General features: G+C 46.7%; 2 protein-coding genes across 3 annotated transcripts; both read right to left on the bottom strand.

Moving 5' to 3' along the window:
- Positions 1–10,822: 10,822 nt before the first annotated feature.
- On the bottom strand, positions 10,823–12,692 carry LOC122381916. The gene is made up of 3 exons (XM_043366701.1): positions 12,658–12,692; positions 12,258–12,344; positions 10,823–12,227 (listed from the first exon to the last, which is right to left on the bottom strand). The coding sequence occupies exons 1-3, from the start codon at positions 12,690–12,692 to the stop codon at positions 10,823–10,825; spliced, it is 1,527 nt and encodes a 508-aa protein (XP_043222636.1).
- Positions 12,693–12,746: 54 nt separating this feature from the next.
- LOC122381932 (carbohydrate sulfotransferase 10-like) lies at positions 12,747–49,859 on the bottom strand. Of its 2 annotated transcripts, XM_043366723.1 has the most exons (6): positions 49,674–49,859; positions 34,429–34,533; positions 30,668–30,788; positions 29,022–29,188; positions 22,800–22,947; positions 12,747–14,789 (listed from the first exon to the last, which is right to left on the bottom strand). In XM_043366723.1, the coding sequence occupies exons 1-6, from the start codon at positions 49,778–49,780 to the stop codon at positions 14,544–14,546; spliced, it is 894 nt and encodes a 297-aa protein (XP_043222658.1). In that variant the 5' UTR covers positions 49,781–49,859; the 3' UTR covers positions 12,747–14,543. The 2 variants fall into 2 exon arrangements, with proteins under 2 accessions (XP_043222658.1, XP_043222659.1); XM_043366724.1 differs by lacking the exon at positions 34,429–34,533 and having other exon boundaries at positions 14,312–14,789; positions 49,674–49,840.
- Between the last annotated feature and the right edge of the window lie 22,230 nt (positions 49,860–72,089).

Below are 72,089 nucleotides of genomic sequence, written 5' to 3' on the forward strand. Positions count from 1 at the left end.
ACAAGTTTATAATGCTCTACTTAGTTGTAACAACTCTTGAAAATGTATGTTATGTTTTCCAGCAATACTAACAGCCGTCACGTTATTTCAGCCGTCACGGGCTGCCAGTGTCAAGCACCGGTCAATGCACCCGCTCTTTTCTCCGTACTCTGTCTGGTTGTTATTGTGATTTGTGAACGGTGCAGACTGTAGACAAACATGCACCAAGCCATGGGTGATGCAAACGGTCGTTGCCCTGGGGCTGCGGGCCCGTCCCAGAGCCGCCGCCGACTCCGCAGACACGTGGCGCCGGCGAGGTGCTGCAGATCCGGCCCCGAACCGGTACCCGGCAGCTGCGCCCCGAATCACAGCGTCGAGGGCGCGGCTGCTGTCCGTAGGAAGTGGTTAGACATCTGAAGCTTTTCAGATGACTTTTCAGATCTATCAGTACAGTGGATCTCAGTGGATCCCATTAGATTCCACATGGAAAATTATCAATGAGCTATGACTCCATAGGAACTGACGACAAACTAAGGACGAGGATCTGTGGATCCCACAACTTAACCTTCCAGGCGGTGGCGGGGGGCATTTTTTTGCCCCCCCCCCCTTTAGTTTTTTCGATATATCTCGAGAACCGCTGCGCCGATCGGCACAAAACTTTCAGTACCCTCCCGTGAGTAGCTATTGCACATTGTGACCAAAATTTTTTCCTAAGGCTATGATAGGTTGGACGCTAATGACGTCAGAGTGACGTCATTTCTGCCATTTTCGACCAAAAAAAAGGTTTCGCGAGAAGAGCTGTCAGGCCTACAGCTTTAGAGATACAGAAAAATGTTTCAGCATAAAAGGCGTAGAATTTAGAAGGCAACAAAACTGCTATCTCAGATTGTTAAAATTTTTGGATTTTGACCCCCAGAAATCAATAAATATATTTTTTGAATATAGTAGCCGAAAAATCCAAAAAGTTTTTTTAATTAAAAAGAAAACGGAAGATATGTGATAGTCCCTACCACCTTCTATCTGCATATTAAATTTGAGATCGATACACCTTCTTTAACCAAGTTATAGCAAAAAACTGTTCAAAATTGATGACGTCAAATTTTCAAACTCAATTTTTAGCAATTCTAGACCTCGTAGCGCAAAACAACGACCACCATTAGACTCTTTGTGACGAGCTGCATCGAAACAATACCCATTTTATGCAAAAATATCAACTTTGAAATTTGACCTTTTTTGACCTGACCTTGACCTGACGTCCACCAGAAAGTGGCCTAAACCGTACCTGATGGTCTTATTACCAACACTATTGAGTTGGAAATAAAAAACTGGCCATATCTTGCTTTATTTTTTAGATCTCGGGGGGGGGGGGGTTAACCGCCCCCCCCCCGTCGGTTCTAATTTGGTGCATATCTTATCGTCGGTGCGCGGGTTAATATAAAGGACATATAGCAGTCTTTGCCAAAACATTTTTTGCCAGAAGGATCAAAATTTTGTTTCCAATCTCCTGGCGTTTAACCCTCGCCGGCCGAGGGGAGAGCTGAAACTTGGCATACCGGACCTTTGATTCAAGCCAGATCTTTTGACACCAACCGCATTTTCGGGTCAGGTCAAGTCACTGACCTGTCTCGTCATAAGTGAACTTCTGCACGGTCTTCAGATGTCGCAACTTCGCAACGCCTTCACTGCCAGAGGAGCTTTCACAGGGAAATGAAACTTGCAGGATCCATTATCCATTACGAGTCTCACAGCTTGTATTTCTCGGATTTTTCCTAAAGGTCATATGAGGTCAGGTCATTTTTGTGACCTCACCATTATAAGTCAATGGGGAAAATGAAAACTGCTATTCTGGCGCCGGGAACGATCTCTAACTATCTCAAGCACACAGAATCGTGATTTGATGCGCTCCTTGCAAGCTTAGTTGCATCACTCTTGCAATGTTGACCTTGCGTGACGTCATTTATGACGTCATCAATGCCATATTAGTTTTTCGCCAATGAATCCCGATCCAATTGAGCTAGCGAGACGGGAAAGCCACCAATGGACTCAGGAAGACCTGCCGAATTGAATGATATGCGACATGACCTATTTCGACCAACTTCGTAACCTGGGTGCGCTGACCTGACTGTGACCTGAGGTCAACACCCTAAGTTGACCTGGCACAAACAAAAAGTACATCATTCGACGCGCCTGAGCAAGGCGAACACGATGCTGACAAAATTGCGGGTCTGCGGCAGTTTTGGCGAAGTTATTTAACAAAAACTGAATTGTACTTTGGGGCACTTGACCTGACCTCAAAGGTCACCGGTTGACCTAGGACCTTAAAATCTGGTATCGATCTCTGCGTCTCGTAACGGCGCACACGCTCGTTTTTTCCGCAACGCGCTAGCTTCACCAGGGGCGAAACGGCGAGGGGGGTCGTACCCCCCCCCCCCTTCGGCCGGCGCGTATGTAGAAAACCAATAGGTCCGGCGAGGGTTAAAATATTATTCCTAGCGTTACCGATTTTCTTCAATTTCCTTGTAACTAAAACTGTCTTAAGCCACGCCGGCACAGGCCATTTTGCGTCCTTCGACGGCACAAGGGTTGGTACGAACCCCCCCCCCCCCCCCTCCTCGCGTTTGGCCCCTGATCGAGCTAGAGCTTCGCGGAAAAAACAAGCGTGTTGCCCGTCACGAGAGAAAGCCGATGATACCCAAGTTCAAGGTCCTAGGGGCTAGGTTATCGGTTGACCTTCCAGGTCAGGTCAATGACCCAAAAGTCGGTGAAATCGGGACCTGTTAGAAAGTCCGTAAAGTGTGTCCGTGATATAGGGGTTTTCGGGGTGCTGACCACGGATATCGTGTTAGTTCTGATCACAGATGATGTCATTGAGCATACTTAGACCAGGTCGGGTCAGGTCAGGTCAGGTCAACCAGAAGGGGTCGTGACGGGTATTCGTAGTACATGCCAACCGCCTCTGACAGCTTCGTAACATGTTATGAAGGCACCAAAGCTACTTCGTAAATGTTCAAATGGTTGCTAAATTCGAATTCAGCTCCAAAAACTAGCCTGAACATGTAAAACTCGAAAAAGTGGACCGAGGTCACCAAAGGTCAATCACCTGACCTGACCTTTAGGTGACCTTGACATCCATCCAAATGCATGGGAGCAACATCAAATCACATGTTTGAACGTTTGAAACCACGAAAAGCTTGGAAGCGCGCGGCTAATGCGAGCCGACATACGCCGAATCGCGATTCCTGCCAAACATGGTCTCGGAAAAGAGGTTACACGTCAAATGTCGTTTGGGTCAGGGTTATGAAATTTTCAGGGTAGGTGTAAAATTGATTAATGCAATGGTACTGAAAGTTTCGTCGCGATCGGCCGCTTTTTTGCGAGTTATTCGCGAAGAACCTTAGGGGGTTGCATCAACCCCCCCGTACCGGCGAGGGTTAAATAGCCCCACCCTATTAGGCTATTTGAGACAGGCAGTTAAGTAATTTTGTAATACAACCTTGGCAAACAACTGTTGTTGTGGTAGTATATACCTACTGCCTTGCGCGCAACATTTGTCGCACTTAATTAAAGAGAAAATAAAGTATTGCTTCTAAACGGTGTCATAAAAACATCGGAGGCTTCACCTCAGGTTACAACATCAAATCACATGTCACAAATCACAAATCACCCCCCAAGAAAAAAAATGTTTAAAAAACAGTGAATATTTTTCGGTGAAATTTGACAGATATTCATTTTCCCTCTTTGAGAACTTTGTGAACCCTTTTAAGGTGGGAGGGTCTTTAAGTGTCCCTTTCAGTTATGTGGGGAGGGTCGAACGGACCCCTCGGTTTTTGAACATATGCCATCTTCGGTCGAAGCTCCCAATATCACGCCATTAAAACCTCGATTTCTAAAAAAAAACGAGCAGTTTTTATCTTAGGCCCAATAAAATTGAATCTATGTTAACTATGTGATATGGTGGCATAGAGTATGGTGCAGAATGGTGGCATAGCATAGCAGAATGGACGCCGGGCCGTCCGTACATGTCTGAAGCGCCGATGCCGCTCATGTAGAGGAGACCGGGGGGAAGTGGGACATTATTTTGACGTCAACTTTGAAAAATCGTAAAAAATAGAATAGGTATTGAAGATTTAAGTAAATTGATTGAATTTACTGGTAAACAGTTTATTTCTACTTCATTCTTTACTGTTTTTATGCGTGTTTGTTCACGTGTTACTTCTCAAATTTAAATTTTAGGAAAGGTTGACAATGGGGTGAACTGGGACACGTCCAGAAGTGGGACAAATGATGGGGAGAACTGGGACTGGTCAAGAAATGTGATTTAAATGAAATACAATTAAAATTTGATGACCCATCACAAAGAAGAAGGTGTTTTAATAATTGACACTTAAAGAAATCACATCGATTATCTTTTTTGAACTACACTGACAGCACTGAGTATCTTGGAACATTTTCCCGTGCATTTGCATGCGGGAGAACTGGGACAAGGTTTAGGCACGTTATCCTTGTTCTCCCCAAGTCGTCATTTTTATTTCAATTGCTCTCCCACACAAAAGTATAACAGATACATAAAAAATGTTTCTGCATAATTAAGATGACTTCACTGACATCCAAAGGTGAACGGCCTGAACATTTCACATCGCTGAGTAAACGGCCAATTAAATTAGAGTACAATGCTAAAAAAATCACATTTTAGACCCCAACTCAATATCTCAGACGGGCAACCGGAAAAGGAAACCGCTGGTTGTGACGTGCCCCGACTAAATTCATGAGAAAATATGCAAAAACAAAATTGTTTGTCCAATCGGTCATCCAGATATTGAAGGTGTCCCACTTCTCCTCCGTCCCAGTTATCCCCACTCTCCCCTACATACCTACCTACCCTGCTCCGCCGATGCAGGCCTATGCTGGGACCATGACACCGGTGGCCGTGCAGGCCACTGCCCGTTGCGGCCCGCGGGTCACCTTGGCTAGACAACAGCCGGCCGGCAGCCGCCCCGCCGACAACACTGCAAACGGACACGGCAGGCTGCCAAGGTCGTCTCTGAACGGGACACTGGCCCTAGCTCATAGCAACGACGCTAACGGTTATCTTCAGAGATAAATTACGTCTATGTCCATGCATAACTACAGAACTGTGGAGAGGGAACAGTGAGGTACGGGGCAAGTCGATCCACTCACTGTTCCAAGCAAGCAATACGGTTAAAATTACACATGGGTCGTATCGGTATACACGCATGGGGGGGGGGGAGGTCGGATGAGCCCCTTGTTTTTTTTTTCGCGAATAAAAACAGTCAATTGCGTCAAGACATGCAATACCCTCGAATTAATAAGATTACACATACTCCGAACATTTCATGACCCTGACCACAATAACCTTTGATATGTGAACCCATCGGTGCGCAGGTTAAGAAGTTTTGGCTGGAAGGTCAACCAATGACTTACGAAGTTACAAGAGAAGACAACACGCTCATTTTATCCGCGAAACCAAAGCTCAATAGGGGGCTGAACGCCTGGGGAGTCCGTTGGACTCCCCCCCCCCCGACCCGCCCCCCCCGTAAGTAGCGGCTAGCAAAACGCCAATACGGGCAACTAATTGGCGGAAGTGCCCTTCTTCTTATGTGTAGAATGAGAGGATAAGGGGAGAATGTGGGCTGCGATTCGGCTGGTTAGGCCCCAAGTCACCTTGTATCACGTCGCCATGTCATGTTAGCCCTATAACTGGCTAAGTTAACCCTCGCCCGTATTGGTGTTTTGCCAGCCGCCAACGCATAGGGGTGGGGGGGGGGGGGCGTCCGTTAGGCCTGCGTCCGTTAGACCTCCCCTTGCCGTTTGGCCCCTGATCGAGCTAGCGGAAAAACGAGCGTGTCGCCTTTAACGAGAGAAAGCCGATGATACCCGAAGGTCCTAGTTCAGTGGTTGACCTTCCAGTGGGCAGTTTTACCAACATAAAAATATCATGTTAGTGTTGATCACAGATGCTGTATTCATGCATTTGAACAGGTCGGGTCAGGTCAGGTCAGGTCAGGTCAACCAGTAGGGGTGCTGCCGGGTATTCGTAGGTGTCACCTTCTGGCATCTTCGTACCATGTTACGAAGGTACGAAAGCTACTTCGTAAATGTTCAAATGGTTGCTAAATTCGAATTCGTCTAAAAAAACTAGTATAGAAACATGTAAAATTCGAAAAAGTGAACCAATGCATGGGGGCAACATCATATCACATGTTTGAACGCTTGAAGCCACGAAAAGACTGGAAACGCGCCGCCAATGCGAGCCGACATGCGCCGAATCGCGATTCCGGCCAAACATGGTCTCGATAAGTAGATCACAGATCAAAGGTCAGGGTCAGGGTCATGAAATTTTCTGGGCAGGTGTAAAATTGAATAACGCGAGGGTACTGGAAGCTTCGTTGCGATCAGCTGCTTTTTACGCGAGTTATTCGCAAAAAAAAACTGAGGGGGTCCGTTCGACCCCTCCCCCATACGGGCGAGGGTTACCATGTCCCTTAATGATCGAACTTACAAAATACAAATTATCAGCAACAGGTGCTTGCTGGGCCACCCCGTCGGCACCAGGAGTGCGGAGGCCCTTTCAAATGCCCGTTAACCCGCGCCGTGCTGGGGGGGGGCGTTTTTACGCCCCCCCCCCTCAGGTTTTTCGCGAATATCTCAAAAACGGCGGCGCGCAGCGCCGCCGTTTTTGGTACACGTGTTCCTACATCATTTCCGCACATGTTGTGAAAATTTCAGACCTAGGCCGTTCAAGGTCAGGTCACCAGGTCACGTCAAGTGACCTTACCTCAGAAAAAGTTCAAAGGCTCGCTATAGCTACACCGACTGAACGATCACTTTGAAACTTTCAGCGATTGATATGAGTAACAGTATGTATAAAATGTATATCTCGGATTTTTGATATCTGTGACCTAAGGTCAGGTCAATTTTGCGACCTCTCCATTATAAGTCAATGGGAGAAAATTGAAATGCGCCTCTTTTGGACGAATATCGTTCAAAACGCTCTCAAACATCGGTTCATAGGTAAACATGACACACTGAATAGGAAAAATGCACCTGTGACCCCTCTGTGTGCCCCTGAGGTCATCTCAGGTCATGAACGGTCGCCAGCAGTTTTTTTGCTATAACTTTTGATAGAGACGTGCTAGAGCGGTGAAAACACGTCAGATGTGTTCAGCTCGACGATACGGATCGACTGATATGCAACATGACCCTTTTCGGTCAGGTCATGACCTTGACCTGAGGTCAAATTTTCAAAATGACCTTTTAAGGTCAACAAATAGTTCATTCGACGCGTCTCGACGAGAGGAACACGATGCTGGCAAAAGTAATGTCATGGCGCTTATGAGTCAAAAGTTATTGACGAAAAAACGTTTTTCGTAAAAACGGCTATTTTAGGAGTTTTTGCCCTCTGGAGGCTAAACCGTTGACCTGAGGTCAAATCTGAGAACATTACTCAGAAAGGTCTGTAAAAGGGCTATCGAATGCGCTTTTCCGCGGCGCTGTAGCTCTATCGGTTCCCGAGATAGCCGTTGGCAGTTTCCAAAATGTTGAAATAGTCAACATTTTACCTTTGGTGACCTCTGGTGACCTGACCTTTGACCTGACCCAAAAAATGACCGAAGTGTTTTCGTCCTTATTTTTGACGCTCTTTCGATTGCCGCTTACCGCGTGTTGCTACGTGGCCCAGGAGCCGAGTTAGATGGGGGGGCGTGAAAACGCCCCCCCCCCCCCCAGCACTCGGCGGAAAGTTCAGGCCACCAGCACGGCGCGGGTTAAAGGGAGATAATGACCTTTTTCCACAAAATCTGAGTTAGGACCATTTTCTGACAAAACACAACAAGTTATAATGTAAATTAAAACCATTTTGCTCAATTCGGTACCTTGCCGCAAATATCTCAACTTGAAGTCACGTTAGCGGGGAGCGCTGAAAATGACCGTTGAATAAGTACTTACATCACTTTTTGGTACTTGCATGTAATTTTGTAATATGAGCGTATTCCTTACATTTGATCTTCATCACATCTAGTTAGTTAATGGTCGTCTATAGTGCCTTCAAAAGATATTCATGGTTTGGGGGTGGTTTATGTCTAAATTTACGCAACTATTTTTCCTGTTCATCATCTGACGCCATATGCTGCTATTTTAGTAGCAACGACTCAATTTTGAATCGGTCCCGCCGACTGCACAATAAAAGAGGATAGATACAACACTTTTGCGGCATCACTGAAAAACTTATGCAGTACTGTTATCAAAATTCTCATAACACCGTTCGACAAACCTGAAGTCTTTTTGAAATAAATATGCTTGTATTTTTCGCTTCAGGCTCTGACGCCAAAATAATGAATTTCGTAGTCGCAATCGCAAGATTTGGCTGCGTTTCTGGCGCATGCCGTTCATTTGTGCCGCATGCCGCATGCCGAAACAAAGAAGAGTAGGCACTATGTACCCCCGAATTAGAATCTAATTAATTCTAAACCGAATTAACTCTAATTCAAATTAGAATCCTTACAACCAAGCAACGACAAGGCGATAACATAAACAAAAAACCAAGCGTCGCTGTTTGAAACAAAAGCGCCATATACTGCGACTTTTTTATAGAGAAGGACAACGCATTTCGGTGGGTGTTACAAGTACTGCAAGTAGGTACTGCTTCTTTTTTGCAAAAATAAAAACCTTTTTCACATACGAAAATGTGCTAGGAAATTTTCATATTTTATAGAAACTACAGTAGAAATAGTATAGATGTCGAGTAATTTTTATTCAAGAAAAAAGAAAGCTCATTATCTCCCTTTAACCCGCGCCCTGCTGGGGGTCCTGGATTTCCACGCCCTGCTGGGGGGGTGTTTGAACACCCCCCCCCTTGTAACTCGGCTCCTGGGCCACGTAGCGATACGCGGAAGGCGGCGTTCGAAAGAGCGTAAAAAATAATGACGAAATCACTTCGGTCAATTTTTTTGGTCAGGTCAAAGGTCAGGTCACCAGAGGTCATTGAAGGCAAAATTTCGCCGATTTCCAGGTCGAATGTCGAAAATTTCCAAGAAGCCAACGCATAACTCGGGAACCAATAGAGCTACAGCGCCGCGGAAAAGCGCATTCGATAGCCCTATTAACGCCCTTTCTGGGTAATTCTCTCAGATTTGACCTTACGTCAACGGTTTTGCCTGCAGGGGGCAAAAACTGCAAAAATAACCGATTTTTTTCGGAAACAGTTTTTCTGCAATAACTTTTGACCCAAGCCTTGTACGAGCTTACTTTTACCGGCATCGTGTTCCTCTCGTCAAGACGCATCGAATGAACTATAACTTGACCTTGAAAGGTCAACTTGAAAATTTGACCTCAGGTCAAGGTCATGACCTGACCGGAAAGGGTCATGTTGCATATCAGTCGATCCGTATCGTCGAGCTGAACACATCTAAGGAGTTTTCATCGCTCTAGCATGCCTCTATCAAAAGTTATTTGCGAAAAACTGTTAGATACCATTCGTGACCTAAGATGACCTCAGGGCATAAACAAGGGTCACGGACACCATTTTCAAGTTCAGTGTGTCTAAACCACTTGTAATTCGGTGTTTGGGAGTGTTTATAATGTCTTTCATCCAAAAGAGGCGCATTTCAATTTTCTCCCATTGACTTATAATGGGGAGGTCGCAAAATTGACCTGACCTTAGGTCATCGATATCAAAATTCTGAGATATACATTTTGTACATGCTATTGCTCTTAGCAATCGCTGAAAGTTTCAAAGCGATCGGTCACTCGGTGTAGCTATGACAGACATTGAAATTTTTTATGAGGTGAGGTCATTTCAAGTGACCTGGTGACCTGACCTTGAATGACCTTGGTCTGAAATTTTCACAACATGTGTAGAATTGATGTATGATAAGGTGTACCAAAAACGGCGGCGCTCCGCGCCGCCGTTTTTGAGATATTCGCGAAAAAACCACAAGGGGGGGGGGGTGTTCAAACACCCCCCCCCCCCAGCAGGGCGCGGGTTAATGGTAACGTCGCATCCTTGCTCAAACGCGTATCCTCAGTTGGCCTCTTAGAGCCACGCCGGCCGGCACTGTCGAGCGGTGACCCGACCTGACCTCGCCGGAGGGTTCGTGACGTCATGCCAGCGGGCCGGCCGTGAGCGGGACGGCTGAGGTCCACTCAACGCGGCCCGGGCGAGTGAAGCGGACCAGCAGCGGTCGCTGCTGAGCACGTTTCCTCCACCCACCCCTCCAACCATCTGCGTTGGTTTTACTTACCTTCATTTCCTTACCTCGTCGATTTTGTTTTGTTTTGTTGGGTTAGGCCCTTTCGGTCAGACAAGACCATTGCAGAGCCGGAAGGATGATAGGAATTAGGGGGAGACATTGGTCTGGGCAGGCACCCTAGTGAGTCGCCGGGGCTGAGCCCGTCCAGAGGACAGGCCACCCAGCCCCAAGGCACTCACTGCACCCGGCTACGGGGTGTGCTCCCTCAGGAGCAGCGGTGCCGCTCCAAGGGAGCAGCCCGCATGAGATAAAGTTGCCTGTCCAGCCCGGAGGGGGGTTGCGGCGTGGAGGAGAAGGATTTCAGTATCCTGAGGATAGAAGCACGGAACGGGTGACCTCGTCGACCGTCTCCTCTCTCTTTAACGATTGTTGTTGTTGTTGTTGTCGTTCCGGCCGTCGGGCCCGGTGGGCCCACATGGGGGGGCCCGTGAGGGCCCCAGCCCCCCTCGGGGGCGACACTTGCGACGTCCGCGCAGGGAGGGCAGCAGGCCCCCGGGCGGGTTCCGGCGGACTCAGACGCCGGGTAGGGCCGGAGAACCCAGCACCCCGCCAGAGTGTCCAGCGCCGTGGGCGCTCTATAGTCGGCCCAGGCGCCGCAGGAACTCGATAACCCGGCATGGGTCAGCGAAGACCTCCCGCAGCGTCGGGTCCTCTCTTCCGAAAACGTCGTGACGGACGCGGGCCGTCGCGGGGCACGACGTCAGAAAGTGTTCCGCGTCCTCCCTGACTCCGCCGTCGCAGGTCGGGCACCCATCGTCCTCCTCCGCCCCGATGAAGTGACGGTAAGCTTGCAGGGCAGGAGAGTGGCCGGTCCGGAGGCGCGCCAGAGCGGTGCCCTCTCTCCTAGACAGGCCGAGCCTGTCTGCCAGCCTGACCCTGCCCGGGCCGACGACATCGTGGTAGTCGTGGCTTAGGTGCGGGCGGGTCGCGGGCGCCGGTCGGGAGTGGCGCGTGCTCTCCACCCACTCTCTGCTCACGTGGCGCTTCAGCAGGCTCTTGGCCGCCGCGAAGGTGATGGGTGTCCCGTCCTGCGGCAGCTCAGCGGCCTCCCTGGCCACGGCATCGGCGATCTCGTTGCCGGCGACTCCCGCGTGACCGGGAACCCACTGAAGGTCCACGCGGTGGCGTCGTCCTAGTCGCCGGAGGGATAGCCAGACTTGGTCAGCGACCCGTTCAGTCTGGTTGGCCGGGCCTTCCCTCAGACGCATGAGGGATGATAGGGAGTCGGTGCACAGCTGGATATTGAGTGCAGGGTCTTGATCGGTGAGGATGGACTCGATGTATTTGAGTGTCTCTCGTAGAGCGAGAAGCTCCGCTGTGTAGCTCGACGTGAAGCGCCCCGCTGGCGCTCGGATCCTCTTCACTTCCCTGCCGCTCCTATAGACGACTGCCCCTGCTCCGCCTCGTTCTGTGCCGGCTGTGGCCGAGCCGTCCGTGAAAGCCTGGACGTCCGGGTTCGGCAGTCCGGCTAGCGTCTCCTCGGCGGCAGTCCGTCGCTGTTCGGCGGGGGCGTTTTGCGGTAGCGGCCTCACAAGTCCAGTGTGGAAGAGGACCGTTGGAGGTGGCGGTGACTCCCAGGGAGGGGTGCTGGCAACCACCAGGAACGGCTCGCGTGGGAAGTCGTCTAGGCCGGCGTCTTTGGATATCTCTTGGCCCGTCCGTGCCCATCCTCTGTCATAGCGCAGACGTTGCCGGGGGCGGTTCTCAGGGAGGAGGATCCGCTGCACAGGGTCGCCTGGTAGGTCCCGGGAGTGGCGCTCCATCGCCACAGCCGCCAACTGCCTCCGCCGCGCCGAGAAAGGCAGGAGATCCGCCTCTCTGGCCAGGGCGTCCACTGGTGTGGATCTGACACATCCGGTGATTGTCCTGCACCCCTGTCTTTGCACCGTTTCCAGCTCCCTCAGGCCAGACTCGCTGAGGCCGGGCATCCAAGCACCGGCGGCGTAGTCGGCGCAGGCGCGAGAGAAGGCGAGATATGTGCTGCGCAGATCAGACGGTGAGCAGCCTTACGTCGTGCCGCTGATGGCCCGGAGGACGTTGTTCCTTTGGAGCATCTTGGCCTTGATCGTCTTCACATGTCCCGTGAAGGTGAGGCTCCTATCGAGGGTGATGCCCAGGAACGTCGTGGTGGGGGAGAACTTCACTGGTTGGCCCTGGAAATGGAGCGCCGCTTCTCAGTTCTCGCCGTGCCTCAGCTGGGTCAAGCGTGAAGATAGTGGAGGTAGTCTTCTCCTCTTTAACGATCGCCTGAAAGGTGAATGGGATATAAGGGAGAGAGAGACGGCCGGCCGATAAACAGCCAACTTATGAGTATGGAGCATACGATGCCGAAGCGTTACGGTATTAACTAAAGATAACGCCAGTTATACTAAGACGATGCCGGATGCAGTCTGTCCGGAACGCCTCCCACGCCGGCGGATGCCAGCCCAGCCGGAACAAATCCATGGTGAGGTGAGATATGGCTCACAAGTGTCCATACTAAACGCTCGACATATCCAATGTCCCTATGTTCCAATGTGCAATACTGCAATGTATTAACGGACAATTCCAAGTGCTGGCTTACTGTTTGGTCCGAGTCAGAATACATAAGGGCACAAGGGTAAAAAATGAACACATCATAAGATAAAAATCACTAAAATACAGTATATGTACAGTTGCCGACCATCGTCACACAATACAGCTAAAGCCGACGCAGAAATTCGGCGCGGGTCCCAGAGCCAGTGACGGCCGGCGACAGGCGGTCCCAGGACGAGGCTGCCCGGTACGAGAATACCCGACGTGACGATGACAAGCGAAAGGCGGGCAGCACAAGAGCGCCCGCCTCCGTCGACCGGGTGGTGCGCCTAGGGACGGCAGCACGTGAGGTGAACAGAGAGCGGACTGCGGCGGGGGCGCGCGGGTCTCTCAACGCCCTGTAGACGCCGACGCTGTCACGGCGCGCCACCAGTTCGTGAACCAGAACAAGAAATAAAATTCGCAGCCGACAACGATTACGTTTTACAATAGTGGCTCTGCTCGGCGCCGGCCGCGCCCAGGCTGCGGCAGAGATGCACGCGCTGACGCCGTACCCGTGGTCCAATTGCGCCCATCTTTTGATACGATGGTCCGCCCCACCCAAAGTTTGTGGTCACCAAATTTCACGTCGCTACGCGGCGCCGTTCCGGCGCATTAACCCTCGCCCGTATTGGTGTTTTTCCAGCCGCGAACGTATAAGGGGGGGGGGGGGGGTCCGTTGGATCCCCCTTGCCGTTTCGCCCCTGATCGAGCTAGAGCTTCGCGGAAAAAACGAGCGTGTTGCCCGTGACGAGAGGAAGCCGATGATACCCAATTTTAAGGTCCTAGTTCATTGGTTGACCTTGCAGGTCAGGTCAATGACCCCAAAGGCGGGAAAATCGGGACCAGTTAGAACGTCGTAAAGTGTGGCTGCTATGGGGGTTTTCGGGGTGCTGATCACGAATATCATGTTAGTTTTGATCACAGATGATGTCTTCATGTATTTAGGCCAGGTCGGGTCAGGTCAGGTCAGGTCAACCAGTAAGGGTATTCGTAGTAGGTGGCAACTGCCTCTGACAGCTTCGTAACATGTTACAAAGGCACTAAAACTACTTCGTAAATGTTCATATGGTTGCTAAATTCGAATTCAGCTCCGAAAACTGGCCTAGAAACATGTAAAACTCGAAAAAGTGAACCGAGGTCATCAAAGGTCAATGACCTGACCTGACCTTCAGGTGACCTTGACACCCACCCTAATGCATGGGGGCAACATCATATCACATGTTTGAACGCTTGAAACCACGAAAAGACTGCAAACGCGCGGCTAATGCGAGCCGACATACGCCGAATCGCGATTCCAGCCAAACATGGTCTCGAAAAGTAGGTCACAGGTCAAAGGTCATTTGGGTCAGGGTCATGAAATTTTCAGGGTAGGTGTGAAATTGATGAACGCGAGGGTACTGAAAGTTTCGTCGCGATCGGCCGCTTTTTACGCGAGTTATTCGCGAAAAACCACGGGGGGTCCGTTCGACCCCCTATACGGGCGAGGGTTAAGTTAAGACACATACGGCTGACGGAGACACAGACAACTTATAATTTATTCAGGTCACCACCTATAATTCCATACCTACGTGAACCTTTTCACAGAGTCAGTTATTTGCCATAAAATAATAAGCGTACGAGAGGCTATCTTTTCACAGGCTTTGCTACCCTCATGGAAATACAAGCACACAGCTAATATCTCAACGATATTCGGCAAAAACCATGACCCAAATGCGCAGTATCCCGTTCCCGCTCCGCGCGTCAGCCATTGAACAGTATGATGTCCATTCGATAGACGGCGTCCAGCCGGGCCAGCTGGGCCTCGGTCAGCTGGTCAAGGTAGTGGTCGGTGTCGTAGCGGCGCGGGCTGGCGTTCCGCGAGGTGACCGGGTGGCGCGCCTCCGTCTCCAGGCCCAGCCGGCGCAGCACGTACGGCAGCTCCTCCTCCAGCGTCTCCAGCTGCACGATGTACTGGTAGTCGCGCTCGCACACGCGGCTCAGACGCTCCTGTGGGAATCACCCACTCAGTGAGATTTGAACGTTTAGATACTTTTACCATTTATATACCTAGCCTCCAATTCAAAAGCATATTTCAGATTCATATTCGATGGAAAGTGATAAAAACGGGTGCACAGAATCTAACGAAATTTACACCAACCATCCCGCATGACACGGTCTTCATAAAATATCTTAGCTCGGCAAGCCCTGGAGGCTGACGGACGAGGGTATGTATTTAGGGAATAAGTTGAGTAGTAAGAGACAAATGCATGTATTGTATATAGGTATTCGAAAGCAGTTTGAAAAAGAAGGCTCTTGACATTCGGAGCAGAGCGAGAAATGAAACGACTCGAGAGAAAGACGAACGATTTATTTCAATACCGAATTCAAAAGCAGCCGAAAATATCACAAAGAAACTTGAACCGACAGGCTTTAACCCTCGCCCGTATTGGTGTTTTTCCAGCTGCGAACGCATAAGGGGGGGGGGGGGGGGGGGGTCCGTTGGACCCCCCCCCCTTGCCGTTTCGCCCCTGATCTGATCGAGCTAGAGCTTCGCGGAAAAAACGAGCGTGTTGCCCGTGACGAGAGGAAGCCGATGATAACTAATTTTAAGGTCCTAGGTCATTGCTTGACCTTGCAGGTCAGGTCAATGACCCAAAAGTCGGGAAAATCGGGACCTGTTAGAACGTGGCCTGTTAGAAGTGTGGCTGCTAAGGGTTTTTTCGGGGCGCTGATCACGAATATCATGTTAGTTTTGATCACAGATGATGTTTTTATGCATTTAGTCCAGGTCGGGTCAGGTCAGGTCAGGTCAACCAGTAGGGGTCCTCCCGGGTATTCCTAGTAGGTGTCAACCGCCTCTGACAGCTTCGTAACATGTTACGAATGCACCAAAACTTCTTCGTAAATGTTCATATGGTTGCTAAATTCGAATTCAGCTCCAAAAACTGGCCTAGAAACATGTAAAACTCGAAAATGTGAACCGAGGTCACCAAAGGTCAATGACCTGACCTGACCTTCAGGTGACCTTGACACCAACCCTAATGCATGGGGGCAACATCATATCACATGTTTGAACGCTTGAAACCACGAAAAGACTGCAAACGCGCGGCTAATGCGAGCCGACATACGCCGAATAGCGATTCCGGCCAAACATGGTCTCGAAAAGTAGGTAACAGGTCAAAGGTCATTGGGGTCAGGGTCATGAAATTTTCAGGGTAGGTGTAAAATTGATTAACGCGAGGGTACTGAAAGTTTCGTCGCGATCGGCAGCTTTTTACGCGAGTTATACGCGAAAAACCATGGGGGGGTCCGTTCGACCCCCCCCCCCCTATACGGGCGAGGGTTAACCCGCGCGGGGCTGGGGGGGGTAAATTTTAGCCCCCCCTCGCGAATTTTTACGATATCTCAAAAACGGCGGCGCGCAGCGCCGCCAAACTTTCAGTACCTTTTCTTACATCAATTTGACACCTTCCCTGAAAATTTGAGCGAAATCCGTCGGAAAATTTTTGAGAAATTGACGTTTTAGTGACGTCATGTTCGCCATTTTCGCCTCAAAAACGGCAAAAGTTCAAACGCCGCTAACATCTTCATTTTTAAAGGAATCAAGACGTAACAAAAAAGGATATACGTAATTTTACTTCGTCTATCAAATGGCTATCTCGGTTTTTTGAAAATTTTGGATTTTGGCCTAAATTTTTTCAAAAAACTGATTTTTTTGGGAAAATCATTATAAAATCCAAAATTTTGAGTCTATCGAAAAAACCGGAATATATGTCAGAGAAGTGGTCTATGTGCACCTACATACCAAATTTTAGAAGAATCGGTTCAAAAATGTGGGAGTTATTCAAAATTTTATGACGTCACGACACACAAATTTTTTGAAAAATGACTTTTTTGGAAGTTCTAGACCTCGTACGGAAACAAAAATAGCACCATTCGATTCGCCGTGAAAAACTGCATCAGATAGACACCTTTTTAGGCCTTAACAACCAACTTCAAAATTTGACCTCACTTGACCTGACCTTGACCTGACCTCGACCTGAAATTCATCCAGAGGTGGTCCATATCACTTATTGAGTGTGCCTATTGAATTCTATGAGTAAAATGACCCATAAAACATGTGTCGCACATGCCCTTTTCTATATTTTGTTTTTTTGGTGACCTGACCTGACCTGACCTGACCTTGACCTTGACCTCTGAATGATATTGTATGCAACTAATATTGTCTTGGTAGCCTAAGAACACGTTTTGGGCGATCAGTCTCAGTCCATGACTCCATTCTTCGGCAACTACGGTGCAAGGCCGATACTGTAGAAACTTGCAATTTGTACCCTTGACCTGAACTTGACCTTGACCTCAAACTTTAAATTAAGTACATGTTTTTAGTAGTTCGTGATGAGAGCTTTCGATTGGCGTTCGAATTTTCCAAATCGGACCATTAGTTCGGGAGATAACAGGGGGGGTAAAATTTACCCCCCCCCCCAGCCCCGCGCGTTCGGCTGGAGACCCCAGCCCCGCGCGGGTTAAAGGTAGTGTGCCAGCTTTCCTGGACCGTATGGAGTTAATGGCCCAGATAAGGAGAACCGGATTTTTAGAACTTACCCATACCTTCAAAACTCATGGAAACGTCTTAAATTCTTCAAATTTTGAGTACCCCAGTGCGAAATTCGCCCCGACGGGTTGTCGGTCGTACCCCAACCACATTTCACACTACTATGAACAATAAATGCACACACTGAAATCGCTATTACCGATATGCTCATCCAATCAAGTTTCGATAAACCCGTTCATCATCATCTCCTGCGATTTCGAACACGCCTGTTAGGTGGTGCGGCAGACCGCGCCCAAAGCCAGGGCCCCGGTAACGTGAGGTAGCCGAGTCGGGGCAGCGTGCGCTGACCCAAGCCGGGGCCGCGCGTCCTCCCGGTGTCATGTGATAGCCCGGGGCTGCCCGCGGGGATGCGATAGACCGCGCCCAAAGCTGCGGCCCCGGCTTGGGTCAGCGCACGCTGCCCCGACTCGGCTACCTCACGTTACCGGGGCCCTGGCTTTGGGCGCGGCTTCTGCTCATACTTTGTGGTGCGGTGGTGGTGCGTCGGGCCGCGCGCTCTGACTTCGGCCAAGAAAAATGCGTCAGCTGATCACTGTCATTTCTGCCACTTGCGTGTGGTGAAATGGGGTCATAACTTAAGAGACGGCTTTTTCATATCAATTATTTTACATAAAATCGTATTTCAAACCATAAATAATGTTCGACAGCCAAATAAAAGAAACATTACCAATACAGGCTTACAGTTTAAGGCTCGACATTGTGTTGTCTACGATTAGACAGCTGATAACTCATTCCCGTACGTCGTAACTCTATAATGACCTTTGCTTATTGTCACAAGTGCGCCGCATTCGCGATTGTTGCCGACGCCTGTTTGCAGGTGAGCCCACTACAGTTGTTATACATATCGAAAAACCGATAAACTTTTAGGCGAAAAAGGCACTATTCCAGGCCCATTTTTGATTTTTTTTGCGATATTAGGTAAAAACAGACGCTTCTTATCCTAGGAAAAATAAAATGGGAAATCTTTCAAAGGTGGCACACTACCTTTAACCCTCGCCCGCACATGGGGGGGGGGTGGTTGCCACCCCCCCCAGGCAGTCTTTCTGCTCTGCACTCAACATTTTTAAAGCTAGAAGGCTGATTTTTCGTATAGCTGCTCGTCTATCCTTTCTTGATGTCCACTGAAAATTTCAAGTTTCTGTGATTTTTGGTTTCGGAGATATGACCTTGTTTTTCAGGTCATGTCATGACCCAAATGGCCAATTCTCAACATCTTGCGTTTGCCATGGGCCTTGTGAGCTTTTGACACCCTGATTTCGGCCTTTTTTGCCAGTCTTACCTCTCACCTATCATGGAACATGTTGTTCGACGATGTACAGGGGTCAAGGTCAGGGTCAAGGTCAACCTAGGTCATCTAAGATAATTGCGTTTTAGGCAAGCTGAATTTACTTTTTGTGAAGTTTTTTGACTGCATTTTTGGTAAAAGCTTCTCAGATCATGATTTCATGTGATATGGACCCAAAAACAATCGGTGCACACATCAGTATACACACAGACACACACAGACATACAAACACATATAATTGATCTTGACCTAACTTGACCTGAAATGACCTCAGCAGCAAAATTCTGGTCGGATAGTGTGACAAAGAGGTTCTAGCTGGCTTGGCACCAGAAAACAGCATCGTCATCGGTATTTGATAAGCAGCGCACTTGATATCCAACGGAGACCCAAAACAGCAACATTTTTTAGTTTGACCTGACCTGGAAGGTCAATGACTGACCTGAGAAGGTAAAACTGGGTATCATTGGATTCGTCTCTTCCCAAAGAATCTTTTTGGTCTTTACTGCTAAGCTCTATCTCCAACAGGAACGAAATGGCGCGGGGGGGGGGGTGGCAACCACCCCCCCATGTGCGTTCTAGGATGGGAAAATGGCATGTGCGGGCGAGGGTTAAAGTAGCGCTGACCTCTGGGAGGAAAAATAGGTGAGCTAGCTCAGAAGAAGGTGATTAGAAATAGGGAGCTAAGTGTAGTTTATCAGGTACCATGCGGAAATGGTAACAAATCTTACATAGGAGAAACTGGCAGGGGAATACAAGTACGAATAAAGGAGCACGAGAGAGACCTCGCGAAACGACGCCGACCACAGCGCTTTTGTTCTTCACGCACATTCCACAAGTCATTTACCGAACTGGGACGGGGCGAAAGTGTTAGCGAAATGCGGGAACAAGGGATGTCGAAAAGCGACCGAAGCGGCATTTATTGCAACGAACGATTCAATCAACACTAGGGTTGGGTTTATTAACCCGCGCCCCAGTGACGGTCTCAGCCAACTTCGCCCTAGTGGGGGGGGGGGGGGGGGCATATATTACCAACCACCTCTAACTCAAAAACTAAGGGGGATAGAAAGACGCGGTAAAAAGCAGTCGATAGCTCTTGATGCGTACGTTTGGAAGTATTTCGGTCATTTTTCATCTTAGAGCAATATTGGGGTCACCAGAGGTCATCAAAGGTCAAAATTTGCGAATTGTCATTATATTTTTCAGAAAACATGCCATTATCTCAGGAACTATGATAGCTAGAAAAACGTTGGGAAAAGCAATCGATAGCTTTTGAACTCTTCTTTTGATGAGGTTATTATAAAAAAAAATGACCTCAGGTCAACGGTTTAGCCTCCAGAGGGCAAAAACTCCAAAATAGCTGTTTTTTACGAAAGGTATTTTTCGACAATAACTTTTGACTTGAAAACGCTAGGACATTTCTATTGCCAGAATCGTGTTCCTCTCTCCGAGACGCGTCGAATGAACTATAATTTGACCTTGAAAGGTCAACTTGAAAATTTGACCTCAGGTCAAGGTCATGATGACCTGACCCGAAAAGGTCATGTTGCATATCATTCGATGCGTCTCAACACGACAAACACAATGAGACCATCCCCAGCGTACTATCTCTTTCCAATCGAGAGTTATTGGCAAAAATCTGTTTGTAGCCTCAAATGACCTCGGATGACCTTTCTAGAGCCTATCAGCAAAAGAGACACCTTGGTCGCTACTGGTGGTCCCTCCAAATCATTGTAATTCTGAAATATTTGGACTGTTCCTATGCGTACGCACGGATCTAGAGGCATTTTCGTTTTTCTCCATTGACTTATAATGGAAAGGTCACGCCACTGACCTGACCTTAGGTCACGCATATAAAAAATCCGAGATATAGAAATTGTAGGCACCCGAAACATCATGCAATCCACCAAGTTTAAAACCTCTCTGACAAACACTGCAGGCTGGACATGATTGCAAACTTTTAGGCTTGGTCAGTTAACTTGACCTGGTGACCTGACCTGACATGACCTGGGGTCAAAAATTTCACACATTGTCCAAATTTGATGTACCAAAAGCTACCCCAAGCGGCGCGGCGCTACGCGCCGCGGTTTTTTATTCACACGCAAAAAACGAGAGAGAGAGAGAGAGAGAGAGAGAGAGAGAGAGAGAGAGAGAGAGAGAGAGAGAGAGAGAGAGAGAGAGAGAGAGAGAGAGAGAGAGAGAGAGAGAGAGAGAGAGAGAGAGAGAGAGAGAGAGAGAGAGAGAGAGAGAGAGAGAGAGAGAGAGAGAGAGAGAGAGAGAGAGAGAGAGAGAGAGAGAGAGAGAGAGAGAGAGAGAGAGAGAGAGAGAGAGAGAGAGAGAGAGAGAGAGAGAGAGAGAGAGAGAGAGAGAGAGAGAGAGAGAGAGAGAGAGAGAGAGAGAGAGAGAGAGAGAGAGAGAGAGAGAGAGAGGAGAGAGAGAGAGAGAGAGAGAGAGAGAGAGAGAGAGAGAGAGAGAGAGAGAGAGAGAGAGAGAGAGAGAGAGAGAGAGAGAGAGAGAGAGAGAGAGAGAGAGAGAGAGAGAGAGAGAGAGAGAGAGAGAGAGAGAGAGAGAGAGAGAGGAGAGAGAGAGAGAGAGAGAGAGAGAGAGAGAGAGAGAGAGGAGAGAGAGAGAGAGAGAGAGAGAGAAGAGAGAGAGGGGCAGGTCGAAGGTTGCACCCGAGATACAGCCGCGCGGATGGTCTCAATGTGTTCAGCTCGTCAAGGCGCATCGAAAAATATGCATGATGACCTTGAGGTCACGTGACCTGAGGTCAACCTTTGACCTTGAACTCTCGAGGTCAACACATATATGATTCGATGCGGAGTGACCAGAGGATCACGATGGTGCCATTAGTTTGTTCCTAGCTTGGCTACTTCGAGTTTTTTTTTTCGAGAAAAACTATTTTTAGCGCAGCCATTTTGACCCCTGTGACTTCATCTTTGACCTGACCTAAAAATAACCTCCGTAAAATTTGTAGACCTTGTCCGTGCGTACACCATGCCGTTTACCGCTTGTCGCTATCTTGCTTTGTTCTCGAGATCTCAGGGGGGGGGGGGTGTCAACCGCCCCCCCCGTCGGTTCTTAGTTGGCGCGGCCCCCGTCCGCGTCGGTGCGAGGGTTAAGAGAAAAAGACCGTAAGAATAATGCATCGTAACAAAAAAATGTAAGAAAATGTCTGAGTGGAAAATGCTCGTAAGCATATGCCCTAGACCCGCCCCCATCCCTTCCTCGGTCGGCGCGTTTGTAGAAAACCAATAGGACGCCATGCTTAAAGGGACTATCCCACCTTCTAAAATGTTGTTAAAACCAGTTAAATTGTGCCCGACTTTATAGATTGGATGACCAGGAACACGGTTCTGGCATTTATTTTTCATTAAACATCTTAGGCTTCCCATATTCCAAACACAAACTTTCAAATATGTGACGTCACAGCCCAAAATTACCTCCTTCCCCAGGCCACATTACTGTCATAAAGCTGATTCTTTTTACTCTGTAGGCACCACAACAAAGTTCAGACCGAGTTTTAAGCGATTTTTCAACGAACAAACCCATTTAAATCAGAATGACTAAACGAGGTGACGTCACACTAACGGTCGCTCCATGTTGAAGATAGGGCCTTGTACAAGGCCCATTTTCAAATGAAGGGAACGAATTTCTTCAACACCAAGAGGCCGCGGGGGTTGCAACCTAGATAGATAGTGGATTCTGAACCTCGCCGCAAACTTGGCTATCTCAACTCAAACCCCATGTTAAAGGTGGGATAGTCCCTTTAAGGGTTATTTTTCACGCCGGATCCGATGATCATGGTCATATCACCCCCAAACCCACTCTTCCGATGCGTAACTTACCAGAATACCTCTGACGCCATCATACCATATACATGCTGGAATCACCATTTAGGGTCGAAAACTATGGATGGAAGCTAAACTTGCACACCAGGTTTACATAAAAATTAACATAGAGACCAAAGGGAAAATGATCCAAGGTTTCATTCTGTTTAGAGTTTTCGACTGCCGTTTTCCCCGCCTTTCTAGGACCATGTGTTCGTAAGTTACACATAACACAAGGCCGCAAAATCTGCCCCCTCCCCCAGCGGGGAACGGGATATGAGTTATTCGCTCACCTGGGTGTCCCAATGTCCGTCCATCACTGTATCGTTTTCATCAGACCATATGACAAAATTGACGAACTCTGAGAAAGTTGGTGGCATGGTCGAGTTCGTTCTGCTTGATATCCGCTTGATTTTATCCCAAAGCTTCATATGATCATCTCTGGGGATGAAAAAAGAGCGTTAAGCCACCGGAGACCAAGGGCGTCTACATATAGGCGATCGCCGCGCTGCCTGTTCTGATTCGATACTACCTGTGCCCACAGCAATGTACCCAGGGGCCCGGGAACGATTTTCAAGTTGGGGGGGGGGGGGCGAGCCTAAAATACCTACCTGACATGATGCATATGAAACAATTGCGTAGCTAGGGGTCTAAGGGGACACGTACCCCCCCCCCCCACCCCCTCCATCGGGTTCAAAGGGACCCTCGGGTCCGAGGAGCCCTGCGGCGCCATTTGACCGCTGAAGGTCAAACCGCTGACGCCCGATGGGGCTCGTTAGAGCACCACATGGGCCCTAAATAGCCACACAAGATCTCCATAAGGGCCCCACGCCGGCTTCTGAGCGCCTCTTGCGCATTTTCAGGGCACCTCGGTGGTCTCCAAAGGCCCGTTACTGGCCTCTGAGAGTCCTTACCGGCCTATGAGGGGCCAGTTCTAGGGGCATTTCCCGCCTGTGATGGTCCCACACTTATTTTTCTGAGGGCCCCATAACGGCAACTATGGGACCCTCATCGGCGCCTATGAGGGCCCACACCGGTGTCTCTGAGGGTTTCCCACCCCCAACTCTGAGTGCCTACACCAAACCTATTAAAATTAAGCTCTGTATCGGCGGCTCTGAGGACCCAACCAACACCTGTGCATCTGAAGGCCACCCACTGGTGACTTTTGAGGGTCCCACACCGGTGAGTCTGAGGGCCCCACCGGCGTCTGACAGTACCATGCCGGTCTCTAAGGACCCCACAGGACTTCTTCTGCCGGCCTAAGGACCCCTTGCCGGTCACTGAGACCGGGCCGAGACCCCCTGCCGGCTTGAAGAGAGTTCGCGTCAGCAGCTCTAAAGCCCCCACACCCGTCTGTAACGGCTCCACACCAGCGTCTATAAGGGCCCACAGCAACGCCTGTAAGGACCCTCATCGGCGCCTCTGAGAGAATCACACTAGCACCTCTGAGCGCCCACACCGGCACCTCCATGACGGCCCCACACTGGTGCCTCTAAAGGCCCTTTACCGGCGCTACGCTTACGCGGCCGCTCTTCTGATTGAGTTGTCGTTAGGGAAAGGCAGCATTAGGTATTGCCCAGAAGATATCACGTGACAAGCTGAAGGAATTCATTCAAGCTGAAGGAATTCCTTTGTTGAGCCGCTAGAATCCGAAGGAAACAGCGGAAATTGCCTACGACTATTTAATGAATTTAACGGTGATGAATAAGTGCGAAAAACGTTTTGGCTTTACAAAATTTGATGAAATGACCAGGGTAAAAGTTTTATTATTGGCGGTCAATTCAAAACGGCGCAAACATTTAAACAGTGAAGATAGTGAAGCACGATTCAAAGTGTAGTACACCTTTCGTACTTTGAGCGGCGATAGCGGGATAACGGTGTGGAGCTTCGAGGATCGGTCTTCAGTTCCCGGACCAGAAAGGTGGGGCCTATGCAATGTCAAATTTCATCAAAATGGTGATACTGTCCCTTTAATCCCATACCGGCCCTCTAATGTATCCCATGCATCCCATCCCATACCGAGGGCGCCACGTCAGTGCACTCATTGCCCCACGCCCCTCCCTCACACCCGGAGCGGATAAACTGTGTTATACATATAGCAACGATTTTACCACCATCGTACGTTATGCATTTCTCAAAATTGACTCAAAATGGTCCAGTATAAAACTGGCCTGCCAAGCTTATGGCCAAGGTCAGGCCCAAATCAAAGCGGGATGACAATAGCAGATGTTGTCAAATCGATACTGTAGGTATCAGCAGAAACCATTCAGATGGCAAGAAAAATGCCGTGTGTTGATGTTTAGATGTATAAAGGAAACAAGAAGGAAAGAAGTCCGGAAAAGGGGAAAGACCTTTTCTCGCTGCCTCAATGTTGAGGGGGCGCCGCCCCCCCGGCTCCCAAGTTGGGGGGGGGGGGCAAGCGCCCCCGCTGCCCCCCCCCCCTGTTCCCGGGTCTATGAATGTACCACATCTGAATATGTACCTATAACTTCATGTCTGCTTTGTCAAGCACACGTCTTAACACACGATATAAACAGGGCAAATTAATACTTTGTATATTGTTTCGGCATTTCTGTGATTCATTGATATTTATTTATGCACCATACACAAATATCGGATAATTTTCTATTAAATAAATTTGAAAAACATAACACAATCAACTCATTAGTGATGTCATGCTCACTTGAACGCGCACTTGTGTATTGAACACCGTAATCGCCTCATTCAAAGGAAACACAAAAATATAAATTAGTTTAATAAAACTGCAAGCAATTATTATCCAGCAAATTTGGAATACACTTAACATATAAAAATATCATAACTTAATATCTATCTCTATTTCCCCATTTTTCTACCGGTTCTGTCACATTGCATTCAGTAAGCGACCATACATGCAATAAAAACAGTGGGTTCTCGAGAGTAACGTTCGGAATAAACTGAATGCTGATACGATGTTCAATATGTTGGAGCGCACTTAGATCGAGTGGGACTTTCGTCGGGCTGTGGCACATCGATGCCCTCTGATTTTGAATATTTTCACGCATTTTATAAGAAAATGTGATTATTTTCTTTCATCAAATGCAATAAAAAACATGGGTTCTCGAGTCTATGTCAATCAAAGGTCCGATCAAAATGCGTCATGTTTTACGGACGTTGTCAAAATACCCTACACTTTTAGGTGCGATTATTTTCTTTCATTAAATGCAATAAAAAACATGGGTTCTCGAGTCTATGTCAATCAAAGGACCGATCAAAATGGGTCATGTTTTAGAGACGTTGTCAAAATACCCTACACTTCTTAGGAGCCGGTGGTGTTATGATGTCCTCTGTTTTTGAATATTTTCATACCGGTTCTGTCACATTGCATTCAGTAAGCGACCATACATGCAATAAAAACAGTGGGTTCTCGAGAGTAACGTTACGGAATAAACTGAATGCTGATACGATGTTCAGCATGTTGGAGCGCAGTTAGATTGAGTAGGACTTTCATCGGGCTGTGGCACATCGATGCCCTCTGGTTTTAAATATTTTCACGTATTTTATAAGAAAATGCGATTATTTTCTTTCATTAAATGCAATAAAAAAACATGGGTTCTCTATTCCATGTCAATCAAAGGACCGATCAAAATGGGTTATGTTTTAGAGACGTTGTCAAAATACCCTACACATTTTAGCAGCCGGTGGTGTTATGATGTCCTCTGTTTTTGAATATTTTCATACCGGTTCTGTCACAATGCATTCAGTAAGCGACCATACATGCAATAAAAACAGTGGTTTCTCGAGAGTAACGTTACGGAATAAACTGAATGCTAATACGATGTTCAGCATGTTGGAGCGCAGTTAGATCGAGTAGGACTTTTATCGGGCTGTGGCACATCGATGTCCTCTGATTTTGTGTGTACCAAGGCATTCTGTAAGAGACTGGGATTATTTACCTTTATTTAGTGGAATAAAAAACGTGGGTTTTCATTTCTAAGACAATTAAAAAATCCATTATGACGGGACATGGAAGACGATGATGTAGGCTGAGGATAGCGGTCAATGATTTAGGAAGTGACGTTTTATGACGTTTTATTACGTCATACTGCAGCGTGAGTAGCTACATAGCCCACTCCCAGCTGAAAAAAGTTGTTACATGAGTTTGCATTATAAATTGGTGAAGTGTCTTCACTTGTTATTTATTACACTACTAGAGGGACAGCATTACGCGCAGCGTAATAACTCAATTTTCATTAAAATCGGCCAAGTAGCGGCCGAGTTATCGCAAGAATAAATTTGGCGACTCCTCTTGGCCGGCGGTGCCCTGCGCCGGTGTTCGTTGCCAAAGGTCAATGACCTCCCGGGTCTGATTTTGTTCAGCTTTGCAAGCGAAGAAACTGAGCCTACGGCGCGTGCTCTCTGATCGGCGCCGGCCGCGGCCCAAAATGCCGCAAAGATGCGCCCGCCACGTGCAAACCACCGAGCGCACCCCCACCAAAATTTAATACGACAAATGGTTGCACGCACCCGACTCGGCGCCAAAGTTTCACCCCCGCAACCCGCACCATCGCCTCGCAACAGCCCGCCAAAGGGAACTGACGCGTTACATACATACGTACAGACGTTTTGATTTTTATATATGTAACTAGAGGGACAGCATTACGCGCAGCGTAATAATTCAAGTTTTAGCTCAATCGGCCCAGTAGCGGCTGAGTTATTGCCAGAATAAATTTGGAGTCTCCTCTTGGCCGGCGGTGCCATGCGCCGGTGTTCATTGCCAAAGGTCAGTGACCTGCCGTCTCTGATTTCGCTCAGTTTTGCAAGCGAAGAAACAGCCTAAGGCGCGTGCCGTCTGCTCGGCGCCGGCCGCGGCCCAAAATGCTGCAGAGATGCGCCCGCCACGTGCAAACCGCCGAACCCTCCCCCACCAAAATTTAATACGACAAATGGTTGCACGCGTCCGACTCGGCGTCAAAATTTCACTCCCGCAGCCCGCACCGTCACCTCGCGGTACATGCATACATACGTACAGACGTTTTGATTTTTATATAAGTGAATGGTGAAACCAATGGAACCTGGCGGAAGAGAGGTGGGGAGGCTTTTTTGAGAGCCGAGATGTTTTTTTTTAGATGCGCTGTTATGAATGGGAGAAGTTGCGTCACAATTCTTTCCAAAAGCCTAGTAAGTTTGTCTAATGGGTCGCCACATGCAGAAACTATGGGTCGGAGCGGAGTGTTTTTCTTGTGTTTTAGGTAATCCGTAAAAATCTGCCGTTCGTGAACCGTTTGGGATAGGTAATAGTTTTGATCAGGCGCGGATACAAGGGGGGGGGCCATGGGGGCCATGGCCCCCCCCTTGGCCGATTTTTTTTTCAAAAATAAAATAAAAAGTTAAAAAGTTAAAAAGCTGAAAAGGGGGCCTCCTGAAAATAAAGTGGCCGAAATCCGATGAGTTTTTTTTAACCTACCCACTTAGTTATTTCTTAGAAGACTAGCTGAGAAGACTTCTTTGTTAGAAGATTGGTAAAGCTTTTCATAACTTGGAGGTCTCTTATACTCACAGAGATGACCACTTTTACAGGGCCTCCTAACCTGCACAGAGGGCCTCCAAGCCTGCACAGATGTTGAGATGTTGCCTGAACAGCTAGATAAGCTCAATAGACGCAGTTTTTTTTGGGGGGGGGGGGCCAACAAGTGGGAAGATGGGGCCTCCAACAGGTGGGATTATGGGGGGGGGGCCTCCTGGTTTCTAATGGCCCCTCCCTTGGAGATTTTCTGGATCCGCCCCTGGTTTTGATGAGTTTTTCTGAGTCGCTGCTGTCCATTTCCTGATATATGGCTCGTTTGGTTTGTGCTTCTAGTTTCGGAGTTGTATTTTTGGGGGATGTGCTCGTACTCTTTTTATTACAGCCTTAGCTTTCTCTATGTATGAGTCTTTGGACATCGCCAGTCGCCACCATGCCTTCACATTTGTCTGAACGTTTGAAAATTACGTTCCCCTCCTTACGTGCCTCATCAAGCACATCTTTGTCTGCTTTTGAATGGTTTGATTCACCTGTTTTGTGAGTTTTATAAGCAGAAGTAATGTTTTTCTTAAGTTTAGTCATAGTCTTCTCTATTGCTGGAAGAGCAGATGGAGCCGTTTTATCAGCAGTGTCTTGAGGCTGGTATTTCATATCATTAGTGCTGGTACAGCCGTTGCTCTAAGCGCTCCACACTTTCGAGACTTAAAGGCTATACATTAGCGGCTAGTGCTAGTCAAATACATAATGGACTCCAATTCTGTGGGAAAAGATCATATTCTACCTTTAACACATGGGTAAGTTACTAAGTTTGTCTGATAGTGAAGTACGATGAAACCGCTGTCATCGATGACGTAACAGGTTAATTACATTAAAACATTTAAAACATTAAAACAAGATTTGTCTAAAAAGCGACATTTTTACCCCTGGTGACTTGAACTTGAAGTAAAGTAATTCATGTCTATGCGCTCCTCCGAAGCATTTGTTCAACTCTGGCGACAGGTTGGGTCCATACCTGGCTATTTTGTCGAGGAACGCCGAGACGAGCCGGTCGTAGGGCCTTCTGACAATGAGCAGCGAGCCGCCAGGGCCGTCCGGCCGGACACCGATCAGCTCGTCGTGAATGCGACTGTCACTGGAGGTCGCAGCTTCCAGTAACGTAAAACAGCTGCTGGCGTGGCACTGCAACGGAAGCAAGCAGATTAACGCGACAATCTCCTGAGTCCTGGGTGACGGAAACGGGGTAATAAAATGTACGTAATTCACCAGCGCCTCATTTGGATTAGGCGTCCTTCCTCTCACTCCATACTTATTTGTTAAATTGTTGAATTTTGGTTTTTAGATCCATGTTAGCAAAGGTCTATTCAGTGAGTCACGCCTTGACCTCAAAGTGAAGCGTTGCTGCCTTGACCTAAAAAGTGAACGCACCGTCCGCGTCGCACGCCATTTCCACACTGCGGCTCTTCTGCAGTTTTCGGCCATCAGCATCTAAAAGTGTAGCGGAAAGTCTTAGCTTTTGTATAACTGTGACCAAAATTTATCTTTGGGCCTTACTATTAACTGGATTATTTGCCAGCTGGCGTCGTATGGTGGCGCTAGCAGAGCTTGTTAGGTATATATCAATGCTAGATATAAGTTTGGTCGGTATCAGTTTGGCATTGGTTTTGAAAATTTCGTAAATTTTCATCACAAACATGTACCTACAAACAAAATATGAAATTTACATCACTAGCATGCACATGTCCATTTAGTGCTTCTCCATGGCTAGAACTGAGTCAGTTGCAGTCTGCAGTTGCAAATAACAGATAAATCATCCTAAAATTATGATTGTGCGTTGGATCTTGGGGATCTTGGATCCTACAATTTTGATATTGCGTGGGATCTTGGGGATCTTGGATCCTGGTAGTCTGATCTTGTGTGGGATCTTGTGGATCTTGGACCTTGAAATTTTGATTTTGCATGGGATCCTGGGGATCTTGGATCTTGCAATTTGATTTTGTGTGGGATCTTGGGGATCTTGGATCTTGAAATTCGGAAATTGTGTGGGATCTTGCGGATCTTGGATCTTGATTTCTGGTCGAGGCACAAGTCTGGCTATAACATCGAGAAAAACAATTTTTGTCGAAAATCAGCGATAGGTTATCAGAAGTTTTTATCGCTAAAACTTGGCCAAAAAAGAGGCATCAATCTCAACTTTGGTATGTAGATAGAACGCGTTAAATGATTGTCTATGCTCGACTTTTCTCTTTTGTACAGAAAATGCGACCGCCCATGGTGAGTGTCGAAACACCGTCCTCTTAGACACTGGGCCGAGACTCTAACCACTCGGCTACGACGACATGCTGCTCATAAGTGCTGTTTGCAATTTAAGCTTGAAGTCAAACCTAGCCTCAATGGATACATTATTGTCCTGGATGGTAGTGACGTCACACAAGAGATGGCGCTAGTTGGTCGGCCGATTCGTGTAATACAGTTGGCGAATACGCGGCCCGGCACGGGTTAGCCCCTCCCCGCCTCGATGAGTTTTGATCGAGTTTTGCTTCATGCCTATGGTATATAGGGCCTTGGCCTATCCCTCTCGTCTATTTTTACTGATCGGCCGCGGCATTCACAGAAAACAGAGTACAAATGGTTTACAAGCCCACATCCCGATTATCTTACATTCAACGTTGAGTTGTTCATCATTCTTCGAAGAATAAGAGCTGTCATGAAAGTTGTCGCGACTTTCGGTAGTCTGGTCCAGACAATGTTATCGACGAATACATCACCACACCAACGATACCTGCGATAAGGAAAACACGGCAGTCACTGGCTAATTACGCATAATGAAAGCATATTTCCAATAGAAATACGGGTATAATAAGAGATATTAACCTTACTCTCATATTAGCCAAAATATATAAAATTTCAAAAAGACAAAATACAGTTTCGGGAGCTTTCGGCTTTGCGCCTTTATCAACCGTTATGTATTATTTAGATCATTTTCGTCACAAACTTGCATGGAACAGAAAATTCGAATTGGTACGAACATGCAGTAATCACACACGCACTTCCCAGCTACTCTTTAAAAACGCATCTATGCAAAACTTACAGAGACATAAAAGATTTATCTTGAAGTGCAGAACAAGATAGTCATGTCGAAAACATGAGTCATACGTCCAGCGGAGATAGTATAACTATATCGTGGGTACATCATCAATAATGGGTCCCGACCCCCCGACCAACATTAAAAATATGGAGATAAGCATATATGAGGTAAGTACATGCATGCATACGATAACAGAAGTGTACAACAGCACAACCGCGCGGCGCACACCCGCGCACACAAGTTTCCACGGTCAGTCAGTTTAGATATAATGACCACTCAGATGATAGGCCAAGACGAGGTTTGCGTGTTAAGAGTGGGTTGAAGTTCGCGAATAAAAATGGATTCCCAAATTTTTCTATCTGGGCCGTCTTTTGACACATGCAGAATCTTGATTGAGACGTTTGAGCAGTCCAGTTGCACAGAGTGTTTCGTTTGGTGAAGGCCAAAAGGGGTGTCTAGTTTGTTGTTTTTTGCATCTCTCATGTGTTCATTATATCTAAGCCTGACAGATCGGCGTGTTTCACCGACATACACAGACTCGCCTTGTGCGCACAGTTGACATTCCATCTGGTACACCACATTCTTTTCATGACATCTCCCACGCAACCCTGCCTCACAGCATGGACACTTCCTGCCCCCACCTGGGCAGGGTGCTGGTTGGTAGGCCGCCCGCACTAGTTTTTGTTTCAGGTTGGGACCTCCTTTCCATGCAACTTTCAGGTTGAGGTGACTAGCCCTAATGATACCCTCAATCCTGTGGCTGAGTGCATCATCAATGAATGGAAGCGCAAGATAGACGGGGGCAGAGCCCGATCTAGTCGGCCTTAGGCGGTTATCACGTTGGGCTTCGTGTTGGAGCCTGCTAACTAAGTGGGGCGGGTAGCCGTTCTTTGTGAATAGGTCATGGATGAGTTTAAGGCTACGGGCTCGTGGTAGACCAGGGGAAGAGATTTTGATAGCACGTAATGTTTGTGAGCGGATGGCGTTTTTCTTAGTCGACATTGGCAGAGCTGAAAGGTAGTGAATTATCACTGGTGATGCCATCGGTTTAATGTATAGCTCACTGGAGTATGCGCCTGACTCAGAGATCGATATTCTGAGTCAGGCGCATATCGATCGATATTCTATAATATCGATCTCTGAGTCAGGCGCATACTCCAGTGAGCTATACATTAAACCGATGGCATCACCAGTGATAATTCACTACCTTTCAGCTCTGCCAATGTCGACTAAGAAAAACGCCATCCGCTCACAAACATTACGTGCTATCAAAATCTCTTCCCCTGGTCTACCACGAGCCCGTAGCCTTAAACTCATCCATGACCTATTCACAAAGAACGGCTACCCGGCCCACTTAGTTAGCAGGCTCCAACACGAAGCCCAACGTGATAACCGCCTAAGGCCGACTAGATCGGGCTCTGCCCCCGTCTATCTTGCGCTTCCATTCATTGATGATGCACTCAGCCACAGGATTGAGGGTATCATTAGGGCTAGTCACCTCAACCTGAAAGTTGCATGGAAAGGAGGTCCCAACCTGAAACAAAAACTAGTGCGGGCGGCCTACCAACCAGCACCCTGCCCAGGTGGGGGCAGGAAGTGTCCATGCTGTGAGGCAGGGTTGCGTGGGAGATGTCCAGTGGCGGCGGAAGGTATTCTAGGATAGGGGTGCAAACGATATTGAAGCGCCCCTTCCCGCTGGGCGCCCCTTACCATATACACGGTTGTAGTAACACAAACAGTGAAGAGACGTTTAATACGCCCTAGCACTAGGGGTGTAACCGCCCATACGGACAGTGCAATTTTACAGGCCCCAATCTAGGACCTCTCTTAACATTCATATGTTGTAAACCGCAAACCGCCCCCGATAAATGTTACACAAACTAATTTCCTCTCGCATATCGGCCATCAGGCGCCCCTTTTTGTCGCATGGAGCCTACAACGCTATAAGCCCTCATATGTTCGTGTTGGCGTTCGGAGGCTATCGCCTTCAAAGACGTCTCCATAAATGTTTCTTTTTCGTCCCACACACAGGCACCCCTCTTTCGCATGCAGGCGCCCCTCTTCCGCATGGCGCGCTTCTCGAGTGGCTGCGCCCTCCTAGCCTTTATCGCCTGGGAAGATTATATTCGACAGGGTCGGCAGCATCTGCCTTTGTTTCAGATAAGGATGCCCTCCACTCTTCAGCATATCAAAAGATACTTTTCCCACGTCATTGCCACCCTCTTCGTGTCACAAGTGCCTTTATCAGTTGCGGTGTCGCACTGCTCAGCTTTATGGCTGCCGCACCTCTTAACTTCCTGCCTCCTCTACAGATTTTCGAGGCGCCCCTTTCCATAGCTTTAGGGTGCAGCTGCCCCCCTTGCCCCCCTGCTTCCGCCGCCACTGGAGATGTCATGAAAAGAATGTGGTGTACCAGATGGAATGTCAACTGTGCGCACAAGGCGAGTCTGTGTATGTCGGTGAAACACGCCGATCTGTCAGGCTTAGATATAATGAACACATGAGAGATGCAAAAAACAACAAACTAGACACCCCTTTTGGCCTTCACCAAACGAAACACTCTGTGCAACTGGACTGCTCAAACGTCTCAATCAAGATTCTGCATGTGTCAAAAGACGGCCCAGATAGAAAAATTTGGGAATCCATTTTTATTTGCGAACTTCAACCCACTCTTAACACGCAAACCTCGTCTTGGCCTATCATCTGAGTGGTCATTATATCTAAACTGACTGACCGTGGAAACTTGTGTGCGCGGGTGTGCGCCGCGCGGTTGTGCTGTTGTACACTTCTGTTATCGTATGCATGCATGTACTTACCTCATATATGCTTATCTCCATATTTTTAATGTTGGTCGGGGGGTCGGGACCCATTATTGATGATGTACCCACGATATAGTTATACTATCTCCGCTGGACGTATGACTCATGTTTTCGACATGACTATCTTGTTCTGCACTTCAAGATAAATCTTTTATGTCTCTGTAAGTTTTGCATAGATGCGTTTTTAAAGAGTAGCTGGGAAGTGCGTGTGTGATTTCTGCATGTTCGTACCAATTCGAATTTTCTGTTCCATGCAAGTTTGTGACGAAAATGATCTAAATAATACATAACGGTTGATAAAGGCGCAAAGCCGAAAGCTCCCGAAACTGTATTTTGTCTTTTTGAAATTTTATATCTTTTGGCTAATATGAGAGTAAGGTTAATATCTCTTATTATATTCATAATGTCTCTCAAAACTGTGCTAAAAACCATTCAAGATAAGAAATACGGGTAGTGAAAGAATTTCTGAACAAACATGTTCAACATGTACATAATCGGTAGTGGGTGTATCTTACCGGTAATGAGAGTATCCGTAACTGTTGCATGCTTCTCTGATTCTCTTCTTTCGATATTCCAGCCTTGCTGCAATTAAGTTGTCGCCTTTATGGCATCTTAGCGTTCTGGGGAGACAAATATTTATTAAGAGCAATAATTATCGAGGTGAAACGACGATGCTTCCTCTGCCGCCCCGTATCCGTCGGGCGTCGCCCCTAAAAGCGGCCATTTAAGGCCTGGGCTGCCGCTGCGTCACGTTGACACTTACTATATATTGCCTGTAAAACGAGTTTGAGGAGAGGGAACTTCTATTGAACGCAAACGCTTGTCATTTAAGAAAGGCAACGTATGATTAAGTATATGTGCATCTGATAACATCTTCAGATGATCGAACGAAATTAACCCGCGCCCCAGTGGCGGTCTCAGCCAACTTCGCCCCTAGTCTCAGCCAACTTCGCCCTAGTGGGGGGGGGGCATATGTTACCACCCACCTCTAACTCAAAAACTAAGAGGGATAGAAAGACGCGGTAAAAAGCAGACGATAGCTCTCAATGCGTACGTTTAAAAGTATTTCGGTCATTTTTCATCTTAGAGCAATATTGGGGTCACATGAGGTCATCAAAGGTCAAAATTTGCGAATTGTCATATTTTTCAGAAAACATGCCATTATCTCAGACACTGTGATAGCTAGAAAAACGCATGGAAAAGCAATCGATAGCTTTTGAACTCTTCTTTTGATGAGGTTATTATAAAAAAATGACCTCAGGTCAACGGTTTAGCCTCCAGAGGGCAAAAACTCCAAAATAGCTGTTTTTTACGAAAAGTGTTTTTCGACAATAACTTTTGACTTGAAAACGCTAGGACATTTCTATTGCCAGAATCGTGTTCCTCTCGCAGAGACGCGTCGAATGAACTATAATTTGACATTGAAAGGTCAACTTCAAAATTTGACGTCAGGTCAAGGCCATGACCTGACCGGAAAAGGTCATGTTGCATATCAGTCGATGCGTCTCGGCAAGACAAACACCATGAGGCCAACTCCAGCGTTCTGTCGTTTTCCAATCGAGAGTTATTGGCAAAAAAACTGTAGCCTCAAATGACCTCGGATGACCTTTCTAGAGGCTCTCAGCAAAAAAGACACCTTGATCGTCACTGGTGGTCCAAATCACTGTGATTTTGAAATATTTGGACTGTTCCTATGCGTACACACGGATCTAGAGGCATTTTCAGTTTTCTCCATTGACTTGTAATGGAAAGGTCACGCCACTGACCTGAGCTTAGGTCACGGATATAAAAAATCCGAGATACCTATACTAATTGTAGGCACTCATAACATCATGCAATCCACCAAGTTCAAAACCTCTCTGACAAACACTGCAGGCTGGACATGGTTGCAAACTTTTTTAGGCTTGGTCTGTTAACTTGACCTGGTGACCTGACCTGACATGACCTGGGGTCAAAAATTTCACACATTGTCCAAAACTGATGTATCAAAAGCTGCCAAGCGGCGCGGCGCTACGTGCCGCGGTTTTTTATTCACACGCGAAAAACGCGACAGGGTGGTAACATATGCCCCCCCCCCCCCACTGGGGCGAAGGTTAATATATGGCTTCTTGTCAAAGTTTCATGTCACAAATTATGGGGGGGCAACCAGATACTTTTGCCCCCACGAGTTTGCCAGGGGGCAGCTGCCCCCTCTGCCCCCCCCCCCGAATCCGCCGCCCCTGCAAAGAACCATCACCTTCTTCGTCCAAACTCTATTTTTGAATGCATATTGCACACTCAGGAAACCTTAACCCGCGCCGGGCCGGTGCTCTGAGATTCCGCGCCGGGGCCGGGGGTGTCTGAACACCCCCCCCCCCTTCTAACTCGGCTCCTCGGCCACGTAGCGACACGCGGTAAGCGGCAATCGAAAGAACGTCCAAAATAAGGACGAAAACACTTCGGGACATTTTTTGGGTCAGGTCAAAGGTCAGGTCACCAGAGCTCACCAAAAGTAAAATGTTGACTATTTCAACATTTTGGAAACTTCCAACGGCTATCTCGGGAACCGATAGAGCTACAGCGCCGCGGAAAAGCGCATTCGATAGCCCTTTTACAGACCTTTCTGAATAATGCTCTCAGATTTGACCTCAGGTCAACGAATTAGCCTCCAGAGGGCAAAAACTCCAAAAATAGCCGTTTTCACGAAAAACGTTTTTTTTTCGGCAATAACTTTTGACTCAAAAGAGCCATGACATTACTTTTGCCAGCATCGTGTTCCTCTCGTCGAGACGCGTCAAATTTACTATAATTTGACCTTGAAAGGTCAACTTTAAAATTTGACCTCAAGTCAAGGTCATGACCTGACCGGAAAAGGTCATGTTGCAGATCAGTCGATCCGCAACGTCGAGCCGAACACATCTAAGGCGTTTTCAGCGCTCTAGCACGCCTCTATCAGAAGTTATTAGAGAAAAACTGTTAAATTCTGTTCGTGACCTGAGATGACTTCGGGGACATAACGAGGGGTCACAGTTGCCATTTTTCCGGTTCAGTGTGTCAAGTTTACCTACATCTCGATGATTGAGAGTGTCTAGAATAGCGTTCGTGCAAAACAGACGCTTTTCAATTTTCTCCCATTGACTTATAATGGAGAGGCCGCAATATTGACCTGACCTTAGGTCACCGATATCAAAATTCCGAGATAAACATTTTATAGATAATGCTGCTCTAATCAATCGCTGAAAGTTTCAAGGCAATCGATCAATCAGCGTAGCTATGACGAGCATTCTTATTCTTTCTGAGGTGAGGTCACTTGGCGTGACCTGATGACCTGACCTAAGGAGGACCTGAGTCTGAAATTTTCACAACATGTGCGGAAAAGCTGCACGAACAGGTGTGCAGAGATATCTGCGAAAAACCGCAGGGGAGGGGTGTTCAAACAAACACCCCCCCGGCCCGGCGCTGGTTAAGGTAAGGTTGAAGCTGAACTGCATGTCTGTCTATGAGCTACGTTAGACTAGCCTATTCAGATAACTAGTTAGATGGCAAGCAATGACGTTTCCAGATTACGCACTGAATTTTTCTGTTTAAAATGCCCAAAGCAGCACTGCCGCAACTTCTGATTTGAACACTGAAAGATAGGCACTTGGATTGTTCAGAATAGCATGCAGAATCAGATACAATACAAGCAACAACAGTGGCAACTGGCAACAGTTTTAACCCGCGCCCGGCTGGGGGTCCTGGATTTCCACGCCCTGCTGGGGGCCGGGGGTTGAACACCCTCCCCCCTTCTAACTCGGCTCCTGGGCCACGTAGCGATACTCGGAAGTCGGCGTTCGAAAGAGCGTCAAAAATAATGACGAAATCACTTCCGTCAATTTTTTGGTCAGGTCAAAGGTCAGGTCACCAGAGGTCATCGAAGGCAAAATTTTGCCGATTTCCAGGTCGAATGTCGACAATTTCCAAGAAGCCAACCCATTACTCGGGAACCAATAGAGCTACAGCGCCGCGGAAAGGCGCATTCGATAGCCCCCATATTAACGCCCTTTCTGAGTAATTCTCTCAGATTTGACCTCAAACGTCAACGGTTTTGCCTGCAGGGGGCAAAGACTGCAAAAATAGCCGATTTTTTTTGGAAACAGTTTTTCTGCAATAACTTTTGACCCAAGCCTTGCACGAGCTTACTTTTACCGGCATCGTGTTCTTCTCGTCAAGACGCATCGAATGAACTATAACTTGACCTTGAAAGGTCAACTTCAAAATTTGACCTCAGGTCAAGGTCATGACCTGACCGGAAAGGGTCATGTTGCATATCAGTCGATCCGTATCGTCGAGCTGAACACATCTAAGGCGTTTTCATCGCTCTAGCATGCCTTTATCAAAAGTTATTTGCGAAAAACTGTTAGATACAATTCGTGACCTAAGATCACCTCAGCCCAGGGGCATAAACAGGGGTCACGGATACAATTTTCATGTTCAGTGTGTCTACACCACTTGTAATTCAGTGTTTGGGAGTGTTTATAATGTCTTTCGTCCAAAACAGGCGCATTTCAATTTTCTTCCGTTGACTTATAACACTATGCAACAAAAAATGAAAAATTTTCTGTTCCTGGAAAGCGACCGAATTTTTCTTATTCATTGGGTCCTATTATAACCGAAATGGGCATTAGTTTTGATCTGAAAATGCTTTTCCGGTTTTCAGAGACGATTTTCGATTTTTGGCCCCGAAATTCGGTTTTTGGCCCACCGTGTCCGATGTAATTGAGTAATCGACTTGCGGTAACTTTCATCGCCTTTCCTATGCCACAAGCTTTCGAATGATATCTGGTTTTGCATATTTGCGTGCAAAAATAACGTCATAAATCTATGTTAAAGTAAGAAAATGTTGAAATTTTGTAAAAATTTGACATTTTTTCGATTTCATTTCAAAATAGAGGAAAAACTAAAGGCCCCATCCAAATTATGAGCCCAGTTCCTTGAAGAGCATTCAATTTCCGTTCGGAAGGTACCTTTTTAGTGCATTTTATCGGATTCCTGTGGCGTCCAGATTGAGTTAACCTAAACACATATCCTAAGTCATATCACATAGCATTAACCTGATAACGTATGTTAACGCCATAGGATCAACGAGGGGTCAACTGAGGTCATTTTGTTGACCCCTTGTGACCTCGGGTCACACGCAGGAACTTACTTTTGAGCAGTCCTGTCGCTCAGAATCTTGATCTGTTGGGGGCCCGTTTTTCAAGTGACTCAATCTGGACGCCACAGTAAACCGATAAAATGCACTAAAATAGTACCTTCCGAACGGAAATTGAATGCTCTTCAAGGAACTGGGCTCAGAATTTGGATAGGGCCTTTAGTTTTTACTCTATTTTGAAATGAAATCGAAAAAAATGTCAAATTTTTACAAAATTTCAATATTTTCTTACTTTAACATAGATTTATGACGTTATTTTTACACGCAAATATGCAAAACCGGATATCATTCGAAAGCTTGTGGCATAGGAAGGGCGATGAACGTTACCGCGAGTCGATTACTCAATTACACCGGACACAGTGGGCCAAAAACCGAATTTCGGGGCCAAAAATCGAAAATCGTCTCTGAAAACCGGAAAAGCATTTTCAGATCAAAACAAATGCCCATTTCGGTTATAATGGGACCCAATGAGTCCAAAAAAATCGGTCGTTACTCAGGAACAAAATGACTGTTGCATAGTGTAATGGGGATGTCGCAAAATTAACCTGACCTTAGGTCATCGATATCAAAATTCTGAGATATACATTTTGTACACGCTATTGCTCTTAGCAATCGCTGAAAATTTCAAAGCGATCGGTCACTCGCTGTAGCTATGGCAGACATTGAAACTTTTTATGAGGTGAGGTCACTTCAAGTGACCTGGAGACCTGACCTTGAATGACCTTGGTCTGAAATTTTCACGACATGTTTAGAATTGATGCGTGACAAGGTGTACCCTGAGATATTTGCGAAAAACCACAAGGGGGTGGGGTGTTCAAAACCCCCCCCCCCCCCAGCAGGGCGCGGGTTAATGCAACGTTAGGCGGCACGGGCGGACATCGATAGCAGCGCCTCTATCGGTCACTAGGGAAAGCTGGGCTGTAGGCGACGATATACCGGCTGAGTTGTCACACGTTGAATAGGTTAATAGCCATCCGTCTTGTGAAAAAGTTGAACTTTTGCCTTTAATATTTCTACTGGCAATTTTAGAAGTGTCTTCTCATGGATTACAAAACCGTTTAGATCAGTGGTCGGCAGGTCCTCCGGTGTCGTGCCCCCTTTTCGGGCGCCAGGCAGGGCCATTACCCCCACCTACCAGACCGCATTGCATACACAACCAAGTTTACTGGAATGCCATACCTTTCAGTGACACTTTGGGTATTTCTCGCATTATTATGTAAAATCATCGTATCATGACAAAATTGTACCCTCGAGCCAATTATCTTTTCTGTTATAAAATATGTCATATATTGACACAAATAACCGTTGACTTGTTAGTTGTTTCGTGAGATCATGATAGGTCATAAAATCTCAATTCTAGAAGTAACAGCGGGTCCCGATCTTCTCCACAATTGTATTGTCATTGACCTCTTGAAACTCTTTAAGCTAGAACTTCGCGGAAAAAACGAGCGTGTTGCCCGTGACGAGACAAAGCCAATGATACCCAATTTTAAGGTCCTAGGTCATTGGTTGACCTTCCAGGTCAGGTAATGACCAAAAAAAGTCGGGAAAATCGAGACCTGTCAGAACTTCGTAAAGTGGGGTTGCTGTGGGATTTTTCTAAGTTCTGATCACGAATTTTATCTAAGTTTTTTTGAAATGAATGTTATAAGATATTTGAGAATATCATTACGTGTATGTCCAATGCCCAGTGTACACACATCTATCATCTATGACATGACATAAAAACACACACAAAAACACGCTGCTCATTCACTCACTCAGATGCTACCATACTACCCACCCGGCTCTACGTACCCCGACACTGCGTCCCGTTTCATTTCAGCCAGCAGCTAAGTTTTGATCATAGATGATGTATTCGTGCATTTAGGCCAGGTCGGGTCAGGTCAGGTCAACCAATAGGCGTCCTGCCGGGTATTTATAGTATAGGCATCAACCACCACTGACAGCTTCGTAACATGTTACGAAGGCACCAAAATTACTTAGTCGTAAATGTTCAAATGGTTGCGAACTTCGAAATCAGCTCCAATGTATAAAATTGATCAACTCGTACTGAAAATTTTGTCGTGATCGGCCGCTTTTTGCGCGAGTTATTCGCGAAAAAAAAAAAACGAAGAAAAGGGGGTCCCCCTATAATTGCGAAGGTTAAAATTGGGTAGCAGCGGCTTCCTATCGTCACGGGTAGCACACTCGTTTTTCTACCGCAAAGCTCCAGTTCAGAGGCCGAGAGGCTGGGGTCCAATCGGCCCCTCCCCGTTTACGTTAGCTGCTATGAAAACGCCAATAGAGGGGCGACGGTTAGAGTTCGACCTGGACTTATCTTTGAACCCTGGGACCAAACAGTCGTGATGTCTGTCCCATCAAGGGAGCCATTAATTCTAAGATGAGGCTTTCTGAGAGGCCCCCATTACCCCCCGCCGAGAGGCTCCATTACCCCCAAAGGGGGCATGCCCCACCATTTGCCGACCCCTGGTTTAGATTATTGTATTGTATTCACTTCAAGCCTTCCCTATTGTTCTTGATGATGCGGGAACTATTTCTAATTAGTGTTTCTAGCTTAGTAAAAGAACATACTGTGCAAACGATGAAAAAAGCATAAATGGAAGATTTTAAATGCAATTTTCTCTAACAATTAATGGTAAATTCTCTACATATCAAGGAAAAGGTGCATGCTATTTGATAATTTAAAGTTCTTGGGGCCAGTTGTTTTCTTCTTTTCTTACGTCGCCCCAATGGCCGCGAATACACTTGTGATAACGCCTATCGAGAGGTTGGTACAACTGGCAAACTGCAGTTAACCCGCGACCTGGTGGGGGGGCTATTTTTTGCCCCCCCCCCTCCAGACTATTCGATATATCTCCAGAACCACTGCCCCGATCGTCACCAAACTTTCAGTACCCTCCCGGACATCAATTTTACACATTGTGACCAAAAATTTTTCCAAAGGCTATGATAGGTTGGCCGGAAATAACGTCAGAGTGACGTCATGTTCTGCCGTTTTCGACCCCCAAAAAAGGGTTTCGCGGGAAGAGCTGTCAGGCCTATAGCTTTGCAAATACAGAAAAATGATGAAGACATAAAAGCTGTAGAATCAAATGGACTACAAAACTGCTATCTCGGATTTTTGGAATTTTTGGATTTGGACCCCCAAAAATCAATAAATAATTTTTTTGGATATAATAATCAAAAAATCCAAACAGTTTTTTTGAATTTCGCAAAAACCGGAATATATGTGATAGTCCTTACCGCCTTCCATCCACATACCAAATTTGGGATTGATACCTCTTTTTTTGGCGAAGTTATAGTGAAAAAACTGTTCAAAATTGATGACGTCAAATTTTCAAACTCAATTTTTAGCAATTCTAGACCCCGTAGCGCAAAACAAAGACCACCATTAGACTCCCCGTGACGAGCTGCATCGAATCAATACCCATTTTATGCAAAACTATCAACTTTAAAATTTGACCTTTTTTGGCCTGACCTTGACCTGACCTTGACCCGAACTTCACCAGAAAGTGACCTAAGCCGTACCTGATAGTCTTATAACCAACACCATTGAGTTGAAATGAAAAATTGGCCATAAAACATGCATCACACAACCTTAGTAAAGTTGGGCTCATGTGACCTGACCTGTGACCCTTGGTGACCTGACCTGTGACCTGACCTGGTATTGTCAGTGACCTCTAATAGCAACATATCTACTAGGCAACTGACGCCCTATCGCTGATTATCGACAAAATGCGTTTTCCTCGGTGTTATAGCGCATTCCCTAGCAGACCCGTGAACGGTGAAACATTTCATCTTTGACCTGACCTGTGACGTTATCGGTGACCCCGAGGCCAATGAAATTTGGGTTCCTTCGACAAATTTGACAGGCCTTTCGAACGCCGTTTGAATTTTGCGGATCCGTCCAGTAGTTTCGGAGATACGAGGGGGGGGGCAAAAAATAGCCCCCCCCCACCAGGTCGCGTTATAAACAGACCCCACCAGGGCGCGGGTTAAATATATTCCTGCCCGGGGCCGGGATGATTCAATAAATGTCACCCGCACCGTATGAATCCAAGTGACGTAATTAATAATTGTTTCTTTAATTTTCGCGTATTTTTGATGTTTTATTAACAAAATTAACTAATAGTAATTATCAATAAAATAGTGTAGAAAATAGCAAACTTAAAGGGACTGTCCCACCTTTGCATTAGTTCTGAGTTGAGATAGCCAAGTTGGCGGCCAGGTTCAAAAACCACTATATATCCTGGTCGCAATATCCTCAGTTTCGTAGTGTTAAAGAAATTCGTTCCCTTCATTTGAAAAGTGGGCCTTAGCTAAGGCCCTATCTCTTAACTATTAACGGCCATTTGATGACGTCATTTGCATTTTGAACGCCTGTCACGCATTAAGTGAAGTTTCACTTGATTTACGAATAAGCTAATCAGAGATCCTTGTATGTATGAGCCGCGTCATATTTGAGAGCAAATACGTATATTTGCTGCCAAATTTCCCACACATTGACATGAAGTAAATCCTTCATTACGTCACAGATCCGATCTAAATGACGTCACGATGAAATATAAAAGTCGTAATATCTCAAAAAGTATACAATGAAAACGCGCAAAAACTTGCAGAATTCGTCACAATATCATGAGTAACATTTCCGAATCCTAAATGGTACTTTTTTGAAGGTGGGATAGTCCCTTTAAGCGTTTGTTGCGAAGCCAGGCGCGGATACAAGGGGGGGCCATGGGGGCCATGGCCCCCCCCCTTGGCCGATTTTTTTCAAAAATAAAATAAAAAGTTAAAAAGCTGAAAAGGGGGCCTCCTGAAAATAAAGTGGCTATTCATGTTGAGATGTTGCCTGAACAGCTAGATAAGCTCAATAGACGCATTTTTTTTGGGGGGGGGGGGCCCAACAAGTGGGAAGATGGGGCCTCCAACAGGTGGGATTATGGGGGCCTCCTGGTTTCTAATGGCCCCTCCCTTGGAGTTTTTCTGGATCCGCCCCTGTGCGAAGCCATTTATTAGTTGTTATTATTACGTCAGCATACAATTCACGGAAATTCTGGAAAATCACAGAAACCGATGTCAAGGGAATCTCGCAATCACGGATCTGCAGATCACGCACGTAATTTCCTGAACGGTCACGCATAGTGTAGCTCAGCCTTTATAGGGAATGCGCTATAACATCGAGTAAAACGCATTTTGTCGAAAATCAGCGATAGGGCGCAGTTGCCTAGCACATGTGTTGCTATTAGAGGTCACTGATAATACCAGGTCAGGTCACCAAAGGTCAACACATGAATCGAACTTTACTAGGGTTGTGCGATGCATGTTTTATGGCCAATTTTTCATTTCCAACTCAATGGTGTTGGTTATAAGACCATCAGGTACGGTTCAGGTCACTTTCTGGTGGAGGGCAGGTCAAGGCCAGGTCAAGAAAGGTCAAATTTCAAAGTTGATAGTTTTGCATAAAATGGGTATTGATTCGATGCAGCTCGCCACAGGGAGTCTAATGGTGGTCTTCGTTTTGCGCTTCGTTGTCTAGAAGTGCAGAAAAATGAGTTTCAAAATTTGACGTCAACAATTTTGAAGTTTTTTTTTTTTGCTATAACTTGGCCAAATAAAGAGGCATCGATCTCAAAGTTGGTATGTGGATAAAAAGCGGTAGGGACTATTACATATATTCCGTTTTTTTCGAAATTCGGATTTTTTCTGGAATTTTCGGCTGGATTTTTCTGGATTATTCTTTTTTTTAATTTTTGGGGGCCAAACTTAAAAAATTTCAAAAATCCGAGATAACAGTTTTTAGCCCTGTTACTTTTACACCATTTATCTCCAAACATTTCCCTCTATCTCTAAAGCTGTAGGCCTGACAGCTCTTCCCGCGAAACCTTTTTTGGGTCGAAAATGGCAGAAATGACGTCACTCCGAAGTCATTAGCGGCCAACCTATCATAGCCTTTGGAAAAAGTTTTGGTCACAATGTGTAAAAGCTATTCACGGGAGGCTACTGAAAGTTTGGTGACGACCGGCGCAGCGGTTCTAGATATATCAAAAAAAAATAATAATAATAATAAAGGGGGGGGGAAAATGCCCCCCCCCCCACCGCCTGGAGGGTTAAGGACTCGTTTATAAATGAACTCGTTTCACTCGTTCATTTATAAACTCGTGCTTAAACAAGTCGAGCGTGACATAAAATACATTTAAATGAGGAGAAGGTTGCATAAGTGTACCTAATTTTGACCAACATTTAGTTCAGGTATATGGGGCATTCCACAATAGATCGTACCACTTTTTTCCAATTTGACACCCTCATCTCTCGGAATTTGACAAGAATTGGTCTCCGGGGTAATCAGGGGCTCTGAATCCACCTGTAACAATTTCAGGGTTATCAGATAAGTATTTTTTAGTTATGGTGTATAACATTTTTTGGATCTTGCTTTGCAGCGCTAAGTTTGGCGGGCTGTAACTCTAAGACGGATTATTCAAATACCAAATGTTATATAACATTGAACTTGCAATGAAACAGAGATTAATATGTATTTTTGAAATTTTGAAAAATACGCTATTTTTGATATATGACATATCGAGTTTTCTTTCAATTGTATTTTTTGGACTTTGGGACCAAATTTTTTTGAATTTTTATTTCTTTAAAAAAAATATTTGGCTCATTGTTAAGAAGTATGCAAAAAATTAGGAAGGTGTTCTTTCTATAAATGAATTTATTTTACGTCACGATAACGGTTTCGAATAGTGATTTCGGGAGGGGAGCTTGCAAATGGCGTGGTAAAGCTGCCTAGTGACATCACGGGTTACTGAAATTCCAATTGAAGTCTGAGTCATCTGAAAAAGTGAAAAGAGGGTTCATCCAACCCTCTTTCCTATAAGCGCGAGGGTGAAAAAGGCTGTTTGGTTCTGACATTGTTTTGGACGCCAATGACCATAGCTGTCCGAGATGAAAGTTACAGGACGCATGCATGGTGTCCTCCAGAGGTCTCACAACTTGTATATCTGGGATTTTTTTCAGGTTACATGAGTTCAGGTCGGTCATGTGACATCACTGTTATAAGTCAATGGGAAATATAAAAACTGTTATTTTGGCGCCGAGAATGATCTAAAACTATCTCACGTACATGGAATCGTGATTTCATGCACTCCTTGCAAAGTCCAATGCTTCACTTTTGCATTGTTAGCCTTGCGTGACGTCATTTATGACGTCACTTGGGTCGTACGAGTTTTTCGTCAATAACTCCCGATCAAACGGAGCTAGAGAGTCGGGAAAGCCACCAATGGACTCGGGAAGACCTTCCGAATCGAATGATATGCCATATGCCATATGCCCTTCGCCCAGCTTGTGACCTGAGGGGCTCTGACCTGACCTTGACCCGAGGTCAACTACTTAAGTTGACCTCACCCTAGCAACAAGTATACCATTCGATGCACCAGAGGTAGGCGAACACAATGATGCCAAAATCGCGGCTCTGCGGCCATTTTTTTGCGAAGTTATTTACTAAAAACCGAACCCGTAACTTCAGTCACTTGACTTGACCTCAGACGCTACCGGTTAACCTGAGACCTTAAAATCGGTTACCAATCGCTGCGACTTGTAACGGCACACACGCTCATTTTTTCCGCGAGGCTCTAGCTCTATTAGAAGCGAAATGGCGCGCTGGGGTCGTATCAACCCCTCCGAAACCCATTTTGTTTACGGGAAAATGAGGAACTTATAAAAAGAACACCTTTCTAATTTTTTGCATGTCGATTTGCAATGACATGAAGTTTATTTTGAAAAATAAAAATGTGAAAAATTTTGGTCCCAAAAGTCATTAGAGGTAAATGAAAAAATTAAGGTTTTTGCTCAACAATGAAAATTTTTCTTTGGAATTTTCAAATAGCAATATTAATTTTTGATTCATCGCAAGCTTAGTGTTGTTTACTGTTTGTTGGTTGCTTAACCCGTTCTTGAGTTTTAGGCCATCAAACTCACCGTTACAAACCGAAGTTAAAAAAATGTAATGCGATATAACTCAAAAAGTTTTGATCTGAGCAGTCTGATATTTTGCCAGGCGTCTTTGGGGCCTATGATTACCCCTAGGACCGATTTTCATTAAAATCTGAGAGATGAGGGTGACGGGCCTGGTACGATCTATCGTGGAATGCCCCATATAACGATAAGTTCCGAAGGGCAACAAGAGCGCAGACGTATGCACAATACCATTATTTGATTATGTATGTTTCCCCGTGTTTATGTCCTACAGTTGCGTCGTTTTATATATTTTGTATAACTACTGCCGTGTGAAACCAATTTAGCAAGGTGCCCCAATTCGCTGCACCAAACACGAATCCTATCCCGAATTGGAAACACCCTCAGTTTGTTTTTCAATAGAAAAACACAATTCTAAAGAATAGTGTTTGTCTAATGAAGAAACAACCTTCGGGTATTTGGACATAGTGGACACAGGACAGTGGACAATGGACATTGGGACACAGGACAGTGGACATAGTGGACACAGGACAGTGGACAATGGACATAGTGGACACAGGACAGTGGACAATGGACATAGTGGACACAGGACAGTGGACAATGGACATAAGTGGACACAGGACAGTGGACAATGGACATTGGGACACATTTCAATCACTTAGCCAGTTATCTAGTTCCTGATCGTTAATTAGTAGGGGAGAACCGGGAGGTATGGGCCCCCTGGAGGTATGGGCCATCGCAGTTTTGAAGAAGTGTTGCGTATTTTTACACATTTGACCGCGTAAACTGGTAGCAGCCATTCCGTTATAACAACCCACGTGATTTTCAAAATCTTCCTCGGTCTTTTTTGGCAATGAGTGATAATAGAGTGTTTTTGCCCTCTCCGAGTAAAATACGGTACATATAGAAAATTCGTGATAAATTTGAACCAGGCTCGTTTTATTATGTTAGACCATCGCTAACATAAAGTTTAAAGCATGCAAATTAAGAATGGATAGACAATTTGAAGCTTTCTTGCAAGATTATGAGCTGAGATGTTACGCACATTATCCCGGCAGTTGCTGGGGTATTTCCCCACACACCGTTTGCTGGGGGGGGGGGCGTTAAACGCCCCCAGCCGATAACTCGAGAACCAATAGGCGCAGCGAAACGCACGAGGCGGCAAACGAAAGAACGCGACGAGACGCTTCAGATGAGTACTTTAAAGTTGAACTTTGGTTCACAGGTCGGGTCAAGGTCAGGTCAAACACCTGAAATCGGGCTTTCAGTAGCATGGACTTCAGGACTTCGCAATGGGCGCCTCTCGTCATTAACTCTGACAAAACGGTGTACAATCCATCATATAACGCCTACAAGAGTGTCAGCTCCATGTAGGGGTCAGTCAAGCATAGGTCAGGGTCAAGGTCAGGTCAACCGGGTAGGCACATATCCCCGAAAATCAAAACTGATATTCGCAGCCTGTGACACATGTTTTATGGGTAATTTGGGGCGTAGAACACGATGGTGACATTGAACTTATCATATGTGTACATGTTTGTCTCAAAAAGTTCAATTTAAGAAATGCGTGTATCATGGTCGTGAAGTAGTCACGAGAAATTGCCAAGATTCAGTTCAAGATTTTGGAAAATGCGGAACGATAATCAATAATCGAAGATAGCCATTTGATTGTTCATGGTATTGGCGGTTATGGCATGTCTGTATGTCTATTCTGTGATTTTATATGATTTTTTGAACATATGCCGTTTTTGGTCGAAAACTCAGAAATCATGACGTCACTAAAACCTCGATATCTCAAAAATTTTCCGACCGATTTTTTTGAAACTTTGTCACAATAAACTTCAATCAATTCCCTAAAGGTACCCAAAATTTGGCGCGGCGCGCCGTTTTTATGCTATGGCCCGGCGAAAAAAGTGGGGGCGTTTAACGCCCCCGCCCCCCCCCCCCCCCAGCAACTCGCGGGTTATGGCGTCCTAACCGGGAGGTTCGGGCCACCGACCCCCGTTGATCCTAAATCAATGAAATCATGCTTTCATTAAATGTCCTTTTAAATAAGTTTCATTTTTGTCGCGCATGGTCGAAAATTCAACTACAAATTTCATTCGAACAGAAAAAAAATATTATTTAGCTTATTTCGTGGAGCATGATTGAATTTACCAAAACACATATGTGCCTAAGTAACCTCCATGAAGTAAGCTGTTGGCCGCTTATGCGGTTCCTGGGCTCTAAAGAGATCAAGGTAGATACCAGCCACGAGTATTGTTCTCATTGTCGAGAAAATAATATGAAACATGGCACCGGCCCATACCTCCCGGGCCATGGCCCTATACCTCCCGGTGTATTTTGGTGGATCGAAAAAGTGCATGATTTATTGAAAGTTATCTCGAGACAAAATAGTCGGTCCCAGATGCCTAATATCAGGCACATATTGCGGGCGAAAGGCAATTTCACGTACACAGAGTGAAAAACCGGGTCTAGCCACCGCCCAAGTTGGAAAAAAAATTGCCTTTTCACAAAACCGGCCCATACCTCCCGGGTCTCCCCTACCTAACTGCGAGCCGATGACATGTGGAGGCAGACTTCTGTCAGGGGCGTTATCGTTGTTTCGCTTACCGTGTTTCCAGATCACCCAGCCAAGACACGAGCAAGGTGGCTACAAGCCCCGAGAGCACGACCAACAGCATTCGCCGACCGGCCCACTGCGGCAGGGGAGAGCGCATGCTTGGCCGGCGGAGCAGCGGCCACGGGCCGCCTACCTACAGTCACCGCGCCGTGCCCGCTCCGAGTGGCCACTGACCAGGCCCCGTCACCCGGACCAGGTGGCGCGGCCGTCGGCTTACCGCCCCAGGGCAGGCGTCAGACGGACTTTACCAAAGGGCATTGACCTCTATTAGTAAGGTAATTATAGCTTTTAAAATAGTAGGGATATGCGAGATGACGTTCTCATTATCAATGCATAACTTCATTCCAGTAGCCAAATCAGTCCCTTGCATTTCTGCATTTCTCGACCTGCCAACGGTGACCATGGCGGCTGGTAAGGCCCCCGGCGGTTAGTGGTAGCGCCACCTACACTGAAGGTCGGCGGATCCCGAGGCCACGGGCCGGCCTGGCCCGACCGTGGCGGACGGGCCGGGGAGCGGGCGGCAGGGGTGGGGAGATGTATCCGGGGACAACGGGCAGCATTGCACTTTACAAACAAGGTTCGTATAAAACACTTTGTAGTTTGCCTGGAGTATCCGCGGACCGCGAGTCATTTTAAGGCAGGCGCGACGTTACTCAAATATAACTTGCTTTTAATTGGAGAGTTGGTAGGGAAATTAAGGCATTTGCGCGTTGCTCATGGACTAGCCCTCTGTTTTGGAATAACACCCGGTAATGATGCCCACAACTGCACTGCTAGCCTGCTTTTTTGTCTATTTTAGGTATACATAGAAATGTTTGAACGCCTTGCTAGCCTAAATTTGTTCGTAATTCTTACGATTTGTATGAAGTGCCGACCTCCAAAGGAATAGTCCTTTCGAGAGCTGATACTTGCGTCCGGCTTTTAGTTAAAAAAATAACACCCATTGTATTTATAAGTATTGCTGATTTAACAACAAAGTAAGCTGAAAATTTCCATTACATTGCCTTTGTGTAGATGAAAGAGAGCAACCACCAGCACACACGTCTAGATGATCCCCTCACAGCCTCCACACTGCTGCCCATTGCCCAAGGACCGACCGTAACATTTGTGTGCCATAAAATGGTACAACGGCGTCTTTCATCAGGCGGACCCCAATGCGCGCGCCACGCGGACCGTCCAAAATCGAAAGGTTGGTCCAGGAAGACTGACGCAGGGCTTAGCTGATTTTGTATGGTCTGACTTGGGTCTGACACAAGCTCTATAAGCATTGTTAAACCATCAGTTCAATCGTTTTGAGCTGACATCGCGATTTAAGTATAAGGGCTAGCCATTAGTCTATCCCAGATGCAGAAATAACAAATACACCCTTCGCATTTGTTAGCGGCATTCGTGATAACTGCGGTTCAAAAGCATGAAACACAACATAAACACAACCAGTCTTCCAATGGATATTGTTGGGTCCAGATGGCAGAAAGTTTTTGGAGGTATAAAAGGAACACTCCCCCAAAAGCAGCTCCAAAATCCAAAATATTCTGTTTCCACTTTTTGATCCTTTTTGAGCTTTCGAACAGTAGCGGCAGAACACCTTAAATTAAGGGGTGGGGAAGGGGGGGATGCCGACTTTTAGTCCCATTTTTTTCCATACAAGCGCTAATGTTAAATTCCAAAATCAAGGGGGGCACGGTGCCCCGGTGCCCTCCCGCCCCTCCCCGTTCCGCTGCCTATGCTTTTGAAAATATTTCACCTTTTATCTACCAAAACTTGATTGTCTTTCAAAGCCAGAATATTGTAAAGGTTGTATAAATAAGGGCTTCGTGTACTGCTCAGCTAATAAAAGTTTGCCATTTGCCTGGAGACAGAGACAGACGCTGTCTCCAACTGTATGCCAGCTTATACAGTTGGAGACAGCGTAGACATTTTTTCACCTCTGACCGGAGGGGCGGCAGAATCTGCCTTCCCACCTACTTGTCTTCCGCGAAATCTTGAAAACGGCGGCATGCAACCTGGCGAACCTGGCTTGCATTCGCACATAGCACGTCTTGTGTGCAACTTTTGACCCCCTAGCCCAAAAGGTCAAGTCCCGAGGTGAGGTCAAAGTCCGAAACATGCGCAGTGCGCACCTTCACAGCTCAAGGACTGTAGGTACCTTTTGTTCATTGTTTTCGTTCAGACGATACAGGCCAACGCAACATGCATGTCAAATTTCTGGATTTTCGTTATCTCAGTCCTCAGGTACTGGCGGATTCCGTAGTTATATGCAGCGCAAGCCTTCATCATTTTACGCTAAACGCACACACAACCAACCTCTAAACCGTGGCCGCCGCCATTAACCCGCGCCGGGCCGCTTATTCGCCAAGTGTATTACACGAATCGGCCGACCAATAGCGTGCCTCTTGAGTGACGTCAACGTGGCGTCATACGTTCGGTCCTCGCCCTTGGTGGCGTCTATTGAAGCTAGGTTTTAACTTAACGATATTTAACCCGCGCCCCACTGGGGTCTGTGTATAACACGCCCTACTGGGGGGGGGGGGGGCTATTCATAGCCCCCCCTCCTAACTCCGAAACTACTGGGCCGATCGTCAAAATTCAAACGGCGTCTGATAGCCCCGGAAAAACTGTCGAGCGAAACCTAATTTCATTGACCTCGAGGTCACCGATGACGTCACAGGTCAGGTCAAAGTAAAAATTATTAGCATTTTCGCTTGTTCACATTTTGGGCTCTGGCCGCCGTCTTACAAGTCAGATCAGGCTCATTTTTGGTTTCCACACTCGTGAACAGATTCTCTAGCTACCTTGAGGGTACCAAACTTGTACTTTGATTTTCAGGTCAGGGTCAGGTCATCACAGGTCACGAAAATATTATACCATGCGTCGGTCACGTGACACATGTTTTATGGTCCATTTAGGCCATAGATTTCGAATTTGATGTCGTCTGTGTCATTCGAGGTCATTTTGAGTCGAATTTAGCTTAGGTCAGGTCACTTTCAGGTAAAAAAGGGTCAAATTTTGAAGTTAAAATTTTTCAACTAAAAAGGTGTCTATTGGATGCAGTTTGAGCTCAGAAACACGATGGTGCCATTTATATTGGTGTACGATGTCAAATACGTACTGAAAAATTTATTTGAAAAATCAATAATAGTGAATTTTTTGCAATAATGCGTATAACTTGGCCATTCTTGAAGATATTTAGCTAAAACTTGCTAGAGTTAGTCATAATCATGCGTTCTGTCACATATATTCCGGTTTTTTCGAAAAGTCAAAAACTTTTTGAGAAAAATATAAAAATATAAATTTTGAATATTATTATATAAAATTTTCAGAATTTTCCAAATTTTGAAAATCCGAGATTGCAGTTTGATAGCGCGGTCAATTCTGAGCTCTTTCATGCAAAGAAATTGGATCTAGCTTAAAAACTGAGCTCTTGGGAGCGATTGCCGTGGTTCAATGTTTTGCGTCGAAATCGGCCGAACATGACGTCACTCTGACGTCATTTCCGGCCGACCTATGGTAGCTACGAAGTTCAAATTTTGACACAAGGTGTCAAATTGATGCAGCCGAAGGTACTGAAAGTTTGGCGTCGATCCGTCGAGCGGTTTGGAAGTTATTGCAGAAAAACGGGAGGGGGGGCTATAAATAGCCCCCCCCCCCCAGTGGGGCGCGGGTTAAGCTGACCGACATGCGTTGTCGCCATGGCGAAGTGGTTAGAGTATCGAACTGGTGATACGGAGGTTGGTGGTTCGAATCCACTCGGCGACTTCAATTCTCGTGTCCTCTGTCATTGTGCGTTTTTTATACATTTGCAACGGCGTGCACCTAAGAAATCAGAGGTAAGTATTCTTCTAATGAACATGTTGCATAAGAGAAATATTTGCAGCCCAACCGATCGGTTCGGTTTCGGTATTTTCCTATGGTTTTGGTTTGTATTTGGTTTGGTATCGGTGTTCTGATTTTCTGTGATTGACGTCACTAATGCATAGTGCATACTATGCGAACGTAGCCAACGAAAAGACAATTGGTGCTGGGCGATGGCCATTGATCAATATTTCTCACTGCCAATGGGTGATAGCATGCAGCTCCTGCTGGATATGACAGGGGCGGCATTGACCTTTTGAAAGTAGGTGGGCACTTGGCAAGGTATTAGGTAAAGTACCTACCTACCTAAAAGTAGCGAAAACTAAGATGAAAAGTAAAAAATCGGACGGTGGTTAGCAGGCTATTAGATAGCTTTTCGTGTAAGAATCACCATGTACAAAAAAAAAAAAAACATTTCGGCATAGCTGTTAGCGTATCACGGGACGAAATTCTCAATTTCCAGCCGTCTAGGAGCGTCATCTAAAGGAGCAATGCCCTCTAACTATAGCTTTTGCGTATCTGCCGCCAGGGGGATGAATCCCCTTAGTTGGAATCAAGTTGAAGTCAAAAATATTCATATTAGACGTATGTATATGAAGGTAACTTGGGGCTGATTGTTAAGTTGCATGCTCACGGCGGGCTGTCATCGATTTATCTCTATACATGTCTAATCTGATCGATGAAATAATACAGGAATCCGTTGTCATTCGAGTGTGTTTCATAAAAGCTCTTCCGACTTTGACGAATATCGACAGTGCGGTAACAAAATTGGTAATTCGGGAACAGACTGCAATCAAACTGCAGCCAGTTTTTTGCAACTTATTCCTTAATCAGATGAATACTTGTCATATATTTATTGGGCGTACGATATTGGCGTGCGAACGTAGAGGCCAAAAATGCGTGTCTACGACCGACTTCTTTTTAACCCGCGCCGTGCTGGTGGCCTGAACTTTCCGCCGAGTGCTGGGGGGGGGGCGTTTTCACGCCCCCCCCCCGTCTAACTCGGCTCCTGGGCCACGTAGCGACACGCGGTAAGCGGCAATCGAAAGAGCGTCAAAAATAAGGACGAAAACACTTCGGTCATTTTTTGGGTCAGGTCAAAGGTCAGGTCACCAGAGGTCACCAAAGGTAAAATGTTGACTATTTCAACATTTTGGAAACTGCCAACGGCTATCTCGGGAACCGATAGAGCTACAGCGCCGCGGAAAAGCGCATTCGATAGCCCTTTTACAGACCTTTCTGAGTAATGTTCTCAGATTTGACCTCAGGTCAACGGTTTAGCCTCCAGAGGGCAAAAACTCCAAAAATAGCCGTTTTTACGAAAAACGTTTTTTCGTCAATAACTTTTGACTCATAAGCGCCATGACATTACTTTTGCCAGCATCGTGTTCCTCTCGTCGAGACGCGTCGAATGAACTATTCGTTGACCTTGAAAGGTCATTTTGAAAATTTGACCTCAGGTCAAGGTCATGACCTGACCGAAAAGGGTCATGTTGCATATCAGTCGATCCGTATCGTCGAGCTGAACACATCTGACGTGTTTTCACCGCTCTAGCACGTCTCTATCAAAAGTTATAGCCAAAAAACTGCTGGCGACCGTTCATGACCTGAGATGACCTCAGGGGCACACAGAGGGGTCACAGGTGCATTTTTCCTATTCAGTGTGTCATGTTTACCTATGAACCGATGTTTGAGAGCGTTTTGAACGATATTCGTCCAAAAGAGGCGCATTTCAATTTTCTCCCATTGACTTATAATGGAGAGGTCGCAAAATTGACCTGACCTTAGGTCACAGATATCAAAAATCCGAGATATACATTTTATACATACTGTTACTCATATCAATCGCTGAAAGTTTCAAAGTGATCGTTCAGTCGGTGTAGCTATAGCGAGCCTTTGAACTTTTTCTGAGGTAAGGTCACTTGACGTGACCTGGTGACCTGACCTTGAACGGCCTAGGTCTGAAATTTTCACAACATGTGCGGAAATGATGTAGGAACACGTGTACCAAAAACGGCGGCGCTGCGCGCCGCAGTTTTTGAGATATTCGCGAAAAACCTGAGGGGGGGGGGCGTAAAAACGCCCCCCCCCAGCACGGCGCGGGTTAACCCGCGCCCCGCTTGGGGGGGGGGCAGAATCTGCCTCCCTCCCGTTTTTCGCCAATAACTTCTAAACGCGTTACGCCAGCAACGTCAAACTTTCAGTACCTTATCATACATCAATTAGACACGTTCCCTGAAAATCTGAACGAAATCCGTCGGAAATTTTTTGAGAAATTGACGTTTTAGTGACGTCATGTTCGCCATTTTCGCCTAAAAAACGGCAAAATTTCAAACGCCGCTAACATCTTCATTTTTAAAGGAATCAAGACGTAACAAAAAAGGTTATACGTGATTCTACTTTGTCTATCAAATGGCTATCTCGGTTTTTTGAAAATTTTGGATTTTGGCCCAAATTTTTTCAAAAAACTGACTTTTGGGCAATTGATTATAAAATCCAAAATTTCGAGTTTATCGAAAAAAACCGGAATATATGTCAGAAAAGTGGTCTATGTGCACCTACATACCAATTTTTAGAAGAATCGGTTCCAAAATGTGGGAGTTATTCAAAATTTTATGACGTCACAACATACAAAAATTTTGAAAAATGATTTTTTTGGAAGTTATAGACCTCCTACGGAAACAAAAATAGCACCATTACATTCGCCGTGAAAAACTGCATCAGATAGACACCTTTTTAGGCCTTAACAACCAACTTCAAAATTTGACCTCACTTGACCTGACCTCGACCTTAAATTCATCCAGAGGTGGTCCATATCACTTATTGAGTGTGCCTATTGAATTCTATGAGTAAAATGACCAATAAAACATGTGTCACACATGCCCTTTTCTATATTTTGTTTTTGGTGACCTGACCTGACCTGACTTAACCTTGACCTTGACCTTTGAATGACATTGTATGCAACGAATATTGTCTTGGTAGTCTAAGTACACGTTTTGGGCAATCAGGCTCAGTCCATTCTTCGGCAACTACGGTGCAAAGCCGATACTGTAGAAACTTGCATTTTGTACCCTTGACCTGACCTTGACCTGACCTTGACCTGACCTCTGACCTACTTAAGCAAAAAATCAAAAGAATTTTGGGCTCTTAAGATCCGCCTTGTTGAGAGCTTTCGATTGCCGTTTTCCCCGTCTTTCTACGACCATCGGTTCGGAAGTTAGACAGGGGGGGGGGGGGCAGAATCTGCCCCCCCCCCCCAGCAGGGCGCGTATGGCTGAATAGCCCAGCGGGGCGCGGGTTAAGAGAAAAGAACCGCTAAAGCAAGAATCGATTCACCGACCTTTCACTTACCAGACCGAGACTTTAACCACTCGGCTACGACGACACATGGAATTTTTAGCCATATACAATAGGGTACCCATTTTTCCCGATTTTGTAAATTTGTGGGTGGGGGTGGTTTTTCTCATTATTTGGCGGCTCCTGATTCCAATGATGTCAAAAATATTGAAATCAAAGCTAGTTTAGGGGTCGAGAATTGAGATTGAAATTTGCGTATTTACCTAAAAATATGCTTATTTTACGCTGATAGTAAATCGCAACAAAGGCAAACTTTTTGTTTCGAGAGTCGGGTATGAGGGGTCATTGAACGCTCCTTTTTCATCCAGGTCGATGTGCTCCATCACGTGGTTCCCGTTAAATGCTTTACTAGCGATCATTACAATGTCGATATTGTAACATTTGGTGAAAAGCGCTGGTATCTTTTGCTCCTGTTGCTGGTATCATTCTGATCAGCGTGCAATCATTTCTGATATTTTCTTTCTTTATGAGCTGCATTATTGACCTTTGATGACCTGTGAGGTCAAACTAAAATGTGAAGTTTCAGTTGTCCTCAGTTCATGACAGGCTCTTTGTGTCCATACAATTGAAGTTTGTGCAAATTAGTTCAGGCTACATCTGCCAGACCATGCTTCCGAATGTATTTCAAACCATGTAATTCAAAAACGATCAAACCATTTTGACCGTATGCTTCCACAAGAAGCGGTCAGGTATGCAAAAGGTCAGGTATGCAAAGCTTCATCTCTCTATCGCCGGCGTGTTCGGGGCTATCGCGAAAAAAAAAATATGGAGGGGCGGCACCCGACCCCCTATCGGCCGGCGAGGGTTTAGGCCCTCGGAGATCAGTAGGGTAGCCTGGGGCAAGACGCCCCAGATAATTTATTTTGCTACATAACTTTTGTCCTACATCACCTGGAAGGCCAAATTTGTGCTCAATGCGTTCTTTGGACATTTTACTTTAAATTCCACCCCTCAAATTCATTCACTTATGATCGGACTCCCAGCTATGAAGTGATTTGTGAAGCAACTGCAAATGGGGCATTTTGCCCCAACCCCAGGGCAAAACGCCCCACGGCCCGGGGCAAGAAGCCCCAGACTCTAGATTAAAGATTAAACATGGTAGTTGACCAAATCTTATATGAGAGGTCCGTTAGACCTTGGGAGGCACGGCACTGAAGTTAGCACCTTCCATCCTATCAGGTGTTCAGCTATGACACTATTGTATGAGCAGGTTTTTCACCTGCCTCATAAGGCCAAATAATAAATTATTGCCATGCAACTGTCAACCAAATACTTCCTTTGCCATCCGGTTGCTGAGAAAACTACACATAAATGCATAGAAACTTACTGTTTGCCAGCTACCGAACATTAGGAAGTAGGTAGTACGAACAACACATGAGGCAAAACGCCCCATGGGGCTTTTTGCCCCGCGACCTACTAGGGCGTTTTACCCCATCACGTAGTTCAGTCAGAAAACAACGCCTTGCACTCCAGCAAGACATAATTTAACACGAACCAACCCAGCATTATAAGCGTTAGATAATAGTTGTTCAAAATACATAAAAGTCGTTAACCTGATGTGGGCCATAAAAGAACGCCATGATGCATAACCTGACAACAAAACATAAAAATCACTCCAAAAACACATTTTTGGCTATATCTCCCTAAGGAGTCATCACAATTTCTTTCCAGTCTGGTCATATAATGATCATATAGTGCAAGTTTTATAGAAGAGAGATTATTTCCCCAGATCCTTGCCAGTTCCGAGAAACATCGGTGAGGCGTTTTACCTCGGCGGGGCGACTTGCCCCGGTCTACCCTACAGGGCCTGCAAAGGGTAGTATGAGACCTTTAGATGCCGACTTGGGCCATCAGAGGCTAATGTAGGTCCTTACAGGCCAGCATGGGCCCTCAGAGGTCAGTGTGGGACCCTAAAATGCCGGCATGGGCCGGTGTTGGACCCCAGAGGCCAGCAGAGGGCCCTCAAGCCTCAGAGGCCAGCATCGGGTCTTCAGAATCCAGTGCAAGGCCCTCCGAGGCTAATGCGGGTCCTTACAGGCCAGCATGGGCCCTTAGAGGTCAGTGTAGGGCCGTAACAGACCGGAATGGGCGGGACCCGGAACCTAGAGATCAGCGGAGGGCTCTCATAGGCCTAGGTGGGCCCTCAGAGGCCGATGCGGACCCTTAGAGACCGGCATCGGATCTTCAGAATCCAGTGCGGGGCCCTTAGAGGTCAATGTGGGACCCTAAAATACCGGCATGGACCGGTGTTGGACCCCAGAGACCAGCAGAAACCCTCAAAAACCAAGATGGGCCTCAGAAGCTGGCACCAGGTCTTCAGAATCCCGTGCAAGGCCCTCATAGGCTAATGTGGGTCCTTACAGGCCAGCATGGGCCCTTAGAGGTCAGTGTGGGGCCCTAAAAGACCGGCGTTGGACCCCTAAGGCCAAGATGGACCCTCAGAGGCCGATGCGGACCTTTAGAGGCCGGCATCGGGTCTTCAAAATTCAGTGCGGGACCCTCAGAGGCACCTAAAGGCTAGTCTTGGGACCCCAGAGACAGAAATGAGGCCACCAGAGGCCGGTGTGATGCCCTCAGACGCCGGCTGGGCCCTTGAGGCCGGTTTAGGGGCCCTCAAATGAGGTCAATGTGGGTTCTCAGCGGTCAATGTGGGTTCTCAGCGGTCAATGTGGGCGCTTGACCGCCACTGAAGGGCCCTGCGAGATCAGTGTAGGACCCTCAAAGACTGGTTTGGGAGCTGTTAATAGCTAGCGTGGGATTCTTGAGCCTCGTGACAATCGAATAAAGGCGAAAGCCCCATACGCCCATGGGGGCCTATTGGTTGTTTGGGGGGGGGGGGGGGCAAATGATATGATGGCCCTTGATTGGCCTTTGGAGGTCGAAGGGCATGGCCCTGACCCCCCCTCTGCGACCGCCACTGCACTGAAAGTGGAAGTGGGAGGGAAAGATACAGACATTGCTGGCCCCCAGCCGAGGCGGGGGCACGGTCACCCTGCCCCCAGCTAGCACGCCTTCGACGAACTATGCCTACCCCAAGCAGACCCGGTCAAGCGTTGGTCGTTTGTACACGCATTCCCCTGCACCGTGCTAGCATTGTCTTAACCCGCGCACCGACGGGGGTCTGCGCCAACTTCGCACCGACGGGGGGGGGGGCGGATGACCGCCCCCCTGAGATCTCGAGAACGAAGCAAGATAGCGACAAGCGGCTAACGGCATCGGATACGCACGGTCAAGATCTACAATTTTTACACAGGTCATTTTCAGGTCAGGTCAAAGATGACGTCACAGGGGTCGAAAAAGTCAAAATGACGGCGCTAGATATGGAGTGTTTTTTCTCGAATAACTTTCGAATTAGTCAAGATAGGAACAAACTAAGGGCATCATCGTGATCCTCTCGTCAATCCGCATCGAATGATATATATGTTGACCTCGAAAGGTCAAGGTCAAAGGTTGACCTCAGGTCACGTGACCTCGAGGTCATCATGCATATCATTCGATGCGTCGTAACGAGCTGAACACAATGAGACCATCCGCGCGGCTGCATCTTGTTCCTGTACGGAGTTATTGGCCAAAAACCTTTGGTGACCTTTGATGACGTCACATGACCTCACAGCTGCCCAACAGCAAAACAGACCTCAAGGTAGTGAAGGTTGATCGTATATGAAGTCATGTATGGTATATGAAGCCATTCCGACCCGTTTTAGTGGTAAAAATAGGGAGTTGATTTTTCCCCCATTGACTTATAATGGGGAGGTCGCGAAATTGACCTGACCTTAGGTCACCGATATCAAAATTCCGAGATAAACAAATTGTAGCTACTAATGCCCTAATCACATCCTGCGACTTTCAAAGGCCTCCGACATCTACTGTAGCTCTGGCACGGTGACAAAGTTGCAAAAAAAGTGACTTGAGGTTGGGTCATTCAAAGTGACCTGGTGACCTGACCTTAAAAGGTAGGAGGTTCAAACTTGCACACAATGTGTAAAATTGATGAGGGAATAGTCGTACTAAATTTTGCGGCGCTACGCGCCGCGGTTTTCCCGCTATTCGCGAAAAACCTCAGGGGGGCGGATATCCGCCCCCCCCCGTCGGTGCGTGGGTTAAGGTTTAGCTACACTATGCGGGATCCTACGTCCGTGATCTGCGAGTTTGCGGGTTTTGCAGAAAATCGGTACGCAGGTCAAGTTCAGCTGATAGGAAATACACAGGCTCGGCTACAGTGGGGTCACGCAGATTCAGTCAAGGAAATCCCGGACGTTCAGTGCGGAAATGCCGGATAGTCAGGACGGTCAGGATTAGAGATGTCAATCGGATACCAACTTTTTGGTATACCGATACCAAACCGATACCAGCTTGGTATTTGGTATTTCAATCGTAATGTGTTTGGTATTTTGTTGGTATCATAAACCCTCACTAATGTATAAGAGGCTAAGAAATCGGTAAAAAGTTAATATTTCCCTCATTTTCCCAAGTTGGTTTGGTTTTGGTATTTTCCCGTGGTTTTGGTTGGTAGTTGGTTTGGTATCGGTATTTCAATTTTCCGTAATTGACATCACTAGTCAGGATGTTCCGTACCGATATAAAGTTCAGAGCTACGAACTTTTTTGCAGAATCTGCGTGATTGCGTGATATGAGACAGTTGTTGGCGCAATTCGTGGCGCACCGTATGAATCCAAGTGACGTAACTGATAATTGTTTTTCAATTTTCATGTGTTTTTGATGTTTTATTACCCAATTAACTTATGATTAATAAAATAGTATGAAAAAGCAAACTTAACCCTCGCCCGCACATGGGGGGGGGGTGGTTGCCACCCCCCCCCCCCCCAGGTAGTCTTTCTGCTCTGCACTCAACATTTTTAGAGCTAGAAGGCTGATTTTTCGCATAGCTGCTCCTCTATCCTTTCTTAATGTCCACTGAAAATTTCAAGTTTCTGTGATTTTTGGTTTCGGAGATATGACCTTGTTTTTCAGGTCATGTCATGACCCAAATGGCCAATTCTCAACATCCTGCGCTGGCTATGGGCCTTGTGAGCTTTTGACACCTTGATTTCGGCTTTTTTGCCAGTCTTTCCTCCCAACTATCATGGAACATGTTGGTCGACGATGTACAGATGTCAAGGTCAAGGTCAAGGTCAACCTAGGTCATCTAAGTTAATTGCGTTTTAGGTAAGCGGAAATTACTTTTTGTGAAGTTTTTTGACTGCATTTTTGGTAAAAGCTTCTCAGATCATGATTTCATGTAATATGGACACAAAAACAATCGGTGCACACATCAGTATACACACAGACACACACAGACATACAAACACATATAATTGACCTTGACCTAACTTGACCTGACATGACCTCAGCAGCAAAAATCTGGTCGGGTAGTGTGACAAAGAGGTTCTAGCTGGCTTGGCACCAGAAAACAGCATCGTCATCGGTATATGGTAAGCAGCGCACTTGATATCCAACGGTGACCCAAAATAGCAACATTTTTTAGTTTGACCTGACCTGGAAGGTCAATGACTGACCTGAGAAGGTAAAACTGGGTATCATTGGATTCGCCTCTTCCCAAAGAATCTTTTTGGTCTCTACCGCTAAGCTCTATCTCCAACAGGAACGAAATGGCGTGGGGGGGGGGGGGTGGCAACGCCCCCCCCCCCCATGTGCGTTCTAGGATGGGAAAATGGCATGTGCGGGCGAGGGTTAAAGGGACTATCCCACCTTTAACATGGGGTTTGAGTTGAGATAGCCAAGTTTGCGGCGAGGTTCAGAAACCACTATCTATCTAGGTTGCAACCCCCGCGGCCTCTTGGTGTTGAAGAAATTCGTTCCCTTCATTTGAAAATAGGCCTTGCACAAGGCCTTATCTTCAACATGGAGCGACCGTTAGTGTGACGTCACCTCGTTCAGTCATTCTGATTTAAATGGGTTTGTTCGTTGAAAAATCGCTTAAAACTTGGTCTGAACTTTGTTGTGGTGGCTGGTGCCTACAGAGTAAAAAGAATCAGCTTTATGACAGTAATGTGGCCTGGGGAAGGAGGTAATTTTGGGCTGTGACGTCACATATTTGAATGTTTGTGTTTGGAATATGGGAAGCCTAAGATGTTTAATGAAAAATGAATGCCAGAACCGTGTTCCTGGTCATCCAATCTATAAAGTCGGGCACAATTTAACTGGTTTTAACAACATTTTAGAAGGTGGGATAGGCCCTTTAATAAGCGTTTGTTGCGAAAACATTTATTAGTTGTTATTAGTACGTCAGCATACAATAATTCACGGAAATTCTGGAAAATCGCAGAAACCGATGTCAAGGAAGTCTCGCAATCACGGATCTGCAGATCACGCACGTAATTTCCTGGACGGTCACGCATAGTGTAGCTCAGCCTTTATACCTTTTCAGTGCTCGCTGTCCCGCGCCTCGTATTCAACAAAATGCTGTCACCAGGACCCACAGTCTTGTCTCTGATATGGTTTTCTTCATTGAGTGAAGGAAATTACGGTCAATACCGCTGTAGAAACAAAAGAGAATCTTCATTAAAGGGCAAGCTGAATAGTTGTCAAGTTACCGGGTGGTAGGTACCGTAGGTACAGACAGATACTTAAGTCAGCAAAAAGTGGGGGGGGGGGCAGTTAACATTGCTGCCGCCCCACCTCCGAAAGTGGGGGGGCATGGCTCCCCCGGCCCCCCTGTTCCTACGCCTACGTCTATGATAAAAACTTTCAGGTACAACTCACAATCAACCAACAAACATTTTGGCTATCTCAGATTTTCTATTTTTGAAAATTTTGATCACGAGATCTCGACCTTTTTTGGCTGTACCTTTTGATCTAATAAAGATAGAAACGAGGAAAAGGCACCATTGTGTTTGCTTTGGCCTAGCGCCGGTTCGCTTTGAATTTCGTTAAAGTTTGGATTTCCTTCGCAAAACAAATACATCTCAAATTACAGCATATCTGCATTTAATTTTTTTTTCGAGAAAACTCTGCTGACAGGATGTGCCCAGTGACAGAATCTGCCCTTCATGATCACTTTCGAAAACCGTATGATCTTTTTTTGTAGTGACTCGATATCGAGAGTAACGCGGCTTACTTGCGTACAGGTTCATCTGTAATTAGTTTGCGAGTATGAAAATATATATCAAGAAAATGTTACCAAATTTTTCAGCTTCATACTCTTGAGTCATGTTTCAAAGTAATTTGTCACGGTGTGAAAAGGGAATTACAAAATGCTTCCGGTTCTCTGATTGTTCCCAGGCCCGCGGACAAATCAGCCAGCGAGTGTACTTGGCTGCTCAACTCTTCTCGGACAGAGTCGCAACATTTCTACGCCTCTTCCTACCACACTACAGCGTGGAGGCCCGAGCGCGATCAGCGTCGTAGACAAGCTGTTCGACATACTGAACAGTAACTCAGCATACGCTGTGAAAGCTGAGCGCCGAGCACTTGGTGTCGATCCGGACACCGAGACACTGCAGAAGAAGGCGCTTGAAGAAGGCGCTCAACTGATCCGGGGTGCGGTGAATGTGGGACCAACGCCATCGTCTCGCAAGCGACGCCGGGTGGAGGTAGGACGCAAGCTTCCTTTCCAGGAAGGGTTCCTGCGCAACATACAGTCGGTGAGCGGAGTTCTGGACGATGCACACAAGTTCGGTCTCACATACATGATGACGTCTCACCTGAATCAGGATCTGGTCGAGGACCTGTTTTCACAGATCCGGGCTATGTGTGGTGCAAGGCTATAGAACTCCAGGTAAGGACACCAGCCGTTTGACCTTGAACGCCGCCGGCCGGCCGATGACGTCATTGGAGGCAAGCCGGCTCGGCGGACGCATCGAGCGAGCGTATAACGGAGGAGCGTTGGACGTTGCGGGAGCCGGGGAGAGATTTTGTTTGCATACCACCATTGTTATGTTGATTGATCTAGACTGCATTCTTATAAAGCTCGACGCATCTTAGGCCTGGATGGTGCGTACATTCGTAGAACGGTCCGACGTCCGTGGTCGAAGCTGTCTACTCTACATGTACCAAAAGACGCTAAGACCGGTGCAATAACGGCGACCCGATCCCGTCCCTGGCGATTCTAGGACTCGTTAGGACCCAGGCCGAGTCTGACCCGTCTATTTTTAGGGAAGCGGGGTGGATGAATTGACAACCGAGTACCGATGGTTAGAATTGATCCCGTCGTCGAGCGATGGTTGATTGACAGACAACACATGTTGTAGTGGGCGGATAAGCATCAGGGATAATGCCTGAACGTAGGCAAGCATAATTGGTCAGCCATATTGTTTAGGAATATAAAATCGTAACGGAGGTCATTGAGGATATGATCTCTACATTACGAGGATTCACCACCAGTGAAAATTACTACTGTTAAACCCTCGGTCCCGGGCAACTCCGGGGAGCTGCAGTATCCGGCGGCCACCTCGTCGACTCGCAGGTCCTGTGGGCTTCCGTGATGCTTCAGTGCTTCACCCAGAGGCACGGGTAGAGCAGTAGGATCATATGTGGGGTGAGGTGTCTGTACGCCTCTTCATTGTAGGTACGACGCATACAGCGCCCAGTCCCGTCGAAGCTCGATAATCGACCGTGACATGATATTCTTAATTGGCGGATCCAAGAAGCGGTCTTGAACACATCGGGGGGCATATACCCTAAAAAAGGTTTCTGTGCATTAAAAAAAACATCGGATTTCGATTACTTGCGCACTACTGTGCAGTTCGATCAATACACTTTTCCTCATAAAAGTTGTGAAGTTTTCGTTTTATTCTTGAAAAACGATTTCGGACGCTGCCCCGGATGTGGGCCTGTGGGGGATAACATTTGTCCCAAATGCCTTCCCTTGCATCCGCCAGCGGGTTGCCCCGCCCTGAGCTTAACTAAAAACGTCTTAAAATCCCACCAGAGAGCCGAATCCGATAACTCATCTCTGTCTCCCGTCTAAATTACTTCGCACCGTACGGCGCCCAGCCCCGTCGGAGCACTGAACCGACCGTGATATTTTTGGTTTTCCCCCATCCCCAGCTCCATTAGAAACGTTATCTCTCCCCATCCAATTGCTCATGATGTCATTTCAAATTCAATACCTACCTCATCTCTGTCTGCCCGCCCATTCATTGCACACCTTACGGCGCCCGGCCCCGCCAGAAGGATCCTGGATCCTAGCGCGCTGAGTGGTTGCCTCCAGCCGCGTCATCGCGAGGCCCCGCGGGGCCCGCAAATGAATACATTGCGTGAATAGCCGTGTCGCCCCCTGGTGTGGTGCTAACAATCACCCCACAGCAGTAGACGCACAAACAAGACTTCGCATGCCTCTAATCGCCTCGCATCCGGTGATGGCTGCTGACCGGTCGCCCTCGGTTCAATAAGATTATTAAGATTATTAAGATTAATAACAATAAGATCAGTTAATAAAAATATTCGAACCGAAATTAGCCTCTGTTTTGTCTGACCATGATTACGTGTAAGACACCGGTCCAACCTGGTTCGGCTCCTCCTTTTTTAATATAAATTTGGCCCGAACCTTTTGAATGAAAGGAATCACAAGGACCAAGTCCCCGCTAAGCTTAGCTTGTTGCGTTGACCTCGCTCTCTACTCTCCGATCAAGCAATTCCTGGTTTATGGCAGACTTAGTCCAACTTTTAACGTGCGCACATAGCCGCGCACGGCCGGTCCCCTTACTGACTTCGCCTGTCAGCGGCCTGCCACCAACCACAATCATCATACCCGTCAGGAGGCTCAAAAACGTCAAGCACACGTCGCGTTTCGAACCCGGACTGTTGCAACCGGGACGTGCGCTCTGACCACATGGCACATGGAGTCCAACGCTCTACCGACCGAGCTACCGGGACGGACATTTGCCTTGGGGTTTCGCCTCGTGACATTGGCAGACGTCAGACACTTTGGTCGAACTTAAACCGAAACACTGAGCAAGCTGCGCAAGGCGATATGTGCTCGTAGCGTTGAGGTTGGGTAACCTGTGAGACCTGTGAGCTGAATGCGATGTCGTGAGTTCGAGCCCCACTCCCGGGTCTGGTTTTACCTAGATAGACACGAACCAAAACCTTTCCTTCTACTGCAACACATATAAGCATGCACATGACATCTTTCCCCAATATCTTATTCTTTCCCCAATATCCTCTCCAAAATTCAAAATTATGGGATATAAATGTTCAGCTAAGTTTAATTTTTTAAGAAATTTTTTGGTTATTTGTCTGGATCCATTTCAACTCTTTTTTTCTTTTTAAATTCTTTTCGACCCGATAAAACCCACCAAAACTGAGCGTGCCAAATGAAAAATATCTAACTCAAATAACAGTTTAGAAAAGCCTCACCATGGATCATGAAAAGCATCATGCAACTATCGACTGAATAGTTGCATGCTATGAATACGTCCTAGATTTCAATTATCATTGTTCAATGTTCAACATTTTGGCTGGAACTGACGCTGCCTCTGGCTTGCCCGTTTGTTTGAGATAATGATTCCCTTCAGTCGCATTCTTGCCGGTTCCACATGAACAGGATACCACCATACCGGAGTGAACGCACCCGCAACCATCATCATCCCCTCCCCTCAGCCTCGGCGCAGTGGCGGGCGGCCCTGGGCGGCCCACTCCCGGCGCTACGCACGCCACATGCGCCGTGATACCGCGTCACTCCCCCTCCCTCCTTCCCCCACAATGACCGGTGACCTCACTTCCCTCGGGATTTGGACTCGCCCTACCCGGACCGTAGCGCCACGTGGTGGCTCTGGAGATCTTAAATAGACCCACTGTACCTAATGTAATTCAAATGTATACGAGATAGTCGTGAAAACGGCTATAGTGACCCTAAGTGACCTGACCTGGTATCGGTGACCTCATTTAGCAACATAGGTATTAGGCAACAAACGCCATCGATGATTTCCGATAACATGCCTTTTACTCGATGTTATAACGCATTCCTTAGAAGGCCTGTGAACGGTGAAAAATGTGACCTTTGATATGAGCTGTGACGTCATCGGTTGCAGCTAGGTCAATGAAATTCGGTCTCATGGTAGTTCCCCGGTGGGACTATCGAACTCCGTTTGACTTTTGGAAATTGAAAATCGGTCGGTAACTTTCCGAGACCTTGGGGGGGCGCCCCCTCCCCCACAACGGATCGCAGGGACAGGGTCCGCCACTACCCCAACGGAACGAGGACAAGCGAGTGTGCAAACTCGCTCACCTATACCATATGTATATCATATGCATAGTGCATGCATACCATGGACAACTCACTATGGCATATATGCATACAAGGGGCATGATAAGACATGTGGTATACGCATGATAGATATGTGTGATCATTGGACATTGTCTCATACAAGTCAAACTACACTGAGAAAAATGTTCACTCCAAATAAAAGAGGAAAATGGTTCCATTGTAACCCTGAGTTTAGAGTTATACAATCACTCCACTTACTCCACTAAAATGTGTATGTAGCATGACCTCTTTTATAACGAAAAGGTGTAGGCATACCACCATTGGAGCAAACCACCACTTGAAAAAGACTAAGCATGAGCGCGTACTTCATGGAAACGTTACACCCGTACCAGGTGCAGCATCGCGTGATTTGTGGCACTGGCTACACCCTTATTCCAGACAGAATGTTACGTAACACCCATCAGGGGTACCGCCGTTTTGGCTCATCAGAGCCTAAGGGTGTAATGGTGGGCTTCATCCGAAAATTTCTTTGATTCCGCTGTTCGGCAAAGTTTTAGAAAGGATGGCATACATGTCGCTACTCTGTCATGTGAACCCGGTTCTATCCCCAGTTCAGCACGGCTTTGTCTCCGGCAGGTCGTGTGCCACTAATCTGGCAACTCTCCTGAGCTCCTCCTGGGATTCGATAGCTTCTGGAGATCAAACTGACTGCATCTACACTGATTTTTCTGCGGCCTTTCAGAGTGTGAACCATTCTCTACTGATTCATAAATTACAAAATTCATTTAACGTATCTGATACTGCCCTATCTTGGTTCACCTCGTATCTTGAAAACAGACGACAGCTGTCATAGTGAACGGGAGGTGCTCGGAGTGGTGCCGGGTTACATCGGGCACCCCGGAGGGCGGCCTGATTTCCCCCCTTCTCTTCGCCCTCCATATCAACGACCTGCCGTCCGAGATGTCCTCTCGGTGTCTCATGTTTGCGGATGATGTCAAAATTTACCGTCGGATCACCTGCGCAGCCGATGCGGATCTCCTTCAGGCCGACCTACAGAAGCTGTGCCGGTGGTCCGAAACCTGGAAACTTTCCCTCAATCCGGCCAAGTGCAAGTCATTCAGAATGACTTTGAAAACAAAACCCATTTTAACAACGTATTTTGCCAAAAACACGGCCTTAGAGCACGTGAACTCTATTCGGGACTTAGGAGTAACTCTGGACACCAAATTAACTTTCGGCCCCCACATCCAAAGCACCGTCATGAAGGCCAATAGGGCACTCGGAGGTTTGATTCGATCATTCCAAACGGCCACACCGAGGGGACATCTCAACACATCAGCGGTGCTCACGTCGTACTTTGCTAACGTACGATCTGTACTCGAGTTTTGCAGCGTCATATGGGGTGGCGCAGCAGCCGTCCACACCGACCGAGTAGACCGAGTGCAGCATAGGTTTTTGATGTGGCTAAATGCTCACTCTCGCAGTCGCTCACCATCCATGTCGTATGCGACTTTGCTCAAACACTTCAAGACATGCTCGTTGGCATCTCGCAGAACCCAGCACGACATTTTGTTTGCTCGCAACGTGCTAACCGGGAAGATACGCTCATCATTCTTGCTGAGCGCCTTTTCCCCGAGCACACCCATCCGTTCGACGCGGCAACAAGTGCTGTTGTATGTGCCCTATGCTAGAGTCAGCACTGTGAAGGGTGGATTATTTGTGCGTTTGCCGAAGGTCGTGAACAGCTTTCTGAGACAGCGATCGCAAGCTGACATCTTTCACGACTCATATGTCACGTTCCGTTCCAGTGTTATCGCATATGTGTGTGCTGCGTGATGAGAAGCTTCTTCGTGTAACTGTAGGCACGAGCTGTTTTGCTATTTTATCACCACTGTATGTATTTTAAACTGTATGCTGTTAGTGTTCATTTACATGCTATATTTGTGTTTTTAATGTTTGACTTCGTCGCTAATTGGGGGACTCCCCGTAGATGATTTTGCTGAATAAATGAAATAAATGAATAAATGAAAAGGGTGTTATTTTTTATTTTTGCACAAAGGTGTCAATGAAGCCAAAGCTGGTTCACTTAAGTAGCATTATGGGTGTGGCAAAGGGTGTTGGGTTGCCCTCATAAATGGTGCTTACATGAGCCAACTGGATCATGTCACAACCGTTAACCCGGCAGTTGCTGGGGTATTTCGCCACCCACCGTTTGCTGGGGGGGGGGGGGGGCGGGCGTTAAACGCCCCCAGCCGATAACTCGAGAACTAATAGGCGCAGCGAAACGCACGAGGCGGCAAACGAAAGAACGCAACGAGACGCTTCAGATGAGTACTTTAAAGTTGAATTTTGAGGTCACAGGTCGGGTCAAGGTCAGGTCAAACACCTGAAATCGGGCTTTCAGTAGCATGGATTTCAGGACTTCGCAATGGGCGCCTCTCGTCATAAACTCTGTCAAAACGGTGCACAATCCATCATATAAGGCCTACAAGAGTGTCAGCTCCATGTAGGGGTCAATCAAGCGTAGGTCAGGGTCAAGGTTAGGTGAACCGGGTAGGCACATATCCCCGAAAATCAAAACTGATATTCGCAGCCTGTGACACATGTTTTATGGGTAATTTGGGGCGTAGAACACGATGGTGACATTCATTTTATCATATGTGTACGTGTTTGGCTAAAAAACTTCAATTTAAGAAATGCATGTATCATGGTCGTGAAATAGTTACCGAGAAATTGCCAAGATTCAGTTCAAGATTTTGGAAAATGCGAAACGATAATCAATAATCGAAGATAGCCATTTGATTGTTCAAGGTATTGGCAGTCTAATGGCGTTTACGGCATGTCTGTATGTATATTCTGTGATTTTATATGATTTTTTGAAAATATGCCGTTTTTTGTCGAAAACTCGCAAATCATGACGTCACTAAAACCTCGATATCTCAAAAAATTTCCGACCGATTTTTTGAAACATTGTCACAATAAACTTCAATCAATTCCCTACAGGTACCCAAAATTTGGCGCGCCTGCGGCGCGCCGTTTTTATGCTATGGCCCGGCGAAAAAAGTGGGGGCGTTTAACGCCCCCCCCCCCCAGCAACTCGCGGGTTAAGGGTGCTGAGCTGAAAAGTTTGGCCTACATCCCATGAAGAAGAGTCAAACGGATAGAGCTACACCCGTATTGCGGTTATAAGTGTCACTCAACACTTATTAAAGGTGTCATTTTTGCACCAAAAATACACCCCTCATGGGTGTAAATATATTTGTGTGCTGGTACATACGTATGCAGAGAGGTCTGTGCTGTGCCGTGGAGGGTTGTCATTGATAAGACAAGGGCGCTGCGGCGGCGGCGGCTGAGGTCGGTGACCGTCCCAGTTGCCGCCCACCCCAGCATGGCGGCCGGCAAGGTATCCGGCGCAAACAACAGCGGTCAACGGCTTACCACGGCGACGGGAGGGGTCAGCGCGGGCAGTGGCGGAGGGCAGCGCGGCGGCACCAACGGCTCGGCTGGGTGGGGCCAGCCCGCCGTCGAAGAACCTGTTAGAGACCGTCCCTGCTACTTGACAGCACCTACGCAGTGCAGTGCCCACGAAATGCGCCATCCGGCCCGGAGGCGAGGGTGGCAGGAAAAACACTAGCTACGCTTTCCGCGAATGACGACAGAGGCTCATCAGTCATCACACTCCCCTGTTCCTATGATACTTGCCATAATTCCAAAAGAATGCTTTCCTTAAAGGGATCCTAGTTCCTTAAAGGGATCTTAGGGATCCTTAAGGGACTTCACCTTCAAAAAGTTTATATAAATTGGCATAACAGTGATGGTGGTTCAGAAAGAGCAAAAATGAATTTCTACCAAATTTGATCGAAAAATATGCATCGTCTTTTTAAGTATACTTTTATTTTCGTTTATTTTTGGGGTCTCCGCTGTTCCTATATGACTTCATTTGGAAGCAATAATTTGGTATCTTTGTAGTGACGAGCTGTGCCCGATCGCGTAGTGTACATATGTTATGTTTGTTTGTTTATGTTTG

The sequence above is a fragment of the Amphibalanus amphitrite genome, unplaced genomic scaffold (assembly GCF_019059575.1).
Source record: "Amphibalanus amphitrite isolate SeventyFive unplaced genomic scaffold, NRLGWU_Aamphi_draft 000130F_arrow, whole genome shotgun sequence".
In the NCBI taxonomy this organism is placed as follows: Eukaryota; Metazoa; Arthropoda; class Thecostraca; order Balanomorpha; family Balanidae; genus Amphibalanus; species Amphibalanus amphitrite.

Coding starts and splice junctions, on each gene's coding strand:
- LOC122381916 (XM_043366701.1), bottom strand. CDS start 12,692: ATGGATTTGTTCCGGCTGGGCTGGCATCCGCCGGC. Junction 12,345..12,657: donor CTGGGCTGGCATCCGCCGGC/GTGGGAGGCGTT, acceptor CACCCTCGATAG/GAGCCTCACCTTCACGGGAC. Junction 12,228..12,257: donor CGGGCCATCAGCGGCACGAC/GTAAGGCTGCTC, acceptor TGATCTGCGCAG/CACATATCTCGCCTTCTCTC.
- LOC122381932 (XM_043366723.1), bottom strand. CDS start 49,780: ATGCGCTCTCCCCTGCCGCAGTGGGCCGGTCGGCGAATGCTGTTGGTC. Junction 34,534..49,673: donor CTGGGTGATCTGGAAACACG/GTAAGCGAAACA, acceptor TTGTCTCCCCAG/AACGCTAAGATGCCATAAAG. Junction 14,790..22,799: donor ACGGACATTGGGACACCCAG/GTGAGCGAATAA, acceptor TGATTCCCACAG/GAGCGTCTGAGCCGCGTGTG.